Genomic DNA, 71555 nt, shown 5'->3' on the forward strand with positions numbered 1-71555 from the left:
ACACTCAGCTCACCACAAATGGATGGATATTAAGACCGAATTGATGAAGACCAAAGCCGAATGGATGAAAACGAAAGCCGTTTGGAGAGATTATAGGCCCCAATGGAGGAATGCCAAATGGATTAAATCCAACACCCAGTGGAGGATGGAAGGTGGCGTTGGTTGTTGCTAGGGCAACAACGCACATAACGGCAACGATCAGGACCTTCATTGTTGAAACTGTAGAATAAAAACAATATTCATTGGCTACTCATTGGAATTTAACCATATTCACGTTCACGTTAGGCTATCTATACACATTAACATATGGTGTTAGTTATCACTGTATAAAGTATTGTTATAAGACTTTACAAATACAAACCTAGACTTGGTACTTGAGAGCTATGGTATGTGAACCATTGACCCATCAGTACCCTATAGGGTGATAAACCGTTGAAATATCGGGATGAAATTTTTAAATCAAAGCACAAGAGGTGTAAGAATCAAATTACATATATAGACTCATGATTTTAGACCAAAATCCTAAAATGACCGTGCTCTTAAATGTACATGTACTTACGTGTGTATATTTGCCGAATGGTAAAGAAGAAGGTGAATGCTACAAACTATGAAGTATCATCAGCGGGTTTGCCTTATATACATGTACACATCACTGCCAGTTAGGTCATAAATTGCGTTAGGATTTTTACTTATGCAACCACCATGACAGGTGTTACACAATTGATGTAATAGTGTTACATAGAATGTCGTATGATCTTAAATAATGACAAAGACATTTTAGTGACGTGAATGGAGGACAATGAACAATTAGTCAGCTGTATAACAAACAGCGTGCAATAAGGTTAAACTTAAATACAGAAGTTTAGAACGTGACAAACCCTTAGTTTCAATGTGCAAAAGTAATGATTGCTAAACGCAGAGTCGATTGTACGATTCCGACTATATCTACTAAATAATGGATTTAAAAAAAAAAATATGCATATGCATGTATGGAACACAATGTGTTATTCCATGTGATTGAAGTATATTTTTATTCCGTATTGATGAAACCCGGATAAATAAAGACGCATGGTTGTTTATGTAAATGTCGCTACAGGAAATCAATTGACGATAGCTGGTAAAAAATAAACATGTTAAATGCTAAGCGAAGTCAAATGTATGATGCTTCAAAAGAAATTCCCGGCCGTAACCTGTGGTGTATGTGAAAGAACTAATGCATTAATATACACAACTTATAGGCATGTTTCATCAAAAGAACAACTTTGGTACATGTATATTGAACCAATTAACTATAAATCGTTTCATTCCGAACATTGTTTCTATTCACAGGGTTAGGTGTGTATGCAGCTGCAGAAAGCTGAATCTGCAGCTAACACGACCCTTGCTGACCATGTTGGTGTTTCATCTGGTGCCTGATATCCAACAGATTGTCACGACAGACTGTTGATTCAGATAACGTCAATGAACGATATCAGCGTTACTGTCATGCAAGAAGATAGTGGGATTAACTATCAGAGAGACAATGACCTTGGGAAACCACTTTGGCTGGGATATGCCCTATATTTTGGTTTTAAGTTATGATGTACTGTTAAGTCATTTTAGAAACAAATAAAATGACCCTCCACAACAGTACTATGACTTGACTTTTGATAAAGAAGACAACATACTTTTACAACTACGTGTACGTGTACTTCGTTAAGTGAAATATAGCCGTCCAAGTATGCTTTAAGATTAAAGGTTATCGTATCAAATGTCAAAGCCTGGAGGCGAACATATCAGTGTTAGATTGACATGTATAGCCTAAGGTCGTCGGTAGTGAATTGGGTTAATGCCGCTTTGAAAGGTATATCAGTTATTTCACGGCGTTTCAGCTTGATGTGGGAGGACATTCCGAAGTGACACAGGTCCTTGACACTTAATTACCACTTTGCTGAAACCCACGTGCACGGATGTGGTGCTTCCAAGCTTGGAAACATAAGCACGGTACAGTTAGTAAGAGATCGGAATTATTAATGATTCTTCCGTAGAGACTCATTATGGCCACTGGTGTATTTCATACAGAAAGTAATGACATCACATAACAATGCTTTGAGGTGAATTCAGCAATTCTAGGCATCATGCTAAAACTATAGGTGGAGCAAGATTAGCATGTTTTAAGGAAAGAAAATATTGATAATATATAACAGAAGGTGGACGTAAAAGATCACGACTCTAGGTACTATTTAAATTATTGTCACATCTCTGTCAATTTTAATACTTATAAATATTAACGAAACATGAGTGTCCACGAGCCTCTATCCGAATCTGTTTTCCACCCTTGAATATGGATTCGAACTCAGGGCCATCACATCCTGTCGCGGCAATGAGAGGCAGCTGTGCGTAGTGTTACACAAGCGTATTTATTGCTTGTTTAACTCCCACTCAGCAATATTCCAACTGTATGACGGGCGGTTCTGTAAATAACGAGTCTGAACTAGATAATCCAGTCGCCGACCCATGCATTTGTGATACGATGACATGTAATCAACCAAGTAGCTGAGCCTGACCACCCGATCCATTTAGTCGCCTCTTACAACAGATTGACTGAAATCTAAGCTACTCGTTAAAATAGTCATGCCATTTTACCACAGTAGCATCTGAAACATACATAATTGCTGTCATGATTCGTGACTTTTTATTTTACATTTTACGAACGATTATGTTGCGTATGTGAGTCAAATGTCATTGCTGACAAGTTCAATTACTTTTCTCGACGTCCTTAATACCGGAAAATAGCTACATGGTGCGTATATCATACTGAATGGGTTTGACAGGCAGGTTTCAAAGAGACACAGTAGATTTTGTGTTCGTTGCTGTCCCAACAATTAAAAAATCGGCCTCAAATGAAGGAACAAAAATAATTCACCATTGACCTTCTAGACATGAAATCCACACTATCACAGCTTAATGTCAAGAAACTGTCACTGCTTCAAAGGGCAAAATTGAAACCAAGATCCGGACAATCAATTAACATTGATCATAGCTTGGGAAAGTGGAAGCTGCAAGATAGAAGACATCAAATTAGACTAAAGAAGGAGGTCATGAACAGTGATCAAAGAGTTTTCCTACCCAAAGCCTTGGACCTTACATAGATCAATCCTACAAGATGGTTCAACTGTACTAACACAACATTTATCAACCGCAACAACAGTAATTAGGTAATAATCTTTCGTTTATTCTCTGCAAACGCATTGTAAAACAGCTTATCTGGCTTGGCCTATCTACCTGTATATATCAATATAGCATCATAATAAACTTGTGAAGGGACAATAAGTTAAGTAGACACAATTTATGGATAACAGTTTCCTTTTTTATGATGTAATAGTGCCGTTTCAGTATAGGTCGTTATACCATTGTCAAGCAATAATTAGTCTTGAAACGATGTGTGTAAAAAAGACAGAAGTTGCAAATTTGACAGGAGATTGCGTTTTAGGAACCCGGATTTTGAGTTTGTAAAACATCCCCTTATTGAAGTATCGATTTGTACAATAGTCCTTTCATATTTTAGCACAGAAAAGCAGGCATGAAATGGCAATTGTGAAAACTACACTTTGATATAGTCAGGTTGACACGCTTCCTGCAGGAAGTAGTAAAACTGATGTGATCAAGGCAGTTGTTTAAAAGTGTGACTTTTATTTACTAAAGAGGTCATAATTATGCTTTCAATTAACTTCATCTGCATAGAAAACCTTCTCGTAAGAAGCCTATATGGATTAGGTAGTCAGCTTCGGTGACTTTGGTTGATTGCATGTCACCGCATCCCAATTACGAAGATCGATGCTCATGACGACAATGGCTGCATTGTGTTGTCCATACTCGATTAGTTACACACTGTCGTCATAGAGTTGGAATAGTACTGATAGCGACGATAAACAACAAACAAACATATAAACCACATTTTGCATATTGCTTAAAACATTTAAAGATAACACTTGGTTCTATGTATATACCGTGGACAATATTAGGCAAGAAGATGAAACGATCAGTGGGAGGAAATATCCTCAACGGAGGTGACCTGTAATAAATACATACACCACTACCAGATGGGTCATATTTCATGTCACTATAGTCATTCATGCAACATGCAAGCGTTATATAGTGTGATGTCATTATGTATAACAGAGTGTCAATTGATCGATTAATCACATTGAAACACAGTGTTCACCTGTAAGGGCAGCTTTAAACAACAAATCATAAAAACACAATGGAGAGACTGAAATGACAAGTACAAGTATTGTTTTACAGAAATATAAAACTAAAAAATTGTAAAATTACAGTAGGATTAAAATCTTCCACTTCTAATTTCGTGGTTTAGGGGGAACTAGGTGGATTTCTTCTTTCAATTAATATTGCTAAGAAAATGATTTATTTTGTCACATAACTTGTTCTTGTACAACTCCATACTATATGAGTACATCAATACTGCTAGAAACGAACGCTCATGTATATCCTTGGTCATATCAAATGCAGTCAGTATTAAATAGCTGTGGGATCTCTGGAGTATGTTTTGGCCTGTTAATTTTTGCCGCGACAGGATGTGTTAGCCCTGAGTTCGATCCAGATTGAAGGGTGGAAAACAGATTTTGATAATAGGCTAGTGGACACTCATTTTTCGGGAAGATTTTTTGGCCTGTTAATTTTGAAAGCCGCTTACTTATCACAACTATAGAGAGAATATTCCAAAATGGCGAAGACAGAACACACGCGCACGCACGCACGCACGCACACACACACATAATATGTATAGCAGAAGTTAATATAGTCGTTCTAACAGAAGTTAAAGCAGTCGTTATACAACAGAAGGCGTGTACATGTCGTCGTGAGAACAGAAGTCAGTATACGTGAAGTCGTTAAACAACTGGGAAACCTCAGTCTTATCTTTAGCTATGGAAAAAACATTAATTTGAAATGATAGCGACCTATGTACTAATCTATTTACCCGTGAAGATCCGGCTTCAAATAGGTCTTCAGCAATCCATGCTTTCCGTAAAAAGTGACGATGCTTGTCGCAAGAGGCCACTAACGGGATCGGATGGTCATGTCATCGTATCCCAATTGCGTAGATCGATGCTCCTGATGGCAATCACCTACAAGAAGGTCGTATTAAGTTGAACGGAACTAGAAAATTGCTGTTCTGTCCCGTGACACGCCATTATTATAATGCGGATATAACGTTATCACCAGCTTATTTCATTGTTCCAAATGTAACAATACCGACGTGTGATGGATTACATTACAGAATTCCTGAACTATGGTTTCAAGATTCGCCCCGATTGTTATCTGTCATTACGACACCCATGCCAGTGCATTTCACTAAAGAGGTAACTGCAATGTTCAAAGAATGCGTGGCATTACATTTGTGGCGAGAATACACGATAGAAATAGTCAGTGAGTATATTCAAGTTTTGAGGACATCAGACGGCTTGACGTTTTTATTTCGCCGATTATGACGTCATATTTATTCCATCACAATCAGTGGTATGACGTCATAATAGTGATATGTGGTGTAGAACTCAACATTGCAAGGCTTGCTTTCTATTTTTGGGGTTGGCCGCTTCATGCTGGCTTACGAAATAGCTGTGCTACGCACTTTCTATGCCTGCTTTTTATGCAAATAAAGCATATTGTTGTAATTATCAACGCCAGAGCATAACCATAAACTGAACACATAAAAGATTTTTGCAACGAAAAACGGATTAGGCATTAGTCTTCATGTCAGTGAATATGCCATAATTTGATAATTCTTCATCTAAATGACGCTGTGGCAGAACACTACATATTTTTGTGGTTTGCCTACATTCGTCTTTTTTTGGTCAAATTGTTCCACGACAAAACCTTTCTCTTATAATCATGACAAATCTTTGCTGATTGGAGAGACCATTGTACGATTCCGACTATATAATAAGCATCTGTTTATGAATTGATAGCGATGACACCAGGTGTTTGCAGAATTGCTAGCATATCTGCCCCACCCGCCACAAAAACATGCAAATACAATAACAGTTGTTCCTTCATTGTCAACTGGATTTCAAGGAAACAATTCCATATTGGTCTAGGAACATGATATAGATTACATTTTTAATAAACGAAAGCTTCGCTTTAGTAACTTCATTATGAAAGTTTAGTTACAACATCTTCAGATGATTTGGGCGGTCATTTTGGATCTCAAAATGACAATATTTTCTGTGGATTTTATACAATGGCACCTAGAATGGGGATTCCTACTTCGAATGCATACATTTTGGTCGAAATAAAACTTTTAAAGTGAAGGTTTATGTTGATTGAAGTTTATAATCCAATTTAACATATGCCTATCAATGATATGAAGCATTTCCTCTGTACGATAGCGCAAACATAGAGACGAAAAGAGGGTGAAAAAAACAGACCCGTATTTCACCCCCTGCAGGGATGATATGGCCTGTCAGTGCATTTTCAGTGGGCGATCGGGTGATCAGAAATTAGAGTTGCGTCCCTTAGTGCGTCGTCCGCTCGTCTGTTCGGCTAGCTTTTCCGTGACATTGCATTCACTTGCAAATTTATACATTGTGATGTTATGGTAGAACATAAAAATTGTAAAAAGGTATTAAAACTTGCACAAATAAAGCAGGCTATGTCGTCTCACTGAATACTATTGCGCTTCCGCCCCTTGCGATTGTAAAACATTGTGCATTCATTTGTGATATAACAGGGATAGTCGCGATAACAATTCTTGATGTCTGTTTTTATATGTATTCGGATCAACCTTGTGACATCCGGACGTTGGTTTGGCAATGTGGTTCAAGCGGTGTCAAAGTGGGAAAAATGTTTGAAGCTTTCGGTCTCGTAGTTGAAGCCCACTCATGGCACTTCAGTAAACCTTACTGTTGACACACGTAACCCACAATGTCTTGTTTGATAGGTATTTCTTAGAATTTTACAGTAAAATAAAGCAGTTGCTGTCCATAAATGTTGTCTACTTTGAAACTCGCGGATCGTATCCCGACAGCGTAGATGTTTGGTCACAATAATATCAAACACCAGATGTGTGGTCCAATTCTACAGACCACCTAAATGAAGCTAGAGTATTGCTGGGTGTGGCGCTGGACACGACACAAACAAACATAATCATGTCCATGTACAAACGTGATATCGTGATACCGCGATACAACGTAACGTGACCTCGAACTAATTATTAAAATTAGTATTAACTTCTTTAACATGTTAAACGTACATGGGAAAACAAGTATCCATGTGACCCGTGAAGATCCGGGGTAGAATAGGTCTTCAGCAACCCATGCTTGCCGTAAAAGGTGACTATGCTTGCCGTAAGATTCGACCGACGGGATCGGGGTGTCAGACTCACTGACTTGGTTGATGCATGTCATCATATCCCAATTGTGTGGATCGATGCTCATGATGTCAGTCACTGGATTGTCTGGTCCAGACTCGATTATTTACAGACCGCCGTCATATTGCTGGTATGTTGCTGAGTGCGGCGTTAAAAAACAAACAAACAAACAAGTATCCATATAATTATCTAACACAATATTACACGTATTATTTTCCATATACATACGTGTATCCACGTGTGAGCAGAGTGTCTAAATGTTCAATTGATGATGTTCCGCTAGTGATATGGTGTTTTAACGAGGTTACAATTAACTAACATATATACTAGCCTAAGAAGGTTATGGTGTAACATTAGTTCACATTTACCGTAATAAAAGCGACAAAAAAAAATGTCCATATTAATTAGAAACTTCTGCCAAAAGCAAAAGCGATTATCCGTTTCCGATTATATCATGAGCATGTGTTTATGAATCACTATCAAATATCGCGAAAATGTGAGGGTATCCTGCCCCACCGATTGCACCTGTCACAAACACATGCAAAGGCAAGTCATCTGAATAAACACCGGAACATATGGTACAAGTCAAAGTAGGGAAGTGCATCGGAAATCGGAAATTCCGATTCAAATGCATAACGAAACAGATCAGCAAGAAGGGGAGTACAGTTGGTACTCATGGGATGCCTTCTTCTTGCCTAAATGTGAGTGAGTGGTGAGTTCCAGCAATATCACGGCGGAGGACACCAGAAATAGGCATCACACATTGTACCCATGTCGGGATTCGAACCCGGGTCTTCGGCGTGACGAGCGAAGGGTTTAACCACTTGGCTACCCGACCGCCCCTGCCTAAATGTCTTACCCTCACATTGTACATAGATGTTATCAATGAGGATGTCCAGTATTTCACATATCGTTTTCTCAGTAAACCTCAGATTGATTTCATTAGTACCAAATTGACCTGAACCTCTGAAGACGGATATGAAACTGTATCTATCTATCAAAGATATGAAGTTTTCAACTAAATTTTGTCATGTGGGAAAGTGGTGCACAAAGAGGTTTGACACAATTGAGCCTGGTTCTTTTCTGACATTGTAAAAAGTCAAGCAAATCCTTTGAGAATCCACATAGTATGAGTTTCACTTGTGTCAAATACTTTCTGTGAATATAAAGAAATGATATTAAGGATTATTGTTAATCGTTGAGTCTGGGATGTATTGGTACATTTGCTGGACCCAAGAATAATTTACTCTTTGTACGGATTTTGATGGAGCTTTGGAATCCAGAACTAAAGAGGAATGGACATGTCTTCATGTTTTACAGTCAAGTCAGGGTTAAGAGTCAAACAATGAATATAAGCGACCCGTAATAAGCATGTAGTTAATTAACTTTCAGTATATAAAAAGAGACTTCCATGTGGCATATTTTGACAATTAAATTCCGATAACTGCATTGCATTGCCAAAAAACACTGATAAACGAAACCATAGACACAAATAATATTAGCAGAAACTTAAGTTAACTATCTACTAATCAGATTTATACATACAAAATGGAATTTTACATGCATGTTTACGTATCAATTTAACACTTTTGAGGACAGTGAAGTAATTATATATGTTGCTCTCATACTGTTTTTATTTTATGAATGTCTACCAATATACATGTACTCAGCAAACAAGCTGTTAACAGCTTTTAAGCTGGTAAAACTATTTTTATTTGTTTATTAATATATTTATTTAGTGAGCTTTAGTATGTCATATCTGTGGCCTTTGGTTGGTTGTTTATATTTCCACTGTGTACATCGGTACTTTGAGACAACTACATATGTACTTGAGGGATTTGTCTTCATATGTTGGATATCCATTCAAAACGAAGAGTCTAATTTCCGATTCGTTGTTGTCTGGACACATCCACATATGGTGTATTCTTGTTAGTCTTCTCAGTACAATCTCAAGATGTTGGATGCGTCGTGTTGTGTGAAATTGCCAGAATCAAAACGTCATATATGAGTGATCCATTTCACTGTCCATTGTCGATCAATGAACCCTGACCAATAAATAACACCGTCACCACGCACTGAATCTATACCAGCCATACGTTGTATAATATGTTGACAACTGTCAAACGGTGCGTGTGAATGTCCTTGATAGTACAAATGTATATGAATCACTTACTCCAAACCAATAAATGATACAAATAATCAACGCACATTTATGAATACACTATGCCATTTAGAACGTGGTCAAATGTAACAAGTGTAACCTTTTGGATAACAGTTTGTGAGTAAAGTACAGATTCTAGTACTTTGTTTGTTTGAGCCCATTCGAAACAGAGTTGTCAGAATGAGGCACCTCATCGTCAGCGCACAAGGTCAGCGATCTAACCCACTAAGCCATCGAGGCTTCCACAAAACTGAAAGTCCGACAAGTGGTTGTCCAGATCACGTACTTTGTGTACCCCTGATACCCCTGTAAGAGATGACGATTTGCCAGAAAAGTCAAGCAACTGTACAGATACCTTTAATTTCCTGATCTTAAACTGGGCTTGTTTGTGAAATGAACGGCTAAAACATTTCAAGTGAATACATCACACCATGGCTCACCGTAGAGTGACATTCCTACATAAATTTTGGAAGTGACTTGCCCTGCGGAAAAATACATGGGCATTGACGATTACTATCAGTGTTGTAGGCCAAAGTCAACAAATCTGAAGACACATCACGCCGGCCTATTACAAACTAGAGAGTGACCGCATGAGTAAGTGAATGTATAACATGACACATGATGATACAACAGGATGTTTATTATCAACAATACGCATCAGTTGGTACATGCGTAATCGTGTCGCATGTGGGACACGGTGAGAGTCTTGTGTGTCAGTAATCATCATTGTACATTACAAAACCCAGTACCATGATAATTCTAACTTGTAATGTTAAGCTATGGCTTCCTATATGGAACCATCGCCATCGATGATATGGCCATTATTGCACCCGCTTAGACTGCCATGTAGGCGGGATCATAAGCAGCAGGTCCTTCTGGAGCAACTGCAGTAGCGGCAATAGTCGTGGGAGCAGCAGCAGCAGAGGAGGCAGCATACGCATCGAGTTCACCAATATAACCAGGACCTGTAATGGATAAAATGATTACTAACCCATAATCACAATTGGAGAGTTATTTGAAAATGTGTACACTTATTTCAGCATAGGATCAATGTTTCTCAATTAAGGCATGTTTTCCTACCACATGGTAAAACTTTACTGACCGTAACCCTGTGAATGAATGGCACCGGCGCCCTGTGATCCTGGCTGGACCAATCCTTGGTTGAGGAGTCCTGACCCGAGACCAAGAGGGGAAACACCCAGGCCCATAGTGGGAATTCCAAGTCCGTGAGAGGGGATTCCAAGACCAAAAGGGCGGATTCCAAGAGCGAAGGGGGGAATTCCAAAACCGAATGGGGGTATTCCAAAACCGAATGGTGGGATGCCTGCGCCGAATGGGTGAATCCCTCCGAAGGGAGGGAAACCAATTCCAAAACCATGTGTCGTTGTTATGGCAACAGGTACATGTAGTATTGGCAAACGTGAAATACTTATTTGGGTCACTCATTGTTATGAAGTGAAGTGAAATGGGGGTTAACGTCACGTCCAAGATTATTGCACACGTGTGTGTGTGTGCAACTAATTTAAGCAAATACTTTGAGGTTTTTTTGGAATCCACATGGTATTAATTCCACATATCTCAAATACCTCCTGTGAATATAAAGACAATCCTGCCTTAGTTGCATTAATGATTTTGGTTAATCTATAAATCATGGATTTGGTGAGTACATTTGCTGGATCCATTTTATGGAGCTTTGGAATCCAGTCCAAAATATGAGCGGGCAAGTATTCAGGCTAAATGTTGATCCTATATATCGGCCCGAGTCGCAACATTGTAACCTGCCCCGTGCTTTAACAGCCAACTTCGTAAAAAAGATCGTGGATGATTATCGCATAAGTTCTTTTTCAGTTTGACGCAAAATGAATGTGCTCTATACAGTTAGATCATTTTGCTATCCCAAACCATTCATAGTTCAGTCTCATCTCACAGCTGCTGATATGATCCATATAAAACTACATAAAGTAAGTTGGTCAATATTCGTGTATCTTCATTTGAATACATCCACTGATTCCCTTTGGTCATTTCTTTCCAGGAGAAAGCAGGCGATTTTATTTACCTAACATTTCATATTGTACGAAACGTGCATGCAGTTTTTATTCAACGACTAAACCAACATTACAAGGTATCCGTTCTTGTTTACGTTTGTTATCAAACTTTCAAAAGCGTGAATGAATGAATATATTAAATGAAAGTCGTTACAGGAAGGTCAGAGTTTGGGAATTAACCAATCAAATTCCATTCAAAAGGACAACCTTTACCCATAGGGATTGAAATGAAAGCTACATCGGTACTTTAATTAACATTACTTATTCTAATTATTTTAATCATGACCAGTTACTCCATCCGAGTAACCCCGATTATGTTTCTGAATTTGTCAGTCCCGTGCTCGTGGGCTTCAGCAAAGTGGTAAAAGTCAGATCTTCGTTTTACCTTTGTTTACAGTTAACTTCCATTCATCATTAGTATTGCTCTAATTCGTTAATTCGTGTCTGTAAACCACCAATAGTACTTGAACATAACATAATATGGTCCGCAAATAATAGTAAAAACTATTGCGTTATATCAGGATGTAGTTGAAATGACAAGACAATGGTAATACAGAGGTGACCACAACTTATTTCGTTGTACAGAGTCAAATCCTTTGCAAAGTCAACAAATGATGAACACGTTTTAACGTGCAGTGTGATAGTCATGTATGGATTGGAAATCATTGAACATACAACACATGAAGATACTGTAAGGATATTTATTAACAGTTATACATATAAGCGATAACATCCCAAACATCTTTGTTTAGGATGCAAAACATGTCAACTTTGAAGACACAACTGCTTGAAGCAATACTGACAGTATCTGACACCAACACTATCAATGCAAAGCTCCCTGAACCAAAATGGATAGCCCTGATTTTGTTTCATCCCGAACTAAGACACTGTTTCTGTTCATTTAGAGTATCATGTAGGTGGGGTCATATACAGCAGGTCCTGCCGGAGCAACAGCAGTTGCGGCAATAGTCGTGGGAGCAGCAGCAGAGGGGGCAGCAGCAGCATTAGCGTCGAGATCAACATACACAGGACCTGCAGGAGACAAAATACAAAAAAACTGACTTTGACACGATACCTAATGCATTTTGTACAAACACATCAACACTGTAGTCATGTTTCTGATCTACTGCTGGTTTCTTTTGTATCAATTGCGTAAGCATCGAGATAAAATAAAATGAACTGACTATTAAGCCATGTTTCTTATTTACTGTATGTTCATTTCTGTAAATTTATAAAGGCATCGAGATCGTACCAGAACCAGAATCTGTAGAATAGAAAATAAATAAATAGGGGATGTATTACTTGATAATAGACCTTGAAACACATCAGCAAGGTTGTCCGTGTTCTCATTTACTGTTAGCGGTTCTATCACAATGTAATAATGCACTTACCATTACCATTGGATTGAATGGCACCAGCGCCCTGTAACCCTGGATGGACTAATCCTTGGTTGGGGAGCCCTGAGCCGAGACCAAGAGGGGAAACACCAAGTCCGTAAGGGGAAACACCAGGTCCGTAAGGGGAAATTCCATATCCGAGAGGAGGAATCCCAAGACCGAAGGGGTGCATCCCAAGACCAAAGCCGGGAATTCTAAGGCCGAAGTGGGGAAACCCTAGGCCGAAATGAGGATTGCCGATGCCACCGAAAGGAGGGAAACCAATTCCAAAACCGTGCGTTCTTGTTATGGCAACAAGGCAGACAATGATGACAGCAAGTACCTTCATGGTTTATTTGAATCTGGGAAGTAAGAGAAAATGTACATGTGTTAATTGAAACCGTGAAATACTTAATGACGTCATTTCTATTTTGACGATGATTTACAAATTGTAATGCAAATAAAGGACATACTGTAAACAATTTTAGCTTTCTTCACTGAGAACTAAAACTATATTAACAAAGGCCACTTTATATTCAACTCCATCCTAAATTTTAAACGCATATTTACATGTTATCAAACACGTTTGTATGTTCACAAACACACTGAATTTGACAACTCAAAACGTTGAAATATCGCCTTTGTCCGAATAAAATAACAATCACCCAGAAACGTTCCAATCGCTATAATATTTATTTTTATCTTCTTGTAATTTGAATCGAATGTAAAGTAGATTATGAAGCAACCAGTGATCTGAATTATTGTTCTTTTAGGATTGGTTTGGAATAACATGATAATGCTAACATTCCCATCACTGCATATTAAGATGTTTAAGAAAATGCAATAATATGTATTCCGTCATGAACAGAGCGGGTAGAATTATGTAAATAATTATATTCGTGCACATGGATAATCCGTGAGAAGGATCCGGTTCCATATACCACGCAAGTACTTCATGTGAACACGAAATGAAATTAATATATGCGATGACGACATTAAACTGCACACAAAAATTCTTACGTTTCTACGGATCAGAATGGGTTTACCAGGAGAGTCCGAATCGGAAAGTGAAGTCTGCATCAAAACGTCTACCTTATATACTAAGACAGACGGTTATATGCACCGGTCCACTTACGGTCATAAATTGTAAATGTATCTGCACTATGACGGGTTGTCAACGTATTATACAACGATGGCCAGTCTATGTTAGCTGTGTGATAGTGTTGTTATTTATTGACAAGGACTCACTGATTGACGGCAACAATGGACAGTAAATTATGACATTCCTTACAGACGTTGATTCAAGAAATGTGAGGAATTCATCAGCTCATTACACATATAGGGTGAATACATGTCAAATTGTGGAGAGAGAGAGAGAGATAAAGAGAGAGAGGGATAGAGAGAGAGAGAGAGAGAGAGAGAGAGATTGTTTACAAAAGGTATAACTATTGGTTTCAATACCCGGAAGGAGCCCATCACCCTATAATTTACCGTATATAACCTTCACACGAAATAAATATACAAGATAATTAATTATATGTGAAAAGTATTATGCTTAAATTGTTGTTCCCATACATAGTCAAATCAGGCAGAAAAAGAATTTTTTTGCTAACTTTTGAAGCCCAATTAATCACATTTCCCATTTTCTGATGTATGAAACATCATATTATAACACCTATTCACATATCTACTTTCAGGCACTCGCAAAATACTGCAGCGATACTTTGAAACACGTTTTCTATGGATAAAATTATAGTTCGATATCGGCCGCATTCTCCTGCGCTAAATGTGCTATTTGAAAACTCACGTTGCGCGTTTGGTTCCAAATTAAATTTAACACGGTTAAATCTACAGTTAACTAAGCTGAACATTAAAAACACAGTTTGTTCATCTTCTAATTTCAAGGCGTTTTAAATAGATTGCAAAGCATGTTATATCCTTGCAAAAAAAACCACTATAATTCTTTAAAACACACCATGATATGAGGCTTTTGAAAAATCAACATATGCAGCATAAACCTTACCCTCTTCTTAGACAAATGCCGTTGGATAATTACTTGCAAAATAAATATATTATCAACAGCATATGCATTTGACCAGAACACCAGTCTTGTTGAGCACAGACGTATATAAAGTACTGAATACACTTAGCTGCTATTTGACTCCATAATTATTTGGATTTTGTTTATCCCCACTCTTATGAATGATAACTCCTAAGTTCTAAGAGATTTAAAAATGTGCTTTCTCAGATAAATTGTTACACATAAGTTAGTATATGGTACTATTAGATCAGATGAGAACTTGTAGAACTTAGCAATGGAGATGTTTAATTCGTTTTTACTCTACAATATTTCCCTTTCTGCTTAACTGCCAATCTTACCTGTCTAAAGGGGACTGGTCACACATATCCCCATTATCACATTGAGTTTCAATTAACAGGACAGTTGGCAATGAAAGCGGTCGTAAAGTGGTTATACCCATTGGTAACAGAAATGGGTTGGGTAACACTGTATTGGAGTGGGAATAGTTTAAGTGACAACCCATTTAGGTCATTCAATGTTATCAGCTTTACTCAATATGTGCATCATACACTATCCAGATATTATTCTTATTTCTTGGGTCATAATGAAAATACATACCAAGAGTCAAACTGTATGTTTAGTGTTTTTTTCTAAATTTGTATTATGTATACACAAAAACAGAAAGGTGTCCGTGTACATTCTGCATAAAACTCATACAAAAATGAATGTCGAAATGTTACGAAGTGTATTAATGTACCAGTTACTTATTACCGTTACAGATACACTGTTTTGGTTGAGTGAGTGAGTTATTTGGGTTTAACGCCGCTTTTAACAGTATTCCAGTTATATCACGGCGTGTCAGCTTCATGTATGAGGAAAGCCCCAAGTGATGCAGGTCTCAGACGTTTACCACTTCGGTGAAACCCACGAGCACGGGTATGGTGCTGACAAACCTAGAAACATAATGGGGGCGAACCGGGATTCGAACCCACAATCATAGGTTTCTGGCGTGCAAAAGGGCGCAACTCTAGATAGCGAATCGCAAAAACAAGCATTTTTTACGACTAATACATTGTTGGAAGAAAATCAGGTAGCAATGCCAACACGTTTTGAATTGTCTGTGAATCTGTGTACATGTGTGTGTGTGTGTGTGTGTGTTTGTGTATACACTCTTCAAAAAAAAGAAAAGCACAGGTAGATTTTTAGTACTTGCATTGTACCTAATAAAGTCGATATATTTAATTTAATATTCTCATAGATGCAAATATGAAATTTTGGAGCTCGATAGTCACATGTTGTCGTTGTACAAAGGCATTGAAAACTGTTCATTGTCATGTCACATAAGGGCACAAGGTTGCGCTGAACTCAGTATCTCGTTCTCGTAGTCAGCTTCAATGAACTACATATTACCTGTGCGTTTCTTCTTTTTTGAAGAGTGTTTGTACATATGAATTACGACTGTCGTTATTTCGAAATAAGTAGACTAGTGCAAAACATGGAGGTATACGTAGGTGTTTAAATCTACAATTTCTAGTGCGGGTAAATACTTAAAATTAAAGCGACTAAAACTTCACCATAATCATAAGACATATCTGCTGAACGCAAAGCTTATTTTACGGTTTTGACCCTTTAATAATCATGTGTTTATGAGAATCTATTAATTAGTGATGATGCCAGGGGATGGCGAAAAGGTGAAAGTATCCTGCCATTATTGATCTTTATTGAACGATATCAGATCATCGATATACCTGCAGCTTAGATTATACCACTTGACCAAATGCCCTTGTTAAGATTCTGACAATGCAGTTCATATGCATAAAGAAACAAATCAGCTGAGAGGGGAGCATAATTAGTGCCCATGGGGATGAATATATGTACATCATTCCTGCATATCCTATTTCTAAAGCTCCCAAAGATTTTTATCTTTGAGGAAAAACAGGATTTCACACATTGTTTTATCAGTTAACTTCAGGTGACATTTCTCACAAATTGCCCTAAACCTTGGATAATAGAGTTGTAACTATACATATTGTCATCACATTTAGTGACAAATTCGCCATGGGTGAAAAAATGAAATTTCCCCTTAAGTTTGCTTAAATTATTAATGTAATTAATAATAATTTTCCGAGATTTCAACACATTCAAGCAAATATTTTAAGTTTTTTGAGAATGAACGGTGTCTTAATTCCACTTGTCACAAATACTTTCTGTGAATATAAAGGCAATGCTTCCTTAGTTGTATTAAGAACTATGGTTAATCTTTGAGACATGGATCCGGTGAGTACATTTGCTGGATCCAGTAATATATATCTCTGTATCCAGATTTTTTTAGCTTTGGAATCCAGTACGAAAGAGAAATTGACAAGTCTGCAGGCCAAAAGTTGATCCCATATATCGGACCGGGTGGAACAATTTTACCTGTCCCGTGCTTTGACATGTCAGCAACACAACTGATTCAATTTTGTTTGTTTGTAACACCGCACTCAGAAATATTGCAGCTATATGACTTCTCCAAGATAAAGATGGTTGATGATTATCGTGTATTTTAATCTGTATAGCAAGACGGGTTTCTTTCAATGTAGATCATTCAACGGCTACAACTTTTAAGCCCATTTTGCAGTTTGACGCCACATATATGTGCTCTATAGTGTCAGTTTATTTTGCTGTCCCAAACCATTCATCTCCCCCCACAACTACACCTATATTTCATATAACACTGCAAAAAGTGCAATCAGCATTCGTGTATTTTCATTTTGATTACATTGACTGATTCCCTTTATACGGCCATTCTCTCAGTAGATCAGTCAGCAGACGATATAATACACCTAGCATTTCCTATTGTATGACACTTTTATGTAGTTTATGATACATCTTAGCAGTTTTTATTCAACAACTAAACCAACATTACAAGGCATGCTTTCTTGTTTCCGTTTATCAAACTTATGAAAGCGTGAATGAATGAACTAATCAAATGACAAGTCTTACAGAAAGAGTTTGCGAACAAGAATCAAATTACATGCAAGAGGAATAAATATAAACATTGGGATTAAAATGAAAGTTAAGCAAGTTCTTTAATATAATTACATTATGTTATATATTCAATCATGATCTCTTACTCCAATTTTCTTTCTGAATTGTCTGCACAACCTCCGTGCTCGTGGGTTTCACCAAAGTGAAAAAAATGAAGTGACAAAACTCTTTCCATACCCAATAGAAATCTCTGCATAAAGCAGAGTCGACAGTACGATGCAAACTATATCATGAGAATATGTTTATGAATAACTATCAAATAGTAATGATACCAGGTGTTCGCGAAAAGGTGAGCGTTTCCTGCCCCACTGGTGGCACCCGTCACAAACACATGCAAAGGCAAGTCAGTTGTTAAGTCCGATATCTATCTATATCTCCGAGTGAACTCATCATGATAGACGTGTGTTACCGTGTAGTGTACTGGTCATGTATGGATTGGAAATCATTGAACATACAACACATAAATATACTGTAAGGATATTTATTAACAGTTATACATATAAGCGATTACATCCCAAACATCTTTGTTAAGGATGCAAAACATGTCAACTTTGAAGACACAACTGCTTGAAGCAATACTGACAGTATCTGACACCAACACTATCAATGCAAAACTGGCTGAACCAGAATGGATAGCCCTGATTTTGTTTCATCCCGAACTAAGACACTGTTTCTGTTCATTTAGAGTATCATGTAGGTGGGGTCATATACAGCAGGTCCTGCCGGAGCAACAGCAGTTGCGGCAATAGTCGTGGGAGCAGCAGCAGAGGGGGCAGCAGCAGCATTAGCGTCGAGATCAACATACACTGGACCTGCAGGAGACAAAATACAAAAAACTGACTTTGACACGATACCTAATGCATTTTGTACAAACACATCAACACTGTAGTCATGTTTCTGATCTACTGCTGGTTTCTTTTGTATCAATTGCGTAAGCATCGAGATAAAATAAAATGAACTGACTATTAAGCCATGTTTCTTATTTACTGTATGTTCATTTCTGTAAATTTATAAAGGCATAGAGATCGTACCAGAACCAGAATCTGTAGAATAGAAAATAAATAAATAGGGGATGTATTACTTGATAATAAACCTTGAAACACATCAGCAAGGTTGTCCGTGTTCTCATTTACTGTTAGCGGTTCTATCACAATGTAATAATGCACTTACCATTACCACTGGATTGAATGGCACCAGCGCCCTGTAACCCTGGATGGACTAATCCTTGGTTGGGGAGCCCTGAGCCGAGACCAAGAGGGGAAACACCAAGTCCGTAAGGGGAAACACCAGGTCCGTAAGGGGAAATTCCATATCCGAGAGGAGGAATCCCAAGACCGAAGGGGTGCATCCCAAGACCAAAGCCGGGAATTCTAAGGCCGAAGTGGGGAAACCCTAGGCCGAAATGAGGATTGCCGATGCCACCGAAAGGAGGGAAACCAATTCCAAAACCGTGCGTTCTTGTTATGGCAACAAGGCAGACAATGATGACAGCAAGTACCTTCATGGTTTATTTGAATCTGGGAAGTAAGAGAAAATGTACATGTGTTAATTGAAACCGTGAAATACTTAATGACGTCATTTCTATTTTGACGATGATTTACAAATTGTAATGCAAATAAAGGACATACTGTAAACAATTTTAGCTTTCTTCACTGAGAACTAAAACTATATTAACAAAGGCCACTTTATATTCAACTCCATCCTAAATTTTAAACGCATATTTACATGTTATCAAACACGTTTGTATATTCACAAACACACTGACTTTGACAACTCAAAACGTTGAAATATCGCCTTTGTCCGAATAAAATAACAATCACCCAGAAACGTCCCAATCGCTATAATATTTATTTTTATCTTCTTGTAATTTGAATCGAATGTAAAGTAGATTATGAAGCAACCAGTGATCTGAATTATTGTTCTTTTAGGATTGGTTTGGAATAACATGATAATGCTAACATTCCCATCACTGCATATTAAGATGTTTAAGAAAATGCAATAATATGTATTCCGTCATGAACAGAGCGGGTAGAATTATGTAAATAATTATATTCGTGCACATGGATAATCCGTGAGAAGGATCCGGTTCCATATACCACGCAAGTACTTCATGTGAACACGAAATGAAATTAATATATGCGATGACGACATTAAACTGCACACAAAAATACTTACTTTTCTACGGATCAGAATAGGTTTACCAGGAGAGTCCGAATCGGAAAGTGAAGTCTGCATCAAAACGTCTACCTTATATACTAAGACAGACGGTTATATGCACCGGTCCACTTACGGTCATAAATTGTAAATGTGTTTGCACTATGACGGGTTGTCAACGTATTATACAACGATGGCCAGTCTATGTTAGCTGTGTGATAGTGTTGTTATTTATTGACAAGGACTCATTGATTGACGGCAACAATGGACAGTAAATTATGTCATTCCTTACAGAGGTTGATTCAAGAAATGTGAGGAATTCATCAGCTCATTACACATATAGGGTGAATACATGTCAAATTGTGGAGAGAGAGAGAGAGAGATAAAGAGAGAGAGAGGGATAGAGAGAGTAATTCATGTAGCAGAGAGAGATAAAAAGAGAGAGAGGGAGAGAGAGAGAGAGAGAGAGAGAGAGAGAGAGAGAGAGAGAGAGAGAGAGAGAGAGAGAGTAATTCATGTTATTTGAAATACAATTTACATTGTTTGATGTACGTAAATTGTAAGATTTCTAATTGTACGTGTATCACAGGAAGACATTCGCTTATTATATACAACAAGATGGGTAAATTTTAACGAATATATGTTGCCCTAATGCATTCCAAATCATAGCAAAGAGAACCTTATCTTCGGTAGTGTAACAACAACATAGTTCACGTACTCGCAGTTGTCTTGGCTGCAGTTAGATCCTCTTGTTTTTATTTTTAATTGGTGTGAACTACATTTAAAACGAGCCTGAGCTACTTTAAATTTGGAAACTGTTATAACCTCAGCATACAATTCCGAGCAAACGGATTGTTTACAAAAGGTATAACTATTGGTTTCAATACCCGGAAGGAGCCCATCACCCTATAATTTACCGTATATAACCTTCACACGAAATAAATATACAAGATAATTAATTATATGTGAAAAGTATTATGCTTAAATTGTTTTTCCCATACATAGTCAAATCAGGCAGAAAAAGAATTTTTTTGCTAACTTTTGAAGCCCAATTAATCACATTTCCCATTTTCTGATGTATGAAACATCATATTATAACACCTATTCACATATCTACTTTCAGGCACTCGCAAAATACTGCAGCGATACTTTGAAACACGTTTTCTATGGATAAAATTATAGTTCGATATCGGTCGCATTCTCCTGCGCTAAATGTGCTATTTGAAAACTCACGTTGCGCGTTTGGTTCCAAATTAAATTTAACACGGTTAAATCTACAGTTAACTAAGCTGAACATTGAAAACACAGTTTGTTCATCTTCTAATTTCAAGGCGTTTTAAATAGATTGCAAAGCATGTTATATCCTTGCAAAAAAAACCCACTATAATTCTTTAAAACACACCATCATTTGAGGCTTTTGAAAAATCAACATATGCAGCATAAACCTTACCCTCTTCTTAGACAAATGCCGTTGGGTAATTACTTGCAAAATAAATATATTATCAACAGCATATGCATTTGACCAGAACACCAGTCTTGTTGAGCACAGACGTATATAATGTACTGAATACACTTAGCTGCTATTTGACTCCATAATTATTTGGATTTTGTTTATCCCCACTCTTATGAATGATAACTCCTGAGTTCTAAGAGATTTAAAAATGTGCTTTCTCAGATAAATTGTTACACATAAGTTAGTATATGGTACTATTAGATCAGATGAGAACTTGTAGAACTTAGCAATGGAGATGTTTAATTCGTTTTTACTCTACAATATTTCCCTTTCTGCTTAACTGCCAATCTTACCTGTCTAAAGGGGACTGGTCACACATATCCCCATTATCACATTGAGTTTCAGTTAACAGGACAGTTGGCAATGAAAGCGGTCGTAAAGTGGTTATACCCATTGGTAACAGAAATGGGTTGGGTAACACTGTATTGGAGTGGGAATAGTTTAAGTGACAACCCATTTAGGTCATTCAATGTTATCAGCTTTACTCAATATGTGCATCATACACTGTCCAGATATTATTCTTATTTCTTGGGTCATAATGAAAATACATACCAAGAGTCAAACTGTATGTTTAGTGTTTTTTTCTAAATTTGTATTATGTATACACAAAAACAGAAAGGTGTCCGTGTACATTCTGCATAAAACTCATACAAAAATGAATGTCGAAATGTTACGAAGTGTATTAATGTACCAGTTACTTATTACCGTTACAGATACACTGTTTTGGTTGAGTGAGTGAGTTATTTGGGTTTAACGCCGCTTTTAACAGTATTCCAGTTATATCACGGCGTGTCAGCTTCATGTATGAGGAAAGCCCCAAGTGATGCAGGTCTCAGACGTTTACCACTTCGGTGAAACCCACGAGCACGGGTATGGTGCTGACAAACCTAAAATATAATGGGGGCGAACCGGGATTCGAACCCACAATCATAGGTTTCTGGCGTGCAAAAGGGCGCAACTCTAGATAGCGAATCGCAAAAACAAGCATTTTTTACGACTAATACATTGTTGGAAGAAAATCAGGTAGCAATGCCAACACGTTTTGAATTGTCAATGAATCTGTGTACATGTGTGTGTGTGTGTGTGTGTGTGTTTGTGTATACACTCTTCAAAAAAAAGAAACGCACAGGTAGATTTTTAGTACTTGCATTGTACCTAATAAAGTCGATATATTTAATTTAATATTCTCATAGATGCAAATATGAAATTTTGGAGCTCGATAGTCACATGTTGTCGTTGTACAAAGGCATTGAAAACTGTTCATTGTCATGTCACATAAGGGCACAAGGTTGCGCTGAACTCAGTATCTCATTCTCGTAGTCAGCTTCAATGAACTACATATTACCTGTGCGTTTCTTCTTTTTTGAAGAGTGTTTGTACATATGAATTACGACTGTCGTTATTTCGAAATAAGTAGACTAGTGCAAAACATGGAGGTATACGTAGGTGTATAAATCTACAATTTCTAGTGCGGGTAAATACTTAAAATTAAAGCGACTAAAACTTCACCATAATCATAAGACATATCTGCTGAACGCAAAGCTTATTTTACGGTTTTGACCCTTTAATAATCATGTGTTTATGAGAATCTATTAATTAGTGATGATGCCAGGGGATGGCGAAAAGGTGAAAGTATCCTGCCATTATTGATCTTTATTGAACGATATCAGATCATCGATATACCTGCAGCTTAGATTATACCACTTGACCAATTGCCCTTGTTAAGATTCTGACAATGCAGTTCATATGCATAAAGAAACAAATCAGCTGAGAGGGGAGCATAATTAGTGCCCATGGGGATGAATATATGTACATCATTCCTGCATATCCTATTTCTAAAGCTCCCAAAGATTTTTATCTTTGAGGAAAACCAGGATTTCACACATTGTTTTATCAGTTAACTTCAGGTGACATTTCTCACAAATTGCCCTGAACCTTTGATAATAGAGTTGTAACTATACATATTGTCATCACATTTAGTGACAAATTCGCCATGGGTGAAAAAATGAAATTTCCCCTTAAGTTTGCTTAAATTATTAATGTAATTAATAATAATTTTCCGAGATTTCAACACATTCAAGCAAATATTTTAAGTTTTTGAGAATGAACGGTGTCTTAATTCCACTTGTCACAAATACTTTCTGTGAATATAAAGGCAATGCTTCCTTAGTTGTATTAAGAACTATGGTTAATCTTTGAGACATGGATTCGGTGAGTACATTTGCTGGATCCAGTAATATATATCTCTGTATACAGATATTTTTGAGCTTTGGAATCCAGTACGAAAGAGAAATTGACAAGTCTGCAGGCCAAAAGTTGATCCCATATATCGGACCGGGTGGAACAATTTTACCTGTCCCGTGCTTTGACATGTCAGCATCACAACTGATTCAATTTTGTTTGTTTGTAACAGCGCACTCAGAAATATTGCAGCTATATGACTTCTCCAAGATAAAGATGGTTGATGATTATCGTGTATTTTAATCTGTATAGCAAGACGGGTTTCTTTCAATGTAGATCATTCAACGGCTACAACTTTTAAGCCCATTTTGCAGTTTGACGCCACATATATGTGCTCTATAGTGTCAGTTTATTTTGCTGTCCCAAACCATTCATCTCCCCCCACAACTACACCTATATTTCATATAACACTGCAAAAAGTGCAATCAGCATTCGTGTATTTTCATTTTGATTACATTGACTGATTCCCTTTATACGGCCATTCTCTCAGTAGATCAGTCAGCAGACGATATAATACACCTAGCATTTCCTATTGTATGACACTTTTATGTAGTTTATGATACATCTTAGCAGTTTTTATTCAACGACTAAACCGACATCACAAGGCATGCTTTCTTGTTTCCGTTTATCAAACTTATGAAAGTGTGAATGAATCAACTAATCAAACGTACAAGTCTTACAGAAAGAGTTTGCGAACAAGAATCAAATTACATGCAAGAGGAATAAATATAAACACAGGGATTAAAATGAAAGTTAAGCAACTTCTTTAATATAATTACATTATGTTATATATTCAATCATGATCTCTTACTCCAATTTTCTTTCTGAATTGTCTGCACCACCTCCGTGCTCGTGGGTTTCACCAAAGTGAAAAAATGAAGTGACAAAACTCTTTCCATACCCAATAGAAATCTCTGCATAAAGCGGAGTCGACAGTACGATGCAAACTATATCATAAGGATATGTTTATGAATCACTATCAAATAGTAATGATACCAGGTGTTCGCGAAAAGGTGAGCGTTTCCTGCCCCACTGGTGGCACCCGTCACAAACACATGCAAAGGCAAGTCAGTTGTTAAGTCCGATATATATCTATATCTCCGAGTGAAATCATCATGATAGACATGTGTTACCGTGTAGTGTACTGGTCATGTATGGATTGGAAATCATTGAACATACAAGACATAAATATACTGTAAGGATATTTATTAACAGTTATACATATAAGCGATAACATCCCAAACATCTTTGTTTAGGATGCAAAACATGTCAACTTTGAAGACACAACTGCTTGAAGCAATACTGACAGTATCTGACACCAACACTATCAATGCAAAACTGGCTGAACCAGAATGGATAGCCCTGATTTTGTTTCATCCCGAACTAAGACACTGTTTCTGTTCATTTAGAGTATCATGTAGGTGGGGTCATATACAGCAGGTCCTGCCGGAGCAACATCAGTTGCGGCAAAAGTCGTGGGAGCAGCAGCAGAGGGGGCAGCAGCAGCATTAGCGTCGAGATCAACATACACTGGACCTGCAGGAGACAAAATACAAAAAACTGACTTTGACACGATACCTAATGCATTTTGTACAAACACATCAACACTGTAGTCATGTTTCTGATCTACTGCTGGTTTCTTTTGTATCAATTGCGTAAGCATCGAGATAAAATAAAATAAACTGACTATTAAGCCATGTTTCTTATTTACTGTATGTTCATTTCTGTAAATTTATAAAGGGATCGAGATCGTACCAGAACCAGAATCTGTAGAATAGAAAATAAATAAATAAATAGGGGATGTATTTCTTGATAATAAACCTTGAAACACATCAGCAAGGTTGTCCGTGTTCTCATTTACTGTTAGCGGTTCTATCACAATGTAATAATGCACTTACCATTACCATTGGATTGAATGGCACCAGCGCCCTGTAACCCTGGATGGACTAATCCTTGGTTGGGGAGCCCTGAGCCGAGACCAAGAGGGGAAACACCAAGTCCGTAAGGGGAAACACCAAGTCCGTAAGGGGAAATTCCATATCCGAGAGGAGGAATCCCAAGACCGAAGGGGTGCATCCCAAGACCAAAGCCGGGAATTCTAAGGCCGAAGTGGGGAAACCCTAGGCCGAAATGAGGATTGCCGATGCCACCGAAAGGAGGGAAACCAATTCCAAAACCGTGCGTTCTTGTTATGGCAACAAGGCAGACAATGATGACAGCAAGTACCTTCATGGTTTATTTGAATCTGGGAAGTAAGAGAAAATGTACATGTGTTAATTGAAACCGTGAAATACTTAATGACGTCATTTCTATTTTGACGATGATTTACAAATTGTAATGCAAATAAAGGACATACTGTAAACAATTTTAGCTTTCTTCACTGAGAACTAAAACTATATTAACAAAGGCCACTTTATATTCAACTCCATCCTTAATTTTAAACGCATATTTACATGTTATCAAACACGTTTGTATATTCACAAACACACTGACTTTGACAACTCAAAACGCTGAAATATCGCCTTTGTCCGAATAAAATAACAATCACCCAGAAACGTCCCAATCGCTATAATATTTATTTTTATCTTCTTGTAATTTGAATCGAATGTAAAGTAGATTATGAAGCAACCAGTGATCTGAATTATTGTTCTTTTAGGATTGGCTTGGAATAACATGATAATGCTAACATTCCCATCACTGCATATTAAGATGTTTAAGAAAATGCAATAATATGTATTCCGTCATGAACAGAGCGGGTAGAATTATGTAAATAATTATATTCGTGCACATGGATAATCCGTGAGAAGGATCCGGTTCCATATACCACGCAAGTACTTCATGTGAACACGAAATGAAATTAATATATGCGATGACGACATTAAACTGCACACAAAAATACTTACTTTTCTACGGATCAGAATAGGTTTACCAGGAGAGTGTGAATCGGAAAGTGAAGTCTGCATCAAAACGTCTACCTTATATACTAAGACAGACGGTTATATGCACCGGTCCACTTACGGTCATGAATTGTAAATGTGTCTGCACTATGACGGGGTTGTCAACGTATTATACAACGATGGCCAGTCTATGTTAGCTGTGTGATAGTATTTATTGACAAGGACTCATTGATTGACGGCAACAATGGACAGTAAATTATGACATTCCTTACAGACGTTGATTCAAGAAATGTGAGGAATTCATCAGCTCATTACACATATAGGGTGAATACATGTCAAATTGTGGAGAGAGAGAGAGAGATAAAGAGAGAGAGAGGGATAGAGAGAGAGTAATTCATGTAGCAGAGAGAGATAAAAAGAGAGAGAGAGGGAGAGAGAGAGAGAGAGAGTAATTCATGTTATTTTAAATACAATTTACATAGTTTGATGTACGTAAATTGTAAGATTTCTAATTGTACGTGTATCACAGGAAGACATTCGCTTATTATATACAACAAGATGGGTAAATTGTAACGAATATATGTTGCCCTAATGCATTCCAAATCATAGCAAAGAGAACCTTATCTTCGGTAGTGTAACAACAACATATAGTTCACGTACTCGCAGTTGTCTTGGCTGCAGTTAGATCCTCTTGTTTTTATTTTTAATTGGTGTGAACTACATTTAAAACGAGCCTGAGCTACTTTAAATTTGGAAACTGTTATAACCTCAACATACAATTCCGAGCAAACGGATTGTTTACAAAAGGTATAACTATTGGTATCAATACCCGGAAGGAGCCCATCACCCTACAATTAACCGTATATAACCTTCACACGAAATAAATATACAAGATAATTAATTATATGTGAAAAGTATTATGCTTAAATTGTTGTTCCCATACATAGTCAAATCAGGCAGAAAAAGAATTTTTTTGCTAACTTTTGAAGCCCAATTAATCACATTTCCCATTTTCTGATGTATGAAACATCATATTATAACACCTATTCACATATCTACTTTCAGGCACTCGCAAAATACTGCAGCGATACTTTGAAACACGTTTTCTATGGATAAAATTATAGTTCGATATCGGTCGCATTCTCCTGCGCTAAATGTGCTATTTGAAAACTCACGTTGCGCGTTTGGTTCCAAATTAAATTTAACACGGTTAAATCTACAGTTAACTAAGCTGAACATTGAAAACACAGTTTGTTCATCTTCTAATTTCAAGGCGTTTTAAATAGATTGCAAAGCATGTAATATCCTTGCAAATGATTTGAGGCTTTTGAAAAATCAACATATGCAGCATAAACCTTACCCTCTTCTTAGACAAATGCCGTTGGATAATTACTTGCAAAATAAATATATTATCAACAGCATATGCATTTGACCAGAACACCAGTCTTGTTGAGCACAGACGTATATAAAGTACTGAATACACTTAGCTGCTATTTGACTCCATACTTATTTGGATTTTGTTTATCCCCACTCTTATGAATGATAACTCCTAAGTTCTAAGAGATTTAAAAATGTGCTTTCTCAGATAAATTGTTACACATAAGTTAGTATATGGTTCTATTAGATCAGATGAGAACTTGTAGAACTTAGCAATGGAGATGTTTAATTCGTTTTTACTCTACAATATTTCCCTTTCTGCTTAACTGCCAATCTTACCTGTCTAAAGGGGACTGGTCACACATATCCCCATTATCACATTGAGTTTCAATTAACAGGACAGTTGGCAATGAAAGCGGTCGTAAAGTGGTTATACCCATTGGTAACAGAAATGGGTTGGGTAACACTGTATTGGAGTGGGAATAGTTTAAGTGACAACCCATTTAGGTCATTCAATGTTATCAGCTTTACTCAATATGTGCATCATACACTATCCAGATATTATTCTTATTTCTTGGGTCATAATGAAAATACATACCAAGAGTCAAACTGTATGTTTAGTGTTTTTTTCTAAATTTGTATTATGTATACACAAAAACAGAAAGGTGTCCGTGTACATTCTGCATAAAACTCATACAAAAATGAATGTCGAAATGTTACGAAGTGTATTAATGTACCAGTTACTTATTACCATTACAGATACACTGTTTTGGTTGAGTGAGTGAGTTATTTGGGTTTAACGCCGCTTTTAACAGTATTCCAGTTATATGACGGCGTGTCAGCTTCATGTATGAGGAGAGCCCCAAGTGATGCAGGTCTCAGACGTTTACCACTTCGGTGAAACCCACGAGCACGGGTATGGTGCTGACAAACCTAGAAATATAATGGGGGCGAACCGGGATTCGAACCCACAATCATAGGTTTCTGGCGTGCAAAAGGGCGCAACTCTAGATAGCGAATCGCATAAACAAGCATTTTTTACGACTAATACATTGTTGGAAGAAAATCAGGTAGCAATGCCAACACGTTTTGAATTGTCAATGAATCTGTGTACATGTGTGTGTGTGTGTGTGTGTGTGTGTGTGTGTGTGTGTGTGTGTGTGTGTGTGTGTGTGTGTGTGTGTGTGTGTGTGTGTGTGTGTGTATGTGTGTGTGTGTGTGTGTGTGTTTGTGTATACACTCTTCAAAAAAAATAAACGCACAGTATCTCGTTCTCGTAGTCAGCTTCAATGAACTACATACTACCTGTGCGTTTCTTCTTTTTTGAAGAGTGTTTGTACATATGAATTATGACTGTCGTTATTTCGAAATAAGTAGACTAGAGCAAAACTTGGAGGTATACGTAGGTGTATAAATCTACAATTTCTAGTGCGGGTAAATACTTTAAATTAAAGCGACTAAAACTTCACCATAATCATAAGACATATCTGCTGAACGCAAAGCTTATTTTACGGTTTTGACCCTTTAATAATCATGTGTTTATGAGAAACTATTAATTAGTGATGATGCCAGGGGATGGCGAAAAGGTGAAAGTATCCTGCCATTATTGATCTTTATTGAACGATATCAGATCATCGATATACCTGCAGCTTAGATTATACCTCTTGACCAAATGCCCTTGTTAAGATTCTGACAATGCAGTTCATATGCATAAAGAAACAAATCAGCTGAGAGGGGAGCATAATTAGTGCCCATGGGGATGAATATATGTACATCATTCCTGCATATCCTATTTCTAAAGCTCCCAAAGATTTTTTATCTTTGAGGAAAAACAGGATTTCACACATTGTTTTATCAGTTAACTTCAGGTGACATTTCTCACAAATTGCCCTAAACCTTGGATAATAGAGTTGTAACTATACATATTGTCATCACATTTAGTGACAAATTCGCCATGGGTGAAAAAATGAAATTTCCCCTTAAGTTTGCTTAAATTATTAATGTAATTAATAATAATTTTCCGAGATTTCAACACATTCAAGGAAATATTTTAAGTTTTTGAGAATGAACGGTGTCTTAATTCCACTTGTCACAAATACTTTCTGTGAATATAAAGGCAATGCTTCCTTGGTTGTATTAAGAACTATGGTTAATCTTTGAGACATGGATTCGGTGAGTACATTTGCTAGATCCAGTAATATATATCTCTGTATACAGATATTTTTGAGCTTTGGAATCCAGTACGAAAGAGAAATTGACAAGTCTGCAGGCCAAAAGTTGATCCCATATATCGGACCGGGTGGAACAATTTTACCTGTCCCGTGCTTTGACATGTCAGCATCACAACTGATTCAATTTTGTTTGTTTGTAACAGCGCACTCAGAAATATTGCAGCTATATGACTTCTCCAAGATAAAGATGGTTGATGATTATCGTGTATTTTAATCTGTATAGCAAGACGGGTTTCTTTCAATGTAGATCATTCAACGGCTACAACTTTTAAGCCCATTTTGCAGTTTGACGCCACATATATGTGCTCTATAGTGTCAGTTTATTTTGCTGTCCCAAACCATTCATCTCCCCCCACAACTACACCTATATTTCATATAACACTGCAAAAAGTGCAATCAGCATTCGTGTATTTTCATTTTGATTACATTGACTGATTCCCTTTATACGGCCATTCTCTCAGTAGATCAGTCAGCAGACGATATAATACACCTAGCATTTCCTATTGTATGACACTTTTATGTAGTTTATGATACATCTTAGCAGTTTTTATTCAACGACTAAACCGACATCACAAGGCATGCTTTCTTGTTTCCGTTTATCAAACTTATGAAAGTGTGAATGAATCAACTAATCAAACGTACAAGTCTTACAGAAAGAGTTTGCGAACAAGAATCAAATTACATGCAAGAGGAATAAATATAAACATTGGGATTAAAATGAAAGTTAAGCAACTTCTTTAATATAATTACATTATGTTATATATTCAATCATGATCTCTTACTCCAATTTTCTTTCTGAATTGTCTGCACCACCTCCGTGCTCGTGGGTTTCACCAAAGTGAAAAAATGAAGTGACAAAACTCTTTCCATACCCAATAGAAATCTCTGCATAAAGCAGAGTCGACAGTACGATGCAAACTATATCATAAGGATATGTTTATGAATCACTATCAAATAGTAATGATACCAGGTGTTCGCGAAAAGGTGAGCGTTTCCTGCCCCACTGGTGGCACCCGTCACAAACACATGCAAAGGCAAGTCAGTTGTTAAGTCCGATATATATCTATATCTACGAGTGAAATCATCATGATAGACATGTGTTACCGTGTAGTGTACTGGTCATGTATGGATTGGAAATCATTGAACATACAAGACATAAATATACTGTAAGTATATTTATTTACAGTTATACATATAAGCGATAACATCCCAAACATCTTTGTTTAGGATGCAAAACATGTCAACTTTGAAGACACAACTGCTTGAAGCAATACTGACAGTATCTGACACCAACACTATCAATGCAAAACTGGCTGAACCAGAATGGATAGCCCTGATTTTGTTTCATCCCGAACTAAGACACTGTTTCTGTTCATTTAGAGTATCATGTAGGTGGGGTCATATACAGCAGGTCCTGCCGGAGCAACATCAGTTGCGGCAATAGTCGTGGGAGCAGCAGCAGAGGGGACAGCAGCAGCATTAGCGTCGAGATCAACATACACTGGACCTGCAGGAGACAAAATACAAAAAACTGACTTTGACACGATACCTAATGCATTTTGTACAAACACATCAACACTGTAGTCATGTTTCTGATCTACTGCTGGTTTCTTTTGTATCAATTGCATAAGTATCGAGATAAAATAAAATGAACTGACTATTAAGCCATGTTTCTTATTTACTGTATGTTCATTTCTGTAAATTTATAAAGGCATCGAGATCGTACCAGAACCAGAATCTGTAGAATAGAAAATAAATAAATAGGGGATGTATTACTTGATAATAAACCTTGAAACACATCAGCAAGGTTGTCCGTGTTCTCATTTACTGTTAGCGGTTCTATCACAATGTAATAATGCACTTACCATTACCATTGGATTGAATGGCACCAGCGCCCTGTAACCCTGGATGGACTAATCCTTGGTTGGGGAGCCCTGAGCCGAGACCAAGAGGGGAAACACCAAGTCCGTAAGGGGAAACACCAGGTCCGTAAGGGGAAATTCCATATCCGAGAGGAGGAATCCCAAGACCGAAGGGGTGCATCCCAAGACCAAAGCCGGGAATTCTAAGGCCGAAGTGGGGAAACCCTAGGCCGAAATGAGGATTGCCGATGCCACCGAAAGGAGGGAAACCAATTCCAAAACCGTGCGTTCTTGTTATGGCAACAAGGCAGACAATGATGACAGCAAGTACCTTCATGGTTTATTTGAATCTGGGAAGTAAGAGAAAATGTACATGTGTTAATTGAAACCGTGAAATACTTAATGACGTCATTTCTATTTTGACGATGATTTACAAAATGTAATGCAAATGAAGGACATACTGTAAACCATTTTAGCTTTCTTCACTGAGAACTAAAACTATATTAACAAAGGCCACTTTATATTCAACTCCATCCTTAATTTTAAACGCATATTTACATGTTATCAAACACGTTTGCATATTCACAAACACACTGACTTTGACAACTCAAAACGTTGAAATATCGCCTTTGTCCGAATAAAATAACAATCACCCAGAAACGTCCCAATCGCTATAATATTTATTTTTATCTTCTTGTAATTTGAATCGAATGTAAAGTAGATTATGAAGCAACCAGTGATCTGAATTATTGTTCTTTTAGGATTGGCTTGGAATAACATGATAATGCTAACATTCCCATCACTGCATATTAAGATGTTTAAGAAAATGCAATAATATGTATTCCGTCATGAACAGAGCGGGTAGAATTATGTAAATAATTATATTCGTGCACATGGATAATCCGTGAGAAGGATCCGGTTCCATATACCACGCAAGTACTTCGTGTGAACACGAAATGAAATTAATATATGCGATGACGACATTAAACTGCACACAAAAATACTTACTTTTCTACGGATCAGAATAGGTTTACCAGGAGAGTGTGAATCGGAAAGTGAAGTCTGCATCAAAACGTCTACCTTATATACTAAGACAGACGGTTATATGCACCGGTCCACTTACGGTCATAAATTGTAAATGTGTCTGCACTATGACGGGGTTGTCAACGTATTATACAACGATGGCCAGTCTATGTTAGCTGTGTGATAGTATTTATTGACAAGGACTCATTGATTGACGGCAACAATGGACAGTAAATTATGTCATTCCTTACAGACGTTTTTTCAAGAAATGTGAGGAATTCATCAGCTCATTACACATATAGGGTGAATACATGTCAAATTGTGGAGAGAGAGAGAGAGAGATAAAGAGAGAGTGAGGGATAGAGAGAGTAATTCATGTTATTTTAAATACAATTTACATTGTATGATGTAGGTTAATTGTAAAATTTCTAATTGTACGTGTATCACAGGAAGACATTCGCTTATTATATACAACAAGATGGGTACATTTTGACGAATATATGTTGCCCTAATGCATTCCAAATCATAGCAAAGAGAACCTTAACTTCGGTAGTGTAACAACAACATAGTTCACGTACTCGCAGTTGTCTTGGCTGCCGTTTGATCCTCTTGTTTTTATTTTTAATTGGTGTGAACTACATTTAAAACGAGCCTGAGCTACTTTAAATTTGGAAACTGTTATAACCTCAACATACAATTCCGAGCAAACGGATTGTTTACAAAAGGTATAACTATTGGTTTCAATACCCGGAAGGAGCCCATCACCCTACAATTTACCGTATATTACCTTCACACGAAATAAAAATACAAGATAATTAATAATATTTGTAAAGTATTATGCTTAAATTGTTGTTCCCATACATAGTCAAATCAGGCAGAAAAAGAATTTTTTTGCTAACTTTTGAAGCCCAATTAATCACATTTCCCATTTTCTGATGTATGAAACATCATATTATAACACCTATTCACATATCTACTTTCAGGCACTCGCAAAATACTGCAGCGATACTTTGAAACACGTTTTCTATGGATAAAATTATAGTTCGATATCGGTCGCATTCTCCTGCGCTAAATGTGCTATTTGAAAATTCACGTTGCGCGTTTGGTTCCAAATTAAATTTAACACGGTTAAATCTACAGTTAACTAAGCTGAACATTGAAAACACAGTTTGTTCATCTTCTAATTTCAAGGCGTTTTAAATAGATTGCAAAGCATGTAATATCCTTGCAAATGATTTGAGGCTTTTGAAAAATCAACATATGCAGCATAAACCTTACCCTCTTCTTAGACAAATGCCGTTGGATAATTACTTGCAAAATAAATATATTATCAACAGCATATGCATTTGACCAGAACACCAGTCTTGTTGAGCACAGACGTATATAAAGTACTGAATACACTTAGCTGCTATTTGACTCCATAATTATTTGGATTTTGTTTATCCCCACTCTTATGAATGATAACTCCTAAGTTCAAAGAGATTTAAAAATGTGCTTTCTCAGATAAATTGTTACACATAAGTTAGTATATGGTACTATTAGATCAGATGAGAACTTGTAGAACTTAGCAATGGAGATGTTTAATTCGTTTTTACTCTACAATATTTCCCTTTCTGCTTAACTGCCAATCTTACCTGTCTAAAGGGGACTGGTCACACATATCCCCATTATCACATTGAGTTTCAATTAACAGGACAGTTGGCAATGAAAGCGGTCGTAAAGTGGTTATACCCATTGGTAACAGAAATGGGTTGGGTAACACTGTATTGGAGTGGGAATAGTTTAAGTGACAACCCATTTAGGTCATTCAATGTTATCAGCTTTACTCAATATGTGCATCATACACTATCCAGATATTATTCTTATTTCTTGGGTCATAATGAAAATACATACCAAGAGTCAAACTGTATGTTTAGTGTTTTTTTCTAAATTTGTATTATGTATACACAAAAACAGAAAGGTGTCTGTGTACATTCTGCATAAAACTCATACAAAAATGAATGTCGAAATGTTACGAAGTGTATTAATGTACCAGTTACTTATTACCGTTACAGATACACTGTTTTGGTTGAGTGAGTGAGTTATTTGGGTTTAACGCCGCTTTTAACAGTATTCCAGTTATATCACGGCGTGTCAGCTTCATGTATGAGGAAAGCCCCAAGTGATGCAGGTCTCAGACGTTTACCACTTCGGTAAAACCCACGAGCACGGGTATGGTGCTGACAAACCTAGAAACATAATGGGGGCGAACCGGGATTCGAACCCACAATCATAGGTTTCTGGCGTGCAAAAGGGCGCAACTCTAGATAGCGAATCGCAAAAACAAGCATTTTTTACGACTAATACATTGTTGGAAGAAAATCAGGTAGCAATGCCAACACGTTTTGAATTGTCTGTGAATCTGTGTACATGTGTGTGTGTGTGTGTGTGTGTGTTTGTGTATACACTCTTCAAAAAAAAGAAACGCACAGGTAGATTTTTAGTAATTGCATTGTCCCTAATAAAGTCGATATTTTTAATTTAATATTCTCATAGATGCAAATATGAAATTTTGGAGCTCGATAGTCACATGTTGTCGTTGTACAAAGGCATTGAAAACTGTTCATTGTCATGTCACATAAGGGCACAAGGTTGCGCTGAACTCAGTATCTCGTTCTCGTAGTCAGCTTCAATGAACTACATACTACCTGTGCGTTTCTTCTTTTTTGAAGAGTGTTTGTACATATGAATTATGACTGTCGTTATTTCGAAATAAGTAGACTAGTGCAAAACATGGAGGTATACGTAGGTGTATAAATCTACAATTTCTAGTGCGGGTAAATACTTAAAATTAAAGCGACTAAAACTTCACCATAATCATAAGACATATCTGCTGAACGCAAAGTTTATTTTACGGTTTTGACCCTTTAATAAGCATGTGTTTATGAGAAACTATTAATTAGTGATGATGCCAGGGGATGGCGAAAAGGTGAAAGTATCCTGCCATTATTGATCTTTATTGAACGATATCAGATCATCGATATACCTGCAGCTTAGATCATACCTCTTGACCAAATGCCCTTGTTAAGATTCTGACAATGCAGTTCATATGCATAAAGAAACAAATCAGCTGAGAGGGGAGCATAATTAGTGCCCATGGGGATGAATATATGTACATCATTCCTGCATATCCTATTTCTAAAGCTCCCAAAGATTTTTATCTTTGAGGAAAAACAGGATTTCACACATTGTTTTATCAGTTAACTTCAGGTGACATTTCTCACAAATTGCCCTAAACCTTGGATAATAGAGTTGTAACTATACATATTGTCATCACATTTAGTGACAAATTCGCCATGGGTGAAAAAATGAAATGTCCCCTTAAGTTTGCTTAAATTATTAATGTAATTAATAATAATTTTCCGAGATTTCAACACATTCAAGGAAATATTTTAAGTTTTTGAGAATGAACGGTGTCTTAATTCCACTTGTCACAAATACTTTCTGTGAATATAAAGGCAATGCTTCCTTGGTTGTATTAAGAACTATGGTTAATCTTTGAGACATGGATTCGGGGAGTACATTTGCTGGATCCAGTAATATATATCTCTGTATACAGATATTTTTGAGCTTTGGAATCCAGTACGAAAGAGAAATTGACAAGTCTGCAGGCCAAAAGTTGATCCCATATATCGGACCGGGTGGAACAATTTTACCTGTCCCGTGCTTTGACATGTCAGCATCACAACTGATTCAATTTTGTTTGTTTGTAACAGCGCACTCAGAAATATTGCAGCTATATGACTTCTCCAAGATAAAGATGGTTGATGATTATCGTGTATTTTAATCTGTATAGCAAGACGGGTTTCTTTCAATGTAGATCATTCAACGGCTACAACTTTTAAGCCCATTTTGCAGTTTGACGCCACATATATGTGCTCTATAGTGTCAGTTTATTTTGCTGTCCCAAACCATTCATCTCCCCCCACAACTACACCTATATTTCATATAACACTGCAAAAAGTGCAATCAGCATTCGTGTATTTTCATTTTGATTACATTGACTGATTCCCTTTATACGGCCATTCTCTCAGTAGATCAGTCAGCAGACGATATAATACACCTAGCATTTCCTATTGTATGACACTTTTATGTAGTTTATGATACATCTTAGCAGTTTTTATTCAACGACTAAACCGACATCACAAGGCATGCTTTCTTGTTTCCGTTTATCAAACTTATGAAAGTGTGAATGAATCAACTAATTAAACGTACAAGTCTTACAGAAAGAGTTTGCGAACAAGAATCAAATTACATGCAAGAGGAATAAATATAAACATTGGGATTAAAATGAAAGTTAAGCAACTTCTTTAATATAATTACATTATGTTATTCAATCATGATCTCTTACTCCAATTTTCTATCTGAATTGTCTGCACCACCTCCGTGCTCGTGGGTTTCACCAAAGTGAAAAAATGAAGTGACAAAACTCTTTCCATACCCAATAGAAATCTCTGCATAAAGCAGAGTCGACAGTACGATGCAAACTATATCATGAGGATATGTTTATGAATCACTATCAAATAGTAATGATACCAGGTGTTCGCGAAAAGGTGAGCGTTTCCTGCCCCACTGGTGGCACCCGTCACAAACACATGCAAAGGCAAGTCAGTTGTTAAGTCCGATATATATCTATATCTCCGAGTGAAATCATCATGATAGACATGTGTTACCGTGTAGTGTACTGGTCATGTATGGATTGGAAATCATTGAACATACAAGACATAAATATACTGTAAGGATATTTATTAACAGTTATACATATAAGCGATAACATCCCAAACATCTTTGTTTAGGATGCAAAACATGTCAACTTTGAAGACACAACTGCTTGAAGCAATACTGACAGTATCTGACACCAACACTATCAATGCAAAACTGGCTGAACCAGAATGGATAGCCCTGATTTTGTTTCATCCCGAACTAAGACACTGTTTCTGTTCATTTAGAGTATCATGTAGGTGGGGTCATATACAGCAGGTCCTGTCGGAGCAACATCAGTTGCGGCAATAGTCGTGGGAGCAGCAGCAGAGGGGGCAGCAGCAGCATTAGCGTCGAGATCAACATACACTGGACCTGCAGGAGACAAAATACAAATAACTGACTTTGACACGATACCGAATGCATTTTGTACAAACACATCAACACTGTAGTCATGTTTCTGATCTACTGCTGGTTTCTTTTGTATCAATTGCATAAGTATCGAGATAAAATAAAATAAACTGACTATTAAGCCATGTTTCTTATTTACTGTATGTTCATTTCTGTAAATTTATAAAGGCATCGAGATCGTACCAGAACCAGAATCTGTAGAATAGAAAATAAATAAATAAATAGGGGATGTATTACTTGATAATAAACCTTGAAACACATCAGCAAGGTTGTCCGTGTTCTCATTTACTGTTAGCGGTTCTATCACAATGTAATAATGCACTTACCATTACCATTGGATTGAATGGCACCAGCGCCCTGTAACCCTGGATGGACTAATCCTTGGTTGGGGAGCCCTGAGCCGAGACCAAGAGGGGAAACACCAAGTCCGTAAGGGGAAACACCAAGTCCGTAAGGGGAAATTCCATATCCGAGAGGAGGAATCCCAAGACCGAAGGGGTGCATCCCAAGACCAAAGCCGGGAATTCTAAGGCCGAAGTGGGGAAACCCTAGGCCGAAATGAGGATTGCCGATGCCACCGAAAGGAGGGAAACCAATTCCAAAACCGTGCGTTCTTGTTATGGCAACAAGGCAGACAATGATGACAGCAAGTACCTTCATGGTTTATTTGAATCTGGGAAGTAAGAGAAAATGTACATGTGTTAATTGAAACCGTGAAATATTTAATGACGTCATTTCTATTTTGACGATGATTTACAAAATGTAATGCAAATGAAGGACATACTGTAAACCATTTAGCTTTCTTCACTGAGAACTAAAACTATATTAACAAAGGCCACTTTATATTCAACTCCATCCTAAATTTTAAACGCATATTTACATGTTATCAAACACGTTTGTATATTCACAAACACACTGAATTTGACAACTCAAAACGTTGAAATATCGCCTTTGTCCGAATAAAATAACAATCACCCAGAAACGTCCCAATCGCTATAATATTTATTTTTATCTTCTTGTAATTTGAATCGAATGTGAAGTAGATTATGAAGCATCCAGTGATCTGAATTATTGTTCTTTTAGGATTGGTTTGGAATAACATGATAATGCTAACATTCCCATCACTGCATATTAAGATGTTTAAGAAAATGCAATAATATGTATTCCGTCATGAACAGAGCGGGTAGAATTATGTAAATAATTATATTCGTGCACATGGATAATCCGTGAGAAGGATCCGGTTCCATATACCACGCAAGTACTTCATGTGAACACGAAATGAAATTAATATATGCGATGACGACATTAAACTGCACACAAAAATACTTACTTTTCTACGGATCAGAATAGGTTTACCAGGAGAGTCCGAATCGGAAAGTGAAGTCTGCATCAAAACGTCTACCTTATATACTAAGACAGACGGTTATATGCACCGGTCCACTTACGGTCATAAATTGTAAATGTGTCTGCACTATGACGGGGTTGTCAACGTATTATACAACGATGGCCAGTCTATGTTAGCTGTGTGATAGTATTTATTGACAAGGACTCATTGATTGACGGCAACAATGGACAGTAAATTATGTCATTCCTTACAGACGTTTTTTCAAGAAATGTGAGGAATTCATCAGCTCATTACACATATAGGGTGAATACATGTCAAATTGTGGAGAGAGAGAGAGAGAGAGAGATAAAGAGAGAGTGAGGGATAGAGAGAGTAATACATGTTATTTTAAATACAATTTACTTTGCATGATGTACGTAAATTGTAAGATTTATAATTGTACGTGTTTCACAGGAAGACATTCGCTTATTAAATGCAACAAGATGGGTAAATTTTGACGAATATATGTTGATATGTCAATATACTCATTGATGGACGGCAACAATGGACAGTAAATTATGTCATTCCTTACATACGTTGATTCAAGAAATGTGAGGAATTCATCAGCTCATTACACATATAGGGTGAATACATGTCAAATAGTGGAGAGAGAGAGAGATAAAAAGAGAGAGAGAGAGAGTGAGAGAGAGTGAGAGAGTAATTCATGTTATTTTAAATACAATTTACATTGTATGATGTAGGTTAATTGTAAAATTTCTAATTGTACGTGTATCACAGGAAGACATTCGCTTATTATATACAACAAGATGGGTACATTTTGACGAATATATGTTGCCCTAATGCATTCCAAATCATAGCAAAGAGAACCTTAACTTCGGTAGTGTAACAACAACATAGTTCACGTACTCGCAGTTGTCTTGGCTGCAGTTAGATCCTCTTGTTTTTATTTTTAATTGGTGTGAACTACATTTAAAACGAGCCTGAGCTACTTTAAATTTGGAAACTGTTATAACCTCAACATACAATTCCGAGCAAACGGATTGTTTACAAAAGGTATAACTATTGGTTTCAATACCCGGAAGGAGCCCATCACCCTACAATTTACCGTATATTACCTTCACACGAAATAAAAATACAAGATAATTAATAATATTTGAAAAGTATTATGCTTAAATTGTTGTTCCCATACATAGTCAAATCAAGCAGAAAAAGACATTTTTTGCTAACTTTTGAAGCCCAATTAATCACATTTCCCATTTTCTGATGTATGAAACATCATATTATAACACCTATTCACATATCTACTTTCAGGCACTCGCAAAATACTGCAGCGATACTTTGAAACACGTTTTCTATGGATAAAATTATAGTTCGATATCGGTCGCATTCTCCTGCGCTAAATGTGCTATTTGAAAACTCACGTTGCGCGTTTGGTTCCAAATTAAATTTAACACGGTTAAATCTACAGTTAACTAAGCTGAACATTGAAAACACAGTTTGTTCATCTTCTAACTCAAGGCGTTTTAAATAGATTGCAAAGCATGTAATATCCTTGCAAATGATTTGAGGCTTTTGAAAAATCAACATATGCAGCATAAACCTTACCCTCTTCTTAGACAAATGCCGTTGGATAATTACTTGCAAAATAAATATATTATCAACAGCATATGCATTTGACCAGAACACCAGTCTTGTTGAGCACAGACGTATATAAAGTACTGAATACACTTAGCTGCTATTTGACTCCATAATTATTTGGATTTTGTTTATCCCCACTCTTATGAATGATAACTCCTAAGTTCAAAGAGATTTAAAAATGTGCTTTCTCAGATAAATTGTTACACATAAGTTAGTATATGGTACTATTAGATCAGATGAGAACTTGTAGAACTTAGCAATGGAGATGTTTAATTCGTTTTTACTCTACAATATTTCCCTTTCTGCTTAACTGCCAATCTTACCTGTCTAAAGGGGACTGGTCACACATATCCCCATTATCACATTGAGTTTCAATTAACAGGACAGTTGGCAATGAAAGCGGTCGTAAAGTGGTTATACCCATTGGTAACAGAAATGGGTTGGGTAACACTGTATTGGAGTGGGAATAGTTTAAGTGACAACCCATTTAGGTCATTCAATGTTATCAGCTTTACTCAATATGTGCATCATACACTATCCAGATATTATTCTTATTTCTTGGGTCATAATGAAAATACATACCAAGAGTCAAACTGTATGTTTAGTGTTTTTTTCTAAATTTGTATTATGTATACACAAAAACAGAAAGGTGTCTGTGTACATTCTGCATAAAACTCATACAAAAATGAATGTCGAAATGTTACGAAGTGTATTAATGTACCAGTTACTTATTACCGTTACAGATACACTGTTTTGGTTGAGTGAGTGAGTTATTTGGGTTTAACGCCGCTTTTAACAGTATTCCAGTTATATCACGGCGTGTCAGCTTCATGTATGAGGAAAGCCCCAAGTGATGCAGGTCTCAGACGTTTACCACTTCGGTAAAACCCACGAGCACGGGTATGGTGCTGACAAACCTAGAAACATAATGGGGGCGAACCGGGATTCGAACCCACAATCATAGGTTTCTGGCGTGCAAAAGGGCGCAACTCTAGATAGCGAATCGCAAAAACAAGCATTTTTTACGACTAATACATTGTTGGAAGAAAATCAGGTAGCAATGCCAACACGTTTTGAATTGTCTGTGAATCTGTGTACATGTGTGTGTGTGTGTGTGTGTGTGTTTGTGTATACACTCTTCAAAAAAAAGAAACGCACAGGTAGATTTTTAGTAATTGCATTGTCCCTAATAAAGTCGATATTTTTAATTTAATATTCTCATAGATGCAAATATGAAATTTTGGAGCTCGATAGTCACATGTTGTCGTTGTACAAAGGCATTGAAAACTGTTCATTGTCATGTCACATAAGGGCACAAGGTTGCGCTGAACTCAGTATCTCGTTCTCGTAGTCAGCTTCAATGAACTACATATTACCTGTGCGTTTCTTCTTTTTTGAAGAGTGTTTGTACATATGAATTACGACTGTCGTTATTTCGAAATAAGTAGACTAGTGCAAAACATGGAGGTTTACGTAGGTGTATAAATCTACAATTTCTAGTGCGGGTAAATACTTAAAATTAAAGCGACTAAAACTTCACCATAATCATAAGACATATCTGCTGAACGCAAAGTTTATTTTACGGTTTTGACCCTTTAATAAGCATGTGTTTATGAGAAACTATTAATTAGTGATGATGCCAGGGGATGGCGAAAAGGTGAAAGTATCCTGCCATTATTGATCTTTATTGAACGATATCAGATCATCGATATACCTGCAGCTTAGATTATACCTCTTGACCAAATGCCCTTGTTAAGATTCTGACAATGCAGTTCATATGCATAAAGAAACAAATCAGCTGAGAGGGGAGCATAATTAGTGCCCATGGGGATGAATATATGTACATCATTCCTGCATATCCTATTTCTAAAGCTCCCAAAGATTTTTATCTTTGAGGAAAAACAGGATTTCACACATTGTTTTATCAGTTAACTTCAGGTGACATTTCTCACAAATTGCCCTAAACCTTGGATAATAGAGTTGTAACTATACATATTGTCATCACATTTAGTGACAAATTCGCCATGGGTGAAAAAATGAAATGTCCCCTTAAGTTTGCTTAAATTATTAATGTAATTAATAATAATTTTCCGAGATTGCAACACGTTCAAGCAAATATTTTAAGTTTTTTGAGAATGAACGGTGTCTTAATTCCACTTGTCACAAATACTTTCTGTGAATATAAAGGCAATGCAGCCTTAGTTGTATTAAGAACTATGGTTCATCTTTGAGACATGGATCCGGTGAGTACATTTGCTGGATCCAGTAATATATATCTCTGTATCCAGATTTTTTTTAGCTTTGGAATCCAGTACGAAAGAGAAATTGACAAGTCTGCAGGCCAAAAGTTGATCCCATATATCGGACCGGGTGGAACAATTTTACCTGTCCCGTGCTTTGACATGTCAGCATCACAACTGATTCAATTTTGTTTGTTTGTAACAGCGCACTCAGAAATATTGCAGCTATATGACTTCTCCAAGATAAAGATGGTTGATGATTATCGTGTATTTTAATCTGTATAGCAAGACGGGTTTCTTTCAATGTAGATCATTCAACGGCTACAACTTTTAAGCCCATTTTGCAGTTTGACGCCACATATATGTGCTCTATAGTGTCAGTTTATTTTGCTGTCCAAAACCATTCATCTCCCCCATAACTACACCTATATTTCATATAACACTGCAAAAAGTGCATTCAACATTCGTGTATTTTCATTTTGATTACATTGACTGATTCCCTTTATACGGCCATTCTCTCAGTAGATCAGTCAGCACACGACTTAATACACCTAGCATTTCCTATTGTATGACACTTTTATGTAGTTTATGATACATCTTAGCAGTTTTTATTCAACAACTAAACCAACATTACAAGGCATGCTTTCTTGTTTCCGTTTATCAAACTTATGAAAGTGTGAATGAATGAACTAATCAAATGACAAGTCTTACAGAAAGAGTTTGCGAACAAGAATCAAATTACATGCAAGAGGAATAAATATAAACACAGGGATTAAAATGAAAGTTAAGCAACTTCTTTAATATAATTACATTATGTTATATATTCAATCATGATCTCTTACTCCAATTTTCTTTCTGAATTGTCTGCACCACCTCCGTGCTCGTGGGTTTCACCAAAGTGAAAAAATGAAGTGACAAAACTCTTTCCATACCCAATAGAAATCTTTGCATAAAGCAGAGTCGACAGTACGATGCCAACTATATCATGAGAATATGTTTATGAATCACTATCAAATAGTAATGATACCAGGTGTCCGTGAAAAGGTGAGCGTATCCTGCCCCACTGGTGGCACCCGTCACAAACACATGCAAAGGCAAGTCAGTTGTTAAGTCCGATATCTATCTATATCTCCGAGTGAAATTATCATGATAGACGTGTGTTACCGTGTAGTGTACTGGCCATGTATGGATTAGAAATCATTGAAAATACAACACATGAATATACTGTAAGGATGTTTATTAACAGTTATACATATAAGCGATTACATCCCAAACACCTTTGTTTAGGATGCCAAACATGTCAACTTTGAAGACAACTGCTTGAAGCAATACTGACAGTATCTGACACCAACATTATCAATGCAAAACTGGCTGAACCAGAATGGATAGCACTGATTTTGTTCCATCCCGAACTATGACACCGTTCGGTGTTCATTTAAAGTGCCATGTAAGCGGGGACATAGGCAGCAGATCCTGTTTGAGCAGTTGCGGCAATAGTCGTGGGAGCAGCAGCAGCATTAGCGTCGAGATCAACATACACAGGACCTGCAGGAGACACAATACAATGATCTGACTTTTGACACGATACGTAATACCTCTTGTACAAACACATCAACACAGTAGTCTTGTTTCTGGTTCATTGCTTGTTCATTTTTATTAAATTGCATAAGCATCGGAAGACATCAGCAAGGTTGTCCGTGTTCTCGTTTACTGTTAGTGGTTCTATCACATTGCGGGACGGTCGGGTAGCTAAGTGGTTAAAGCGTTAAAGACCCAGGTTCGATTCCCGACATGGGTAAAATGTATGAAGCCCATTTCTGCTGTCCCCCGCTATATTGCTAAAAGCGGCGTAAAACCATACTCACTTACTCACTCACTCACTCACTCACTCTATCACATTGCAACAATGCACTTACCATTACCATTGGTTTGAATGGCACCGGCGCCCTGTAATCCTGGCTGAACTAGTCCTTTGTTGGCGAGCCCTGAGCCGAGACCAAGAGGGGAAACACCAAGACCGTAAGGGGAAACACCAAGACCGTAAGGGGAAATTCCAAGACCGAAGGGGTCAATTCCATGACCGAAGGGGGGAATTCCAAGGCCGAAATGGGGATTTCCAAAGGCGAAGGGGGACATACCGATCCCACCGAAAGGAGGGAAACCAATCCCAAAACCGTGTGTTGTTGTTATGGTAACAAGGCAGACAATGGTGACAGCAAGGACCTTCATGGTTTATTAGAATCTGGGAAGTGAGAGAAAAGGCACATGTATTAATTGAAACCGTAAAATACTTATTGACGTGATATATTTTTTGACGATGATTTACAAATGCAAGTGAAAAGACACTAAGAGGCATGCCTACCAAATATATTTGTTACGCATGCATTTTCCCTAACACACTGACTTTGACAACTCAAAACGTTTTAATATCGCCTTTGTCCGAATGAAATAATAATCAATCAGAAACGTCCAATTGTTATAATATATCTTCCTGAAATTTGAAACGAATTAAAGTAGATTATGAAGCATCCAGTGATCTAAATTATTGTTCTTTGAAGAATGGATTGAAATAACATGATAATGCTAACATTCCTATCACTGCATATTAAGATGTTTAAGAAAACGGAATAATATGTCATGACAAGAGCGGGTAGAATTGTGAAAACAATTAAATATTTGCACATGGATAATCCGTGAGAAGGATCCTGTTTCATATACCACATATCTTCTTCATGTGAACACGAAATGAAATTAATATGAGCGATGACGACATTAAACTGCACACAAGAATACTTACTTTTCTACAGATCAGAATAGGTTTGCCAGGAGAGTCCGAATCGGAAAGTGAAGTCTGCACCAAAACTACAACCTTTCATAGTAAGACAGACGGTTAAATGCACGGGTCCACTTACGGTCATCAATTGTAAATGTGTCTGCACCATGACGGGTTGTCAACGTATTACACAACGATGGCCGGTCTATGTTAAATGTGTGTCGGCGTTGTTATTTATTGATCTGGACTTATTGGTCGACGACAACAATGGACAGTAAATTATGTCATTCCTTACAGAAGTTTATTCAAGAAATGTGAGGAGTCCATCAGCACATTACGCATATAATTTGAAAGAGAGGGTAAGACATGTTATTTTAAATCCAATTTACATTGCAGGATATATGTAAATAGTTATATTTAGTAATTTATATCAGAGGAAAACATTCGCTTATTATACACAACGAGATGGGTACACATAAAGAATTTGACAAATAATGTTTGCCCTTATGGCATTATAGGCATTACAAATCACGACAAAGAGAATGGCATCTTCAATTGTGTCACAGTTATTTAGTTCACATACTTGCAGATCTCTTGGTTGCTGAACATACCTTTCTGGTTTTGTTTTTTTAATTGGTGTGAACGACATTCAAAACGAGCCAGGGCTAATAAAAATGTTTAAACTGTTATAACTTTAAGGTATAATTCCGAGCAAACGGATTGTTTAAAGTGTACACTTTTAAGTTTTATGCCCCGACGGAGGAGCACATCGCGTCAGTCTTGACTGTATATTGCTGTACAAGTACTGAGGTAAAGCTCAAGTAATATGTTTAAATTGTTGCTACCATACATAGCCAAATCCTGAAAAAACCTTTCACGTGTACTTTCAAGCATTTGTAGCATCCCATTTATTAGACAGCTTAAACCATCAACATTTCCATATCGATGCACAGCTACCCGTTCCAAAATAAGGGTGTAAGATGTAACTCTGAAAGTTCTTATCCATAAACAATGTGATGTATTCATGTTATTTCAAATTAAAAGTGCCTTTCAAAGACCTAATGGGATAGATTTTTGAATATGCAGTGACTCAAATATAACATTAACGACTTTATTGGTTTGAAGTGACGCATTTATTTTATGATTCGACCATGTCAATGTCTTCGAAATGTCTGAAATATATTGTAATATGGAATATTTTCAATATTCGAACCTCTGTGAGTCCACTGTTCGTGTTTAGATAAAATATCCCTATTTAAAAAAATCACACTTTAATAAAATCATTTACAAGATGTACAGTTCAATGGTTATCAATACAAAACTGTCCGTGTGCATTAATATTGCCTTGGGAACCATATACAGAGTCACAAAAGGGAAAGAGAAACAGTTGGACTGAAAGAAGATTATTATTATCTTACACATCTTTTCAAGGAGTCTTAAACTAATTGCAAGGCATTAAACATCTTTGAAATATAAATGATCAATGCAGGATAATACAAAGGTCTAGATTATCTGCCGAAAAAGATTCCATTTGGCGTACAGGGCAAAACAGCTGTGTAAACTATACGAAAATTGTCCACTAAAAATCAGTGATGACATCAAGTGTTCGCGAAAAAGGTAAGCATATCCTGCTCTACCGGTAGCACTCGCCATTCACAAAATTTGCATAAAAAAGTGAATATGTATTGCCTGACGCCGCACAGCAATACTCCTGCCGTGCGAAACACCTCTATTCTTTAGAACACCCCATAATTTGGACCTATTTACAAAACCAAAGTCTTCTGAAAATCAACAAACGCAGCGTACATTTTTCCTTCTTCGTGGATAAATACTGTTGATAATTGCTTGCAAAATATACATATTATCAACGGAGCTATAACCTTTGCGAAAACTAACCTGGGATTCTTCAGTTTAATCATATGCATTTGACGAGGACACAAGACATTCAATGAGAATAAATGTATAATTTACGAAGCACACTTCACAGTGTCATGCCACTATAATTATTTGCGTCCTAGGGGGCACGGGTGGCCCAGTCGTCTGAGGCGCCGCGATTCGCTATGCAGGGTTGCGTCCCTTGGGCACGCCAGAAACCTATGATTGTGGGTTCGAATCCCGGTTCGCCCCGATTATGTTTCTAGGTTTGTCAGCACCATACCCGTGCTCGTGGGTTTCACCGAAGTGGTAAACGTCTAAGAGCTGCATCACTTCGGGCTTTCCTCCCACATTAAGCTGACACGCCGTGATATAACTGGAATACTGTTAAAAGCGGCGTAAAACCCAACTCACTCACTCACTCACTATTTGCGTCCTCTCTGTTCCCACTCTTATGAAGAGGCAAGATAACTGCTCTGTTCCATGGGGTTTAAAATGTGCTTCCTCGAACTATGTCAGTATCAGGACAGATAGCACTGAAAAGAGATTATACCCATTGTTAAAAGAAATGGGTGAGGTTACACTGAACTAGACTGAAAAGTTAAAGTGATCACCATGTACATGTATGTAGCTCAATCTTGTCTGCTTCACGTAATTCACCACGTGTATCATATACAGTCAAGTCCCGTTTAATCCGACATCGATGGTTGCATATGATTATGTCGGATTAACGAGTATGTCGGATAAACGAAATTAAGTAGCATCAACGTTTGTGATCGAAAATCGGACAGCTTCACGATAGATAACGATTCAAACACGTAATAAAAAAAATAAAATAAAAATATTCATATTGTTATGTTACATTTTTGGCGGAATATGTTTTCTTATCATGCAACCTCTAAAATTTAACACAAAACAACTCTTACGGACTGTATGACTTATTCAAAATACTTTAAAAAGCATAGTCAGAGGGCTTGCATCACCAAGTAGCGCCGACTCCCCATTGTTCTCGGTGACTTAGGTTTGGTACCTCCCAATCTATTGACTGACATTGGGAGTGTACCCGCGGCCTTCTGACAATCTGAGTAATGCAGAAGGCTGCAGTGTTGGGACTCACCATGACCACACGCTCCGAACAGTTTTTATTGAGTTCGACGAGGTAGTGCTTCCTGGGAGAAGTCCCATTCGCTGTCTGGGCTGCGTGTAGAGGGGACAAGAACCCTGAACGGATGATGAGCCAACCAACCTGACTGAGCCAGGATCACCCAAACCCTCTTTGCTGCAGTTATTTTAATCTGTAAAATATAAATATGAAGCAAACAAGGCAAGACTATTTCTATTAAAGTATGACTTTGGATGGGTTGAGTATTTACAATCTTTCATTTTCCATCTTCCATCTTTATTCGAAATTAAATTTTAAAGGTCCACATAGATTAAGCATGATCAAATCAATACATTGAGATCTATAAAACTATGGGTCGGTCCGGATGAAGCCTCCAAAATTTGTGCACAATATGCTGACCGATGAAAATTCTCAAAATTGCAAACTTGGTTATGATTGATGCAAGAACATTTAGTCTACACACAGAGAATCTCACCCGAGTTTGATATAAAACATATCAACATACATCGACTATAGTACCAAAACTCTGCGTCTTGCCAGGAGGTTTTCTACTTTGATCGACGAGTGTTTATATAATTGGTATCAAAATCCATGAGGTTGAATCTATTATGGTCCAATATCAAGTACCTTATCTCAGTAAGTACAAGACAAATATGGCAATGCATTACGTTTCTTCGACGAAAACATGTGCAGCATAGCTATTGTTTGTAACTGTGACATATCTAATATATTTCTTGTTCATATATTTAAACCGCAAAGTTGAACGAAAGACTTTATTTTGCTTAAATTGTCAATTGGTTAAGAGTTTCGTGTTGAGTATACCGATAGTCTGAACATGTGGCGCGTTCCCTTATGACGTCAATGTCGAAAAGTGAAGTGATTACGTTATGACGTTACTTCGACGTTACAGCCACAGGGCGTCTCGGCCCTGGACTCAGTCACCTACAAACTATATTTATTTATTGCTAAAGGTAAATGAGATTTTATGTTGCATCATAACCTTCTTAATGCTAGTATATATGTTGATTACTTGTAACCTCGTTGATCCATAGCGCAAGCATAGCATCATCAATTGACCATTGAGATACTGTACTCACATGCACATATGTACATGGAAAATATTATGTTAACGTAAAGTGAAGTACAAGTATACTCGACCCGTGAACATCCGTGTTAGAATAGGTCTTCAGCAAGCCATGCTTGCCATAAATCGGATAGTCAGGCTGGCTGACTTGGTTGATGCATTTCATCGAATCCAAATTGCGTGGATCGATGCTCTGATCCAGACTCAATTATTTACAGACCGCCGTCATTTAGCTGGAATTTTGCTGAGTGCAGCGTTAAACAACAAACAAACATTCAAACAAACATCACCTCTGAAAGTATGCCTTTCCAACGGAATGCATGAATTGTTTTAGCAGCTTTGCAATGCGATTTGTGCCCTGGACTCAGTCACCTACAAACTAACCAAAGTGTTCGGTATGCTGACTGTCATGTCGTTGTACTGTTTGAAAACGTCAAGAATGAACCCTCATACTAACGCTTATGTCAGTCTCCTAGCAGATATTGTCTGCCTTCACACAAGCAATATCTCCTGCGGGAGTCAGATTAGGATAATAAATATAAGTAGCTCTGTGACATATACTTAACGTATCAAAACTTACTGGAGCGAGTACGTCGTATGTGGATATCATGCGGACAAATCAATTTTTTTATGTCAAATATATTACATCAAATTCTGCAGTTCTCAATTTTGCTCAGCGCCGAGTCCGATGGAGAGTTAATACTGATTTGAGCTTTCTTCAATACATTCGACGTGATAGTATTGACACACTGCAGTTGTTCTTATCACCATGCTATGACAAGTGATTTTGTGCTGTGACCACAATCACCACAAGATCTAGAGAAACACTTATACGTAGAGGGCCAAATAGCGGTTACAAAAAAATGACGTGTGTTTGCCTGTTCCAGATTCGAATTTTTACGGAAATCTGGAATATTGCATCTGCATCGGTAAACAACGTTCACTCACTCACCAATCATCTTTGGAGCACATACACTGTACAAATGGATCCCATTATGTTACATGACCTCCGGGGTAGAACAGGTCTTCAGCAACCCATGCTTGCCGTAAAGGGCGACTAACAGGATCGGGTGGTCAGGCTGGCTGACTTGGTTGATATCATCGAATCCCAAATGCGTGGATCGATGCTCATGATTTCAATCACTGGATTGTCTGGCTTAATTCGATGCTAACTATATTCGCTTATATTTATTGCTAAAGGTAAATGTGATTCTATGTTGCATCATAACCTTCTTAATGCTAGTATATATGTTGATTACTTGTAACCTCGTTGATCCATAGCGAAAGCATAGCATCATCAATTGACCATCGAGATACTGTACTCACATGCACATATGTACATGGAAAATATCATGTTAACGTAAAGTGAAATACAAGTATACTCGACCCGTGAACATCCGTGTTAGAATAGGTCTTCAGCAAGCCATGCTTGCCGTAAAAAGCGACTATACTTGTCGTAATAGGTGACTTACGGGAACGGATAGTCAGGCTGGCTGACTTGGTTGATGCATTTCATCGAATCCAAATTGCGTGGATCGATGCTCATGATGTCAATCTCTGGATTGTCTGATCCAGACTCAATTATTTACAGACCGCCGTCATTTAGCTGGAATTTTGCTGAGTGCAGCGTTAAACAACAAACAAACATTCAAACAAACATCACCTCTGAAAGTATGCCTTTCCAACGGAATGCATCAATTGTTTTAGCAGCTTTGCAATGCGATTTGTGAAATGCGATGTTGATATACTCGGGTATGCACGGTGTGGGTTCCAGGGGGTTTTAACACGTCCGCCTCGCTCTTTGGCGACTCTGTCCCGAGATAAGTATTTCATTCGTTTATTATTCAATCACCTAAATATTACCTTCCCATGTCGATGGGCATTTTATGATTAAAAATAACCATGACTCATTCATTCCCCTGATGAAGTAGTACTTAAACATATACTCCGAAACGTTGTGTTCCTCGTAATAAAGTTGACATCCATGAATTCCCTTCCTTAAGAGTTTTGTGTTAATTTATATCTTTCTTTACTAACGAAAATGTATTAAATCTTGAATGTATAGAGTAAATAACAGATTACAACACAAGAAGCTACTGTTAATGACGGATCAGCTATTAGGTGAGGAGAGGTGAAAAGGGGTTTAACGTCTCTTTCCAGATTATTGCACTTATATAGCGACGTGCATGCACGTGCGAGAGTGTGTGACCTGGACCAGACCGGACTAGTGCCGATTTTAAAGTGCATATTTAGCAATATTCCAGCAATATCACGGCTGGGAATACAAGATATGGGCTTCACTCAATGTACCCATGTGGGACATAGAACTCTGGTTTTGTTCGTGACGTGCGAACGCTAAACCAATGGCTACCCGCACGCCCCCTTTAGTTAGTGGATCTACTCAGCATCTTGATAACCACATTTAACATACACGCATGTTCTACTGACAGTTTGGATATAGAAGGAACACATGACTATAGATCATAATAAATATATGTTTATTTTCAATATAGAACAACAGCCATCAAAACATCACTCACGCCATTGCATCGTGTAGCATGACAACCCCAACTACAAGACGACTAACTGCAGTAGCATCTGTATTACATTTGCCAAGCGGATAGACCTCAGTGGACTTTGGGCATGTCACTTAGATTCCCATGAAAGCGGGGTCATAGGCAGCAGGTCCTGCCGGGGCAACTGCTGTGGCGGCAATAGTTGTGGGGACAGCAGCAGAGGAGGCAGCATACGCATCGAGTTCACCAATATAACCAGGACCTGGAATGAATGAAATGGACAGATATGACAATTGACGAATTGCTTGATTTGTTCACATGCTTCTGTACATGTGTCTAAGTTACTGCCTGTTTTCCTGTCACATTGCACTATTATACTTACCGTAACCCTGTGAAAGAATGGCACCGGCGCCCTGTGATCCTGGATGGACTAATCCCTGGTTGAGCCCTGAGCCGAGAGGGGAAACACCCAGGCCGAGAGAGGGGATTCCAAGTCCGAGATGTGGATTTCCAAGTCCGAGATGTGGCATTCCAAGTCCGAGATGTGGCATTCCAAGTCCGAGATGTTGAAATCCAAGGCCGATACGGGGGAATCCAGGACCAAATGCACCGAACGGGGGAAAACCGATCCCTCCGAAAGGAGGCATACCAATTCCAAAACCATGTGTTGTTGTCATGGCAACAAAGCAGACAGCGGCAACAGCAAGAAGCTTCATTTTGTTAATCTGTGAAAATAGAGAAACGAACTTATTCCATGTATTTGACTACTGTACATAGAAATATGAGGGTCAAACACATTCAGTATGTTACCTTCGTTTCGTTCCGTGTACATGGCCATGCATATCTATGATACCAGAAAGAATGTAAAGGTAAACACTCTATTGATACAAGTATTATTTAATATTTTCGGTGGGTGTAAGACTTTTGTCAGAGACAAAGTATTTATTCGGTTCCTGCTTAAAAAAAACTATAAAGGGAGCAGAACAGCCGACCATTTGTTTTTGTCACAGCACATTTTATTCAGGACATCCTGCGTATTCAGCTGACAATTATTTCATTTTTTTATTTGTTGTTAAACCTGAGTCGAGATTATTTTGTTTCCAACCATTCCTGGAACAAATTATTTCTGTCGCCCAAACTCCCAGGTCCTTCAGTATAGATTGTTCTTCAGAGATTGGGGAATGTGGTGCTCTATATAAATACATATCAATTAAATAATTATAATTGAAAAAAGCCGTGTGATGCCCAAGATACGTAAGTTATAGTATATCATACATAGAGCTTTGCGAAAAAGATTTCACATACATAAAACGAAACTGAGATAGAAACACTTACGTTTTGGTTGAGGTCTACCGGGACTGACTGATTCAGAAAGTGAAGTGTCCACTGCACAGTCCTTCCTTTATATTAACATGAATGCAGGGGTACAAAGCGGGTCATAAATTGTGCATGTCTACAAAATGACCAGTTGACAACTTGTTATACAACGATGACTGTGTCTACCCGACAGGTGATTAATGTATGATGTATTAGCGCGATACAGTGATGCCATTTGACGGTAACAACGAACAGTGAATTAGATCACCCACTCGATGTTTCTGACGTTCTTGCACTTGTCATTTCAGTTGCAGAATGAAATCTCAGTTTATAGATTTCTTATCTTTTCATATCCTAACTTGAAGAGGTGAAAAGAGTGTAACATTACGTCACTTAAAGTATAGTTAATCTATGAATAATAGTTATAAGTTAAATGAAAACCATGTGACCAATATATTCATGTTACATATTTACTGTAGCAATATATTACTCTATAAGAGTATACTGTTTGTATTTTCCTCCACAAGACACATTAGTTGTGTTACAAGTCTGAATACAAATGTGGTGAATGTCACATGTTCAGCTGCACAGGCCACACAGGCTCTGTCGTCGCACTGTACACTATTGTGCTTCCAACCCTTTGGCTTCGATAATAAAACATTGTGATGCAGAGAAGTCGATACTAGTATAACAAGTCTTCATGTTTTCATATGTGTATTTTTATCTACCTTGTAACATCAGGATGGCGGTTTAGTGGTGAGGTTCAAGCGGTTTCCATACGGGGTACAATGTTTGAAGCATTCGTAAAATCCAGAGCATCTTGCGGTTGACACCTGTGACTCGTTGTGTTCTCACCCCGAAGTTGTGGATCCGTCACGCGATTGTCTGGTCAAAACTTGATTAGTTACATGTTATCGCCATATATATGTACTATTGCTGGGAGTGACGTTAAACAACAAACAAATAACGCTCACAATAACTACATCCCTGTGCAGACCTTGATATGGTGTCATCGTGTAATCATGATAATTATCAAACATAATATTATTTTGTTAATATGTAAACCATACTTGTGAATATACATTTTGTTTGTTTGTTGTTTAACGCTGACCAAACAATATTACAGCTTTATGACGTCGGTCTGTAAATAATCGAGTCTGGATCAGACAATCCAGAGATTGACATCATGAGCATCGATCCACGCAATTTGGATTCGATGAAATGCATCAACCAAGTCAACCAGCCTGACTATCCGTTCCCGTAAGTCACCTATTACGACAAGTATAGTCGCTTTTTACGGCAAGCATGGCTTGCTGAAGACCTATTCTAACACGGATGTTCACGGGTCGAGTATACTTGTATTTCACTTTACGTTAACATGATATTTTCCATGTACATATGTGCATGTGAGTACAGTATCTCGATGGTCAATTGATGATGCTATGCTTGCGCTATGGATCAACGAGGTTACAAGTAATCAACATATATACTAGCATTAAGAAGGTTATGATGCAACATAGAATCACATTTACCTTCAGCAATAATATAAGCGATTGGAGTTAGCATCGAATTAAGTCACTGTCAGCGTTTGAAAAAAGAAAGAGATAAACCACAGACACAAACAATATCAACGGACACCATTAAGCTATCACGAAAGTTATGTTCAAGGGTTCATTTATACTGTTAGTATGACGTCACAGTGCAATCTAACATATTGTTACGTCACAGAAAGACGCATAACATTGTGTGGGGCATACGTAGGACACATACAGAAATACAGCAATTGGTATTGTAGTGGCAGGAAAATATACAATAATTGTATAAATAATTTGTACAAACAAGGACGTTTAAATTGCGCAGGTACAGTACACATACAGTCATAAATTGTAAATGTGTCTGCAACATGAGAGTTGTCAACGTATTATACGACGATGACTGGTATATATTCAGTTTGTGGTGGTGGTGTTATTTAGTGGTCAGGGCTAATTGATCGACAATTGACAATGGAACTGGCCACTCATGTGTGACGGTTTGGTGATGGTAATTTCACATAATGTTACTTATCATATGTTGATATTGTACCGAGATTGTGCCGAGATTGTACCGAGAAGACTAACAAGAGTACACCATATGCCGACGAATTTGAACCACTATGGATAGGGATTGAGACCATACCTTTGGAATTGATGACTCGTCTATAACGAAAATCCCTTATGTAGCAATATGTATATAGAGTGAGAGTCAACCGACAACACATATGGGACCCCTCTTGCCGGTGTATCCAATTCAGTCAACACATTGATCAATATGCCGGGAATAAAGCAGCAAATTTTATGATGTTCCCGTTTTACAAATGTGAAAATGATGCACTGAGAAAAAGGAAAGAAAGTTATCTTATTAATACTTTCAAACCAAAATTAAATGGGTTCAAATACTAGTATTTTTGAAACAAGGATTGTACATTTTCCTGCCACTTCAATACTTATTGCTGTATTTCTGTACGCATGCCCCACACAATGCCTTTCTGTGACGTCACAATATGTTAGATTGCAGAATGACCCCATACTATGTTTGAGTGCACTGTGACGTCAAAATAGGGTAGCAGTATGAATGAACCCTTGAAAATCACTTTTGTGAAATAGATTGAGTAAATAGAGAATATTTCATGTGTCGAATGAAATATCATGTTTCTCTCATCGAGTGACGGGAGGAAAGGATATATTTTATCGAGTTGCGCAGCCACGAGGGAAACTATCTCCTTTTCCCCCGTCATGAGGGGAATATATATGCTCTCTGCCTCATGGCATTCATTCACCTGATGAAGGAGTAAGCATATACTCCGAAACGTTGTGTTCCTTATAATAAAGAAGTTGAACATCCATATATTCTCTTCCTTGTGTGTGTCACTTCTAAATGCCTTTCAAATCTATATTCACAAGTATGGTTAACATGTTTAAAATAATACCATTATGAATGACAATTATCATGATTACACGATATGCTAAATAAAGGTCTGCACGGGGATTGGATGTATTTTTTGTGAGCGTTACTTGTTTGTCGTTTAACGTCACTCCCAGCAATAGTCCAGTTATATGAGATAGCATGTGAATAATGAAGTCTGGACCAAACAATCCAGTGACTAATATCATGAGCAACGATCCACACCTTCAGGGTGAGATGGGTAAAATGTGTCAACCGCAAGATGTTCTGGATTCTACGAATGCTTCAAACAGTGCACCCATTTGGCGTAAAGGGCAAAACAGCTGTGTAAACTATACGAAAATAGACCACTGAAAATCAGTGATGACACCAGGTGTTCACGAAAAGGGTAAGCATATCCTGCTCTACCGGTAGCACTCGCCACTCGCGAAAACTAACCTGGGATCCTTCAGTTTCATCATATGCATTTGACCAGGACACAAGTCATTCAATGAGAATAGATGTAAAATTTACGAAGCACACTTCACAGTGTCATGCTACTATAATTATTTGCGTCCTAGGGGGCACGGATGGCCCAGTCGTCTGAGGCGCCGCGATTCGCTATGCAGGGTTGCGTCCCTTGGGCACGCCAGAAACCTATGATTGTGGGTTCGAATCCCGGTTCGCCCCGATTATGTTTCTAGGTTTGTCAGCACCATACCCGTGCTCGTGGGTTTCACCGAAGTGGTAAACGTCTGAGACCTGCATCACTTCGGGCTTTCCTCCCACATTAAGCTGACACGCCGTGATATAACTGGAATACTGTTAAAAGCGGCGTAAAACCCAACTCACTCACTCACTCACTATTTGCGTCCTCTCTGTTCCCATTCTTATGAAGAGGCAAGATAACTGTTCTGTTCCATGAGGTTTAAAATGTGCTTCCTCGAACTATTTCAGTATCAGGACAGATAGCACTGAAAAGAGATTATACCCATTGTTAAAAGAAATGGGTGAGGTTACACTGAACTGGACTGAAAAGTTAAAGTGATCACCATGTACATGTATGTAGCTCAATCTTGTCTGCTTCACGTAATTCACCACGTGTATCATATACAGTCAAGTCCCGTTTAATCCGACATCGATGGTTGCATATGATTATGTCGGATTAACGAGTATGTCGGATAATCGGACAGCTTCACGATAGATAACGATTCAAACACGTAATAAAAAAATAAATAAAAAAATATTCATATTGTTATGTTACATTTTTGGCGGAATATGTTTTCTTATCATGCAACCTCTAAAATTTAACACAAAACAACTCTTACGGACTGTATGACTTATTCAAAATACTTTAAAAAGCATAGTCAGAGGGCTTGCATCACCAAGTAGCGCCGACTCCCCATTGTTCTTGGTGACTTAGGTTTGGTACCCCCCAATCTATTGACTGACATTGGGAGTGTACCCGCGGCCTTCTGACAATCTGAGTAATGCAGAAAGCTGCAGTTTTGGGACTCACCATGATCACACGCTCCGAACAGTTTTTAATGAGTTCGCTCCCTGAGCTTCGTGCACAATATGCTGACCGATGTGAATTCTCAAAATTGCAAACTTGGTTATGATTGATGCAAGAACATTTAGTCTACACACAGAGAATCTCACCCGAGTTTGATATAAAACATATCAACATACATCGACTATAGTACCAAAACTCTGCGTCTTGCCAGGAGGTTTTCTACTTTGGTCGACGAGTGTTTATATAATTGGTATCAAAATCCATGAGGTTGAATCTATTATGGTCCAATATCAAGTACCTTATCTCAGTAAGTACAAGACAAATATGGCAATGCATTACGTTTCTTCGACGAAAACATGTGCAGCACAGCTATTGTTTGTAACTGTGACATATCTAATATATTTCTTGTTCATATATTTAAACCGCAAAGTTGAACGAAATACTTTATTTTGCTTAAATGGTCAATTGGTTAAGAGTTTCGTGTTGAGTATACCGATAGTCTGAACATGTGGCGCGTTCCCTTATGACGTCAATGTCGAAAAGTGAAGTGATTACGTTATGACGTTACTTCGACGTTACAGCCACAGGGCGTCTCGGCCCTGGACTCAGTCACCTACAAACTATATTTATTTATTGCTAAAGGTAAATGAGATTTTATGTTGCATCATAACCTTCTTAATGCTAGTATATATGTTGATTACTTGTAACCTCGTTGATCCATAGCGCAAGCATAGCATCATCAATTGACCATTGAGATACTGTACTCACATGCACATATGTACATGGAAAATATTATGTTAACGTAAAGTGAAGTACAAGTATACTCGACCCGTGAACATCCGTGTGAGAATAGGTCTTCAGCAAGCCATGCTTGCCATAAATCGGATAGTCAGGCTGGCTGACTTGGTTGATGCATTTCATCGAATCCAAATTGCGTGGATCGATGCTCTGATCCAGACTCAATTATTTACAGACCGCCGTCATTTAGCTGGAATTTTGCTGAGTGCAGCGTTAAACAACAAACAAACATTCAAACAAACATCACCTCTGAAAGTATGCCTTTCCAACGGAATGCATGAATTGTTTTACCAGCTTTGCAATGCGATTTGTGCCCTGGACTCAGTCACCTACAAACTAACCAAAGTGTTCGGTATGCTGACTGTCATGTCGTTGTACTGTTTGAAAACGTCAAGAATGAACCCTCATACTAACGCTTATGTCAGTCTCCTAGCAGATATTGTCTGCCTTCACACAAGCAATATCTCCTGCGGGAGTCAGATTAGGATAATAAATATAAGTAGCTCTGTGACATATACTTAACGTATCAAAACTTACTGGAGCGAGTACGTCGTATGTGGATATCATGCGGACAAATCAATTTTTTTATGTCAAATATATTACATCAAATTCTGCAGTTCTCAATTTTGCTCAGCGCCGAGTCCGATGGAGAGTTAATACTGATTTGAGCTTTCTTCAATACATTCGACGTGATAGTATTGACACTCTGCAGTTGTTCTTATCACCATGCTATGACAAGTGATTTTGTGCTGTGACTACAATCACCACAAGATCTAGAGAAACACTTATACGTAGAGGGCCAAATAGCGGTTACCAAAAAATGACGTGTGTTTGCCTGTTCCAGATTCGAATTTTTACGGAAATCTGGAATATTGCATCTGCATCGGTAAACAACGTTCACTCACTCACCAATCATCTTTGGAGCACATACACTGTACAAATGGATCCCATTATGTTACATGACCTCCGGGGTAAAACAGGTCTTCAGCAACCCATGCTTGCCGTAAAGGGCGACTAACAGGATCGGGTGGTCAGGCTGGCTGACTTGGTTGATATCATCAAATCCCAAATGCGTGGATCGATGCTCATGATTTCAATCACTGGATTGTCTGGCTTAATTCGATGCTAACTATATTCGCTTATATTTACTGCTAAAGGTAAATGTGATTCAATTATGCATCATAACCTTCTTAATGCTAGTATATATGTTGATTACTTGTAACCTCGTTGATCCATAGCGCAAGCATAGCATCATCAATTGACCATCGAGATACTGTACTCACATGCACATATGTACATGGAAAATATCTTGTTAACGTAAAGTGAAATACAAGTATACTCGACCCGTGAACATCCGTGTTAGAATAGGTCTTCAGCAAGCCATGCTTGCCGTAAAAAGCGACTATACTTGTCGTAATAGGTGACTTACGGGAACGGATAGTCAGGCTGGCTGACTTGGTTGATGCATTTCATCGAATCCAAATTGCGTGGATCGATGCTCATGATGTCAATCTCTGGATTGTCTGATCCAGACTCAATTATTTACAGACCGCCGTCATTTAGCTGGAATTTTGCTGAGTGCAGCGTTAAACAACAAACAAACATTCAAATAAACATCACCTCTGAAAGTATGCCTTTCCAACGGAATGCATCAATTGTTTTAGCAGCTTTGCAATGCGATTTGTGAAATGCGATGTTGATATACTCGGGTATGCACGGTGTGGGTTCCAGGGGGTTTTAACACGTCCGCCTCGCTCTTTGGCGACTCTGTCCCGAGATAAGTATTTCATTCTTTTATTATTCAATCACCTAAATATTACCTTCCGATGTCGATGGGCATTTTATGATTAAAAGTAACCATGACTCATTCATTCCCCTGATGAAGTAGTACTTAAACATATACTCCGAAACGTTGTGTTCCTCGTAATAAAGTTGACATCCATGAATTCCCTTCCTTAAGAGTTTTGTGTTAATTTATATCTTTCTTTACTAACGAAAATGTATTAAATCTTGAATGTATAGAGTAAATAACAGATTACAACACAATAAGCTACTGTTAATGACGGATCAGCTATTAGGTGAGGAGAGGTGAAAAGGGGTTTAACGTCTCTTTCCAGATTATTGCACTTATATAGCGACGTGCATGCACGTGCGAGAGTGTGTGACCTGGACCAGACCGGACTAGTGCCGATTTTAAAGTGCATATTTAGCAATATTCCAGCAATATCACGGCTGGGAATACAAGAAATGGGCTTCACTCAATGTACCCATGTGGGACATAGAACTCTGGTTTTGTTCGTGACGTGCGAACGCTAAACCAATGGCTACCCGCACGCCCCCTTTAGTTAGTGGATCTACTCAGCATCTTGATAACCACATTTAACATACACGCATGTTCTACTGACAGTTTGGATATAGAAGGAACACATGACTATAGATCATAATAAATATATGTTTATTTTCAATATAGAACAACAGCCATCAAAACATCACTCACGCCATTGCATCGTGTAGCATGACAACCCCAGCTACAAGACGACTAACTGCAGTAGCATCTGTATTACATTTGCCAAGCGGATAGACCTCAGTGGACTTTAGGCATGTCACTTAGATTCCCATGAAAGCGGGGTCATAGACAGCAGGTCCTGCCGGGGCAACTGCTGTGGCGGCAATAGTTGTGGGGGCAGCAGCAGAGGAGGCAGCATACGCATCGAGTTCACCAATATAACCAGGACCTGGAATGAATGAAATGGACAGATATGACAATTGACGAATTGCTTGATTTGTTCACACGCTTCTGTACATGTGTCTAAGTTACTGCCTGTTTTCCTGTCACATTGCACTATTATACTTACCGTAACTCTGTGAAAGAATGGCACCGGCGCCCTGTGATCCTGGATGGACTAATCCCTGGTTGAGCCCTGAGCCGAGAGGGGAAACACCCAGGCCGAGAGAGGGGATTCCAAGTCCGAGATGTGGATTTCCAAGTCCGAGATGTGGCATTCCAAGTCCGAGATGTGGCATTCCAAGTCCGAGATGTTGAAATCCAAGGCCGATACGGGGGAATCCAGGACCAAATGCACCGAACGGGGGAAAACCGATCCCTCCGAAAGGAGGCATACCAATTCCAAAACCATGTGTTGTTGTCATGGCAACAAAGCAGACAGCGGCAACAGCAAGAAGCTTCATTTTGTTAATCTGTGAAAATAGAGAAACGAACTTATTCCATGTATTTGACTACTGTACATAGAAATATGAGGGTCAAACACATTTAGTATGTTACCTTCGTTTCGTTCCATGTACATGGCCATGCATATCTATGATACCATAAAGAATTTAAAGGTAAACACACTATTGGTACTTGTATTATTTTATATGCTAGTTGGGTCTAGGACTTTTGTCAGAGACAAAGTATTTATTCGGTTCCTGCTTGAAAACATCTATAAAGGGAGCAGAACAGCCGACCATTTGTTTTTGTCACAGCACATTTTATTCAGGACATCCTGCGTATTCAGCTGACAATTATTTCATTTTTTTTATTTGTTGTTAAACCTGAGTCGAGATTATTTTGTTTCCAACCATTCCTGGAACAAATTATTTCTGCTGCCCAAACTCCCAGGTCCTTCAGTATAGATTGTTTTTCAGAGATTGGGCAATGTGGTGCTCTATATAAATACATATCAATTAAATAATTATAATTGAAAAAAGCCGTGTGATGCCCAAGATACGTAAGTTATAGTATATCATACATAGAGCTTTGCGAAAAAGATTTCACATACATAAAACGAAATTGAGATACAAACACTTACATTTTGGTTGAGGTCTACCGGGACTGACTGATTCAGAAAGTGAAGTGTCCACTGCACAGTCCTTCCTTTATATTAACATGAATGCAGGGGTACAAAGCGGGTCATAAATTGTGCATGTCTACAAAATGACCAGTTGACAACTTGTTATACAACGATGACTGTGTCTACCCGACAGGTGATTAATGTATGATGTATTAGCGCGATACAGTGATGCCATTTGACGGTAACAACGAACAGTGAATTAGATCACCCACTCGATGTTTCTGACGTTCTTGCACTTGTCATTTCAGTTGCAGAATGAAATCTCAGTTTATAGATTTCTTATCTTTTCATATCCTAACTTGAAGAGGTGAAAAGAGTGTAACATTACGTCACTTAAAGTATAGTTAATCTATGAATAATAGTTATAAGTTAAATGAAAACCATGTGACCAATATATTCATGTTACATATTTACTGTAGCAGTATATTACTCTATAAGAGTATACTGTTTGTATTTTCCTCCACAAGACACATTAGTTGTGTTTCATGTCTGAATACAAATGTGGTGAATGTCACATGTTCAGCTGCACAGGCCACACAGGCTCTGTCGTCGCACTGTACACTATTGTGCTTCCAACCCTTTGGCTTCGATAATAAAACATTGTGATGCTGAGAAGTCGATACTAGTACAACAAGTCTTCATGTTTTCATATGTGTATTTTTATCTACCTTGTAACATCAGGATGGCGGTTTAGTGGTAAGGTTCAAGCGGTTTCCATACGGGGTACAATGTTTGAAGCATTCGTAAAATCCAGAGCATCTTGCGGTTGACACCTGTGACTCGTTGTGTTCTCACCCCGAAGTTGTGGATCCGTCACGCGATTGTCTGGTCAAAACTTGATTAGTTACATGTTATCGCCATATATATGTACTATTGCTGGGAGTGACGTTAAACAACAAACAAATAACGCTCACAATAACTACATCCCTGTGCAGACCTTGATATGGTGTCATCGTGTAATCATGATAATTATCAAACATAATATTATTTGTTTAACATGTAAACCATACTTGTGAATATACATTTTGTTTGTTTGTTGTTTAACGCTGACCAAACAATATTACAGCTTTATGACGTCGGTCTGTAAATAATCGAGTCTGGATCAGACAATCCAGTGATTGACATCATGAGCATCGATCCACGCAATTGGGATACGATGAAATGCATCAACCAAGTCAGCCAGTCTGACCACCCGATCCCGTAAGTCGTCCCTTACGACATGCATAGTCGCCTTTTACGGCAAGCATGGCTTGCTGAAGACCTATTCTAACACGGATCTTCACGGATCGAATATACATATACTTCACTTTACGTTAACATACTATTTTCCATGTATATATGTGCATGTGAGTACAGTATCTCGATGGTCAATTGATGATGTTATGCTAGCGCTATGGAACTACGAGGTTACAATTAATCAACGTTTATACCAGCATTAAGGAGGTTATGATGCAACATAGAATCACATTTACCTTCAGCAATAATATAAGCGATTGGAGTTAGCATCGAATTAAGTCACTGTCAGCGTTTGAAAAAAGAAAGAGATAAACCAGAGACACAAACAATATCAACGGACACCATTAAGCTATCCGTCTACTGATTCAGATCTGTGCATCGAAAACAGCATTTTGCATGCATTATTACAAATCAAATTGCTCCAGTATTGTCTTTATTCTATGGAATGCCTTCCAATACTAAATATTCATGCAAACTGATAACAAAAGCTCTTTCTTTTTGTTTACATAGTCCAAAGAACAGCTATATAATGTACTCAACAGGTTTCACGAAAGTGATGTTCAAGGGTTCATTTATACTGTTAGTATGACATCACAGTGCAATCTAACATATTGTTACGTCACAGAAAGACGCATAACATTGTGTGGGGCATACGTAGGACACATACAGAAGTACAGCAATTGGTATTGTAGTGGCAGGAAAATATACAATAATTGTATAAATAATTTGTACAACCAAGGACGTTTAAATTGCGCAGGTACAGTACACATACAGTCATAAATTGTAAATGTGTCTGCAACATGAGAGTTGTCAACGTATTATACGACGATGACTGGTATATATTCAGTTTGTGGTGGTGGTGTTATTTAGTGGTCAGGGCTAATTGATCGACAATTGACAATGGAACTGGCCACTCATATGTGACGGTTTGGTGATGGTAATTTCACATAATGTAACTCATCATATGTTGGTATTGTACCGAGATTGTGCCGAGATTGTACCGAGAAGACTAACAAGAGTACACCATATGCCGAAGAATTTGAAACACTATGGATAGGGATTGAGACCATACCTTTGGAATTGATGACTCGTCTATAACGAAAATCCCTTATGTAGCAATATGTATATAGAGTGAGAGAGTGAGAGTCAACCGACAACACATATGGGACACCTCTTGCCGGTGTATCCAATTCAGTCAACACATTGATCAATATGCCGGGAATAAAGCAGCAAATTTTATGATGTTCCCGTTTTACAAATGTGAAAATGATGCACTGAGAAAAAGGAAAGAAAGTTATCTTATTAATACTTTCAAACCAAAATTAAATGGGTTCAAATACTAGTATTTTCTAAACAAGTATTGTACATTTTCCTGCCACTTCAATACTTATTGGTGAATTTCTGTACGCATGCCCCACACAATGCCTTTCTGTGACGTCACAATAAGTTAGATTGCAGAATGACCCCATACTATGTTTGAGTGCACTGTGACGTCAAAATAGGGTAGCAGTATGAATGAACCCTTGAAAATCACTTTTGTGAAATCGATTGAGTAAATAGAGAATATTTCATGTGTCGAATGAAATATCATGTTTCTCTCATCGAGTGACGGGAGGAAAGGATATATTTTATCGAGTTGCGCAGCCACGAGGGAAACTATCTCCTTTTCCCCCGTCATGAGGGGAATATATAAATTATGCTCTCTGCCTCATGGCATTCATTCACCTGATGAAGGAGTAAGCATATACTCCGAAACGTTGTGTTCCTCATCATAAAGAAGTTGAACATCCATATATTCTCTTCCTTGTGTATGTCACTTCTAAATGCCTTTCAAATCTATATTCACAAGTATTGTTAACATGTTTAAAATAATACCATTATGAATGACAATTATCATGATTACACGATATGCTAAATAAAGGTCTGCACGGGGATTGGATGTATTTTTTGTGAGCGTTACTTGTTTGTCGTTTAACGTCACTCCCAGCAATAGTCCAGTTATATGAGATAGCATGTGAATAATGAAGTCTGGACCAAACAATCCAGTGACTAATATCATGAGCAACGATCCACACCTTCAGGGTGAGATGGGTAAAATGTGTCAACCGCAAGATGTTCTGGATTCTACGAATGCTTCAAACATTGCACCCATTTGGCGTAAAGGGCAAAACAGCTGTGTAAACTATACGAAAATAGACCACTGAAAATCAGTGATGACACCAGGTGTTCACGAAAAGGGTAAGCATATCCTGCTCTACCGGTAGCACTCGCCACTCGCGAAAACTAACCTGGGATCCTTCAGTTTCATCATATGCATTTGACCAGGACACAAGTCATTCAATGAGAATAGATGTAAAATTTACGAAGCACACTTCACAGTGTCATGCTACTATAATTATTTGCGTCCTAGGGGGCACGGATGGCCCAGTCGTCTGAGGCGCCGCGATTCGCTATGCAGGGTTGCGTCCCTTGGGCACGCCAGAAACCTATGATTGTGGGTTCGAATCCCGGTTCGCCCCGATTATGTTTCTAGGTTTGTCAGCACCATACCCTTGCTCGTGGGTTTCACCGAAGTGGTAAACGTCTGAGACCTGCATCACTTCGGGCTTTCCTCCCACATTAAGCTGACACGCCGTGATATAACTGGAATACTGTTAAAAGCGGCGTAAAACCCAACTCACTCACTCACTCACTATTTGCGTCCTCTCTGTTCCCATTCTTATGAAGAGGCAAGATAACTGCTCTGTTCCATGAGGTTTAAAATGTGCTTCCTCGAACTATTTCAGTATCAGGACAGATAGCACTGAAAAGAGATTATACCCATTGTTAAAAGAAATGGGTGAGGTTACACTGAACTGGACTGAAAAGTTAAAGTGATCACCATGTACATGTATGTAGCTCAATCTTGTCTGCTTCACGTAATTCACCACGTGTATCATATACAGTCAAGTCCCGTTTAATCCGACATCGATGGTTGCATATGATTATGTCGGATTAACGAGTATGTCGGATAAACGAAATTAAGTAGTATCAACGTTTGTGATCGAAAATCGGACAGCTTCACGATAGATAACGATTCAAACACGTAATAAAAAAATAAATAAAAACATATTCATATTGTTATGTTACATTTTGGGCGGAACATGTTTTCTAATCATGCAACCTCTAAAATTTAACACAAAACAACTCTTACGGACTGTATGACTTATTCAAAATACTTTAAAAAGCATAGTCAGAGGGCTTGCATCACCAAGTAGCGCCGACTCCCCATTGTTCTTGGTGACTTAGGTTTGGTACCTCCCAATCTATTGACTGACATCTGAGTAATGCAGAAGGCTGCAGTGTTGGGACTCACCATGACCACACGCTCCGAACAGTTTTTAATGAGTTCGACGAGGTAGTGCTTCCTGGGAGAAGTCCCATTCGCTGTCTGGGCTGCGTGTAGAGGGGACAAGAACCCTGAACGGATGATGAGCCAACCAACCTGACTGAGCCAGGATCACCCAAACCCTCTTTGCTGCAGTTATTTTAATCTGTAAAATATATATATGAAGCAAACAAGGCAAGACTATTTCTATTAAAGTATGACTTTGGATGGGTTGAGTATTTACAATCTTTCATTTTCCATCTTCCATCTTTATTCGAAATTAAATTTTAAAGGTCCACATAGATTAAGCATGATCAAATCAATACAGATCTATGAACTATGGGTCGGTCCGGATGAAGCCTCCAAAATTTGTGCACAATATGCTGACCGATGTGAATTCTCAAAATTGCAAACTTGGTTATGATTGATGCAAGAACATTTAGTCTACACAGAAAGAATCTCACCCGAGTTTGATATAAAACATATCAACATACATCGACTATAGTACCAAAACTCTGCGTCTTGCCAGGAGGTTTTCTACTTTGATCGACGAGTGTTTATATAATTGGTATCAAAATTCATGAGGTTGAATCTATTATGGTCCAATATCAAGTACCTTATCTCAGTAAGTACAAGACAAATATGGCAATGCATTACGTTTCTTCGACGAAAACATGTGCAGCATAGCTATTATTTGTAACTGTGACATATCTAATATATTTCTTGTTCATATATTTAAACCGCAAAGTTGAACGAAAGACTTTATTTTGCTTAAATGGTCAATTGGTTAAGAGTTTCGTGTTGAGTATACCGATAGTCTGAATATGTGGCGCGTTCCCTTATGACGTCAATGTCGAAAAGTGAAGTGATTACGTTATGACGTTACTTCGACGTTACAGCCACAGGGCGTCTCGGCCCTGGACTCAGTCACCTACAAACTATATTTATTTATTGCTAAAGGTAAATGAGATTTTATGTTGCATCATAACCTTCTCAATGCTAGTATATACGTTGATTACTTGTAACCTCGTTGATCCATAGCGCAAGCATAGCATCATCAATTGACCATTGAGATACTGTACTCACATGCACATATGTACATGGAAAATATTATGTTAACGTAAAGTGAAGTACAAGTATACTCGACCCGTGAACATCCGTGTTAGAATAGGTCTTCAGCAAGCCATGCTTGCCATAAATCGGATAGTCAGGCTCGCTGACTTGGTTGATGCATTTCATCGAATCCAAATTGCGTGGATCGATGCTCATGATCCAGACTCAATTATTTACAGACCGCCGTCATTTAGCTGGAATTTTGCTGAGTGCAGCGTTAAACAACAAACAAACATTCAAACAAACATCACCTCTGAAAGTATGCCTTTCCAACGGAATGCATGAATTGTTTTAGCAGCTTTGCAATGCGATTTGTGCCCTGGACTCAGTCACCTACAAACTAACCAAAGTGTTCGGTATGCTGACTGTCATGTCGTTGTACTGTTTGAAAACGTCAAGAATGAACCCTCATACTAACGCTTATGTCAGTCTCCTAGCAGATATTGTCTGCCTTCACACAAGCAATATCTCCTGCGGGAGTCAGATTAGGATAATAAATATAAGTAGCTCTGTGACATATACTTAACGTATCAAAACTTACTGGAGCGAGTACGTCGTATGTGGATATCATGCGGACAAATCAATTTTTTTATGTCAAATATATTACATCAAATTCTGCAGTTCTCAATTTTGCTCAGCGCCGAGTCCGATGGAGAGTTAATACTGATTTGAGCTTTCTTCAATACATTCGACGTGATAGTATTGACACACTGCAGTTGTTCTTATCACCATGCTATGACAAGTGATTTTGTGCTGTGACTACAATCACCACAAGATCTAGAGAAACACTTATACGTAGAGGGCCAAATAGCGGTTACAAAAAAATGACGTGTGTTTGCCTGTTCCAGATTCGAATTTTTACGGAAATCTGGAATATTGCATCTGCATCGGTAAACAACGTTCACTCACTCACCAATCATCTTTGGAGCACATACACTGTACAAATAGATCCCATTATGTTACATGACCTCCGGGGTAGAACAGGTCTTCAGCAACCCATGCTTGCCGTAAAGGGCGACTAACAGGATCGGGTGGTCAGGCTGGCTGACTTGGTTGATATCATCGAATCCCAAATGCGTGGATCGATGCTCATGATTTCAATCACTGGATTGTCTGGCTTAATGCGATGCTAACTATATTCGCTTATATTTATGGCTAAAGGCAAATGTGATTCTATGTTGCATCATAACCTTCTTAATGCTAGTATATATGTTGATTACTTGTAACCTCGTTGATCCATAGCGCAAGCATAGCATCATCAATTGACCATCGAGATACTGTACTCACATGCACATATGTACATGGAAAATATCATGTTAACGTAAAGTGAAATACAAGTATACTCGACCCGTGAACATCCGTGTTAGAATAGGTCTTCAGCAAGCCATGCTTGCCGTAAAAAGCGACTATACTTGTCGTAATAGGTGACTTACGGGAACGGATAGTCAGGCTGGCTGACTTGGTTGATGCATTTCATCGAATCCAAATTGCGTGGATCGATGCTCATGATGTCAATCTCTGGATTGTCTGATCCAGACTCAATTATTTACAGACCGCCGTCATTTAGCTGGAATTTTGCAGCGTTAAACAACAAACAAACATTCAAACAAACATCACCTCTGAAAGTATGCCTTTCCAACGGAATGCATCAATTGTTTTAGCAGCTTTGCAATGCGATTTGTGAAATGCGATGTTGATATACTCGGGTATGCACGGTGTGGGTTCCAGGGGGTTTTAACACGTCCGCCTCGCTCTTTGGCGACTCTGTCCCGAGATAAGTATTTCATTCGTTTATTATTCAATCACCTAAATATTACCTTCCCATGTCGATGGGCATTTTATGATTAAAAATAACCATGACTCATTCATTCCCCTGATGAAGTAGTACTTAAACATATACTCCGAAACGTTGTGTTCCTCGTAATAAAGTTGACATCCATGAATTCCCTTCCTTAAGAGTTTTGTGTTAATTTATATCTTTCTTTACTAACGAAAATGTATTAAATCTTGAATGTATAGAGTAAATAACAGATTACAACACAATAAGCTACTGTTAATGACGGATCAGCTATTAGGTGAGGAGAGGTGAAAAGGGGTTTAACGTCTCTTTCCAGATTATTGCACTTATATAGCGACGTGCATGCACGTGCGAGAGTGTGTGACCTGGACCAGACCGGACTAGTGCCGATTTTAAAGTGCATATTTAGCAATATTCCAGCTATTTTACGGCTGGGAATACAAGAAATGGGCTTCACTCAATGTACCCATGTGGGACATAGAACTCTGGTTTTGTTCGTGACGTGCGAACGCTAAACCAATGGCTACCCGCACGCCCCCTTTAGTTAGTGGATCTACTCAGCATCTTGATAACCACATTTAACATACACGCATGTTCTA

The 71555-nt window shown here is 38.0% G+C and overlaps 8 protein-coding genes and 1 long non-coding RNA gene across 14 annotated transcripts in view; all 9 read right to left on the reverse strand.

Moving 5' to 3' along the window:
• The window catches only part of LOC125378370, a 1398-nt gene extending 720 nt beyond the window's left edge, over nucleotides 1-678 (reverse strand). Inside the window, exons 1-2 of the long non-coding RNA XR_007220233.1 lie at nucleotides 560-678; nucleotides 14-219 (exon numbers count right to left, since the gene is read on the reverse strand). This is a non-coding gene — a long non-coding RNA (uncharacterized LOC125378370). The remainder of the gene's footprint in view (nucleotides 1-13; nucleotides 220-559) is intronic.
• An 11581-nt stretch (nucleotides 679-12259) lies between these two features.
• Nucleotides 12260-14025, reverse strand: LOC124113901 (postacrosomal sheath WW domain-binding protein-like). Of its 2 annotated transcripts, none has more exons than XM_048393812.1 (3): nucleotides 13969-14025; nucleotides 12970-13310; nucleotides 12260-12604 (listed from the first exon to the last, which is right to left on the reverse strand). In XM_048393812.1, exons 2-3 carry the CDS (start codon nucleotides 13295-13297, stop codon nucleotides 12474-12476), a joined length of 459 nt encoding a protein of 152 aa, XP_048249769.1. In that variant the 5' UTR covers nucleotides 13298-13310; nucleotides 13969-14025; the 3' UTR covers nucleotides 12260-12473. The 2 variants fall into 2 exon arrangements, with proteins under 2 accessions (XP_048249769.1, XP_046330334.1); XM_046474378.2 differs by having other exon boundaries at nucleotides 12964-13310.
• A 4440-nt stretch (nucleotides 14026-18465) lies between these two features.
• Nucleotides 18466-20290, reverse strand: LOC124113900 (postacrosomal sheath WW domain-binding protein-like). The gene is made up of 3 exons (XM_046474377.2): nucleotides 20174-20290; nucleotides 19169-19515; nucleotides 18466-18810 (listed from the first exon to the last, which is right to left on the reverse strand). Exons 2-3 carry the CDS (start codon nucleotides 19500-19502, stop codon nucleotides 18680-18682), a joined length of 465 nt encoding a protein of 154 aa, XP_046330333.2. The 5' UTR covers nucleotides 19503-19515; nucleotides 20174-20290; the 3' UTR covers nucleotides 18466-18679.
• A 4807-nt stretch (nucleotides 20291-25097) lies between these two features.
• LOC124113898 (postacrosomal sheath WW domain-binding protein-like) lies at nucleotides 25098-26944 on the reverse strand. Of its 2 annotated transcripts, none has more exons than XM_046474376.2 (3): nucleotides 26810-26944; nucleotides 25811-26151; nucleotides 25098-25442 (listed from the first exon to the last, which is right to left on the reverse strand). In XM_046474376.2, exons 2-3 carry the CDS (start codon nucleotides 26136-26138, stop codon nucleotides 25312-25314), a joined length of 459 nt encoding a protein of 152 aa, XP_046330332.2. In that variant the 5' UTR covers nucleotides 26139-26151; nucleotides 26810-26944; the 3' UTR covers nucleotides 25098-25311. The 2 variants fall into 2 exon arrangements, with proteins under 2 accessions (XP_046330332.2, XP_046330331.2); XM_046474375.2 differs by having other exon boundaries at nucleotides 25805-26151.
• Nucleotides 26945-31070: 4126 nt separating this feature from the next.
• Nucleotides 31071-33398, reverse strand: LOC125371563 (postacrosomal sheath WW domain-binding protein-like). Of its 2 annotated transcripts, none has more exons than XM_046474374.2 (3): nucleotides 33282-33398; nucleotides 32283-32623; nucleotides 31071-31918 (listed from the first exon to the last, which is right to left on the reverse strand). In XM_046474374.2, exons 2-3 carry the CDS (start codon nucleotides 32608-32610, stop codon nucleotides 31788-31790), a joined length of 459 nt encoding a protein of 152 aa, XP_046330330.2. In that variant the 5' UTR covers nucleotides 32611-32623; nucleotides 33282-33398; the 3' UTR covers nucleotides 31071-31787. The 2 variants fall into 2 exon arrangements, with proteins under 2 accessions (XP_046330330.2, XP_046330329.2); XM_046474373.2 differs by having other exon boundaries at nucleotides 31073-31918; nucleotides 32277-32623.
• A 4668-nt stretch (nucleotides 33399-38066) lies between these two features.
• Nucleotides 38067-39894, reverse strand: LOC124113897 (postacrosomal sheath WW domain-binding protein-like). 2 transcript variants are annotated; one of them, XM_048393814.1, is made up of 3 exons: nucleotides 39778-39894; nucleotides 38780-39120; nucleotides 38067-38411 (listed from the first exon to the last, which is right to left on the reverse strand). In XM_048393814.1, exons 2-3 carry the CDS (start codon nucleotides 39105-39107, stop codon nucleotides 38281-38283), a joined length of 459 nt encoding a protein of 152 aa, XP_048249771.1. In that variant the 5' UTR covers nucleotides 39108-39120; nucleotides 39778-39894; the 3' UTR covers nucleotides 38067-38280. The 2 variants fall into 2 exon arrangements, with proteins under 2 accessions (XP_048249771.1, XP_048249770.1); XM_048393813.1 differs by having other exon boundaries at nucleotides 38774-39120.
• A 4811-nt stretch (nucleotides 39895-44705) lies between these two features.
• On the reverse strand, nucleotides 44706-46551 carry LOC124113870 (postacrosomal sheath WW domain-binding protein-like). Of its 2 annotated transcripts, none has more exons than XM_046474347.1 (3): nucleotides 46468-46551; nucleotides 45593-45912; nucleotides 44706-45215 (listed from the first exon to the last, which is right to left on the reverse strand). In XM_046474347.1, the coding sequence occupies exons 2-3, from the start codon at nucleotides 45897-45899 to the stop codon at nucleotides 45106-45108; spliced, it is 417 nt and encodes a 138-aa protein (XP_046330303.1). In that variant the 5' UTR covers nucleotides 45900-45912; nucleotides 46468-46551; the 3' UTR covers nucleotides 44706-45105. The 2 variants fall into 2 exon arrangements, with proteins under 2 accessions (XP_046330303.1, XP_046330302.1); XM_046474346.1 differs by having other exon boundaries at nucleotides 44713-45215; nucleotides 45587-45912.
• Nucleotides 46552-53006: 6455 nt separating this feature from the next.
• On the reverse strand, nucleotides 53007-54462 carry LOC125378371 (postacrosomal sheath WW domain-binding protein-like). The gene is made up of 3 exons (XM_048393815.1): nucleotides 54377-54462; nucleotides 53424-53766; nucleotides 53007-53303 (listed from the first exon to the last, which is right to left on the reverse strand). The coding sequence occupies exons 2-3, from the start codon at nucleotides 53755-53757 to the stop codon at nucleotides 53176-53178; spliced, it is 462 nt and encodes a 153-aa protein (XP_048249772.1). The 5' UTR covers nucleotides 53758-53766; nucleotides 54377-54462; the 3' UTR covers nucleotides 53007-53175.
• Nucleotides 54463-62029: 7567 nt separating this feature from the next.
• On the reverse strand, nucleotides 62030-62811 carry LOC125371640 (postacrosomal sheath WW domain-binding protein-like). The gene is made up of 2 exons (XM_048393816.1): nucleotides 62447-62811; nucleotides 62030-62326 (listed from the first exon to the last, which is right to left on the reverse strand). Exons 1-2 carry the CDS (start codon nucleotides 62778-62780, stop codon nucleotides 62199-62201), a joined length of 462 nt encoding a protein of 153 aa, XP_048249773.1. The 5' UTR covers nucleotides 62781-62811; the 3' UTR covers nucleotides 62030-62198.
• Nucleotides 62812-71555: the final 8744 nt, after the last annotated feature.

The sequence above is a fragment of the Haliotis rufescens genome, unplaced genomic scaffold (genome assembly GCF_023055435.1).
Source record: "Haliotis rufescens isolate VD_foot unplaced genomic scaffold, xgHalRufe1.0.p SCAF_12, whole genome shotgun sequence".
Lineage (NCBI taxonomy): Eukaryota > Metazoa > Mollusca > Gastropoda > Lepetellida > Haliotidae > Haliotis > Haliotis rufescens.

Coding starts and splice junctions, on each gene's coding strand:
- LOC124113901 (XM_046474378.2), bottom strand. CDS start 13,297: ATGAAGGTACTTGCTGTCATCATTGTCTGCCTTGTTGCCATAACAAGA. Junction 12,605..12,963: donor CATTCAATCCAATGGTAATG/GTAAGTGCATTA, acceptor TGTCTCCTGCAG/GTCCTGTGTATGTTGATCTC.
- LOC124113900 (XM_046474377.2), bottom strand. CDS start 19,502: ATGAAGGTACTTGCTGTCATCATTGTCTGCCTTGTTGCCATAACAAGA. Junction 18,811..19,168: donor CATTCAATCCAGTGGTAATG/GTAAGTGCATTA, acceptor TGTCTCCTGCAG/GTCCAGTGTATGTTGATCTC.
- LOC124113898 (XM_046474375.2), bottom strand. CDS start 26,138: ATGAAGGTACTTGCTGTCATCATTGTCTGCCTTGTTGCCATAACAAGA. Junction 25,443..25,804: donor CATTCAATCCAATGGTAATG/GTAAGTGCATTA, acceptor TGTCTCCTGCAG/GTCCAGTGTATGTTGATCTC.
- LOC125371563 (XM_046474373.2), bottom strand. CDS start 32,610: ATGAAGGTACTTGCTGTCATCATTGTCTGCCTTGTTGCCATAACAAGA. Junction 31,919..32,276: donor CATTCAATCCAATGGTAATG/GTAAGTGCATTA, acceptor TGTCTCCTGCAG/GTCCAGTGTATGTTGATCTC.
- LOC124113897 (XM_048393813.1), bottom strand. CDS start 39,107: ATGAAGGTACTTGCTGTCATCATTGTCTGCCTTGTTGCCATAACAAGA. Junction 38,412..38,773: donor CATTCAATCCAATGGTAATG/GTAAGTGCATTA, acceptor TGTCTCCTGCAG/GTCCAGTGTATGTTGATCTC.
- LOC124113870 (XM_046474346.1), bottom strand. CDS start 45,899: ATGAAGGTCCTTGCTGTCACCATTGTCTGCCTTGTTACCATAACAACA. Junction 45,216..45,586: donor CATTCAAACCAATGGTAATG/GTAAGTGCATTG, acceptor TGTCTCCTGCAG/GTCCTGTGTATGTTGATCTC.
- LOC125378371 (XM_048393815.1), bottom strand. CDS start 53,757: ATGAAGCTTCTTGCTGTTGCCGCTGTCTGCTTTGTTGCCATGACAACA. Junction 53,304..53,423: donor CATTCTTTCACAGGGTTACG/GTAAGTATAATA, acceptor CATTCATTCCAG/GTCCTGGTTATATTGGTGAA.
- LOC125371640 (XM_048393816.1), bottom strand. CDS start 62,780: ATGAAGCTTCTTGCTGTTGCCGCTGTCTGCTTTGTTGCCATGACAACA. Junction 62,327..62,446: donor CATTCTTTCACAGAGTTACG/GTAAGTATAATA, acceptor CATTCATTCCAG/GTCCTGGTTATATTGGTGAA.